This window comes from Spermophilus citellus (assembly GCF_964194105.1).
Source record: "Spermophilus citellus genome assembly, contig: SCAFFOLD_241, whole genome shotgun sequence".
NCBI classification, from domain to species: Eukaryota; Metazoa; Chordata; class Mammalia; order Rodentia; family Sciuridae; genus Spermophilus; species Spermophilus citellus.
The window spans coordinates 185,908-257,996 of NW_027672865.1; the positions used below are offsets into that span (position 1 = coordinate 185,908).

Genomic DNA, 72,089 nt, shown 5'->3' on the forward strand with positions numbered 1-72,089 from the left:
AGAGTCACAAAGTCTGTCCCCGCATAGTCACTTGGGTTCCTCTTAAGGGTTTCCTGCCTGCATTTCTCATGCAGATCACAGGTAGTTGGCTGAGGAATGTGACATCTCCTGTCCACTTGGGCCAGGCAGAGTTGCAGGTAAATTGCTTTTTGGAAAAGAATGCACATGCAGGTCAGCACGGTGGGCCCATTTTATAGGATTATTCTCTTAACCGTCTGTTCCCACCATTCTTGTGTGTGTCCCCTAAAAGACTAAGAGACACAGGTACAGAAAAAGCACAGCTTTCGCTGACAGTGTTTCAGGATGGAACATGTGGGCGAGCAGGCAAGTTGCAGTCAGCATTCTATCCTCTGGTTCACAAGGTCCCTGTTTCCCACCCCAGTTCCTCTTTGGCAAAGTACTATGGGGTGCACCAACTTCCAGATCTTCACCTTGGTTTCACTGTGTCCCACTGGGCTGTTTAAAGAAGCATGCTGCAGGGCAGAGTGGCACATGCCTGAAATCCCACTGGTTTGGGAGGTTAATGCAGGAAAGTTGTAAGTTTGAAGCAGCCTCTGCAGCTTAGGGAGGCCCTAAGCCACTTAGCCAGACCCTGTGTAAAAGTAAAAAAAGAGCTGGAACTTTGGCTCAGTGGCTAGGCAGCACTCAGTTAAATCCCTGGTATCAAAAACCCCACATATTTGTATATAAAGCAACACACCCTTAGTTGTCCCCGACTCCCTTTGTCCTTTTGTGCCGGGAAAGTCTTCTTGGGTTGAGTGCATCTTGGACCTAGACACTTTTGACTTTACCTAAATCAACAATGTTTCTTTCGCTCTTGGTCAGGGTGACCCCTCCTCTACCTCCTGTGGGTCCAGAGTGGTTCAGGTGCATGGACTCGGGATCTGCCACATCCACAGTCTGAGGCTGTACACGTGACTCTCCATTTTGCTCTCCTTGCCCTCAGGCTGCCTTTCTTATGTCTCAATTCTACATTTAAAGCAAAATACTGTATTCTCATACCCATCCATGTTTGGTATTTTATTTAGAGTCGGGCTCTCATTGAGTTGCTTAGCACCTCATTTTTGCTGATGGCTAGATTTGAACAGGCAATCCTCCTGTCTCGGCCTCCTGAGCCTCTGGGAGTACAGGCATGATCAATTATGCTTGTTCTCACCCTCTTATTTGTCAACTTCTTCATTGGATTGATTGTAGCTTGGAGTCACCATTTGGAGTTATTCTCTCGGGCCTATTACAGTTATGCTCACACCCACCTTTTTGAACCACAATAAAAGCAATGCTCAGTGGCAAAGTGCCTTGCCCTCCATTCAGTCTCTACCATGGGGGACAATAAAGGCACCTGGAATTCAATTCTCAGCCCTGGGCAACTATGTGTCCACTTTTCCACACCTGTAGAAATATGACTTTTTACCCAATAAGCCCCCCTAGTCCATGGGCAATATTGATAGGTAGAATGAACTTGGGCCAGTGAGCAGGATGTGAAAGACTTCACAAAGCCCAACTTAAGAGTAGAGAAAAAAATTGTACTTAATTTCCAAGAGGGGGATAGACATGACAGGCAGTATTGGCCCCAAGTGGCAATTTTTTATGGTTTATATGCAGGGTTAATGGGCCCAGCTGAGCAGGGTTTTGATTTCTTTCTGGTTAAAGTATCAGTTGAAACCCAGGATGCTGAGAGTGCTGGGTCAGCGCCTGGGGGTATGTTGCTTCCTAGGGCTTGTGGCTTTTCTTGAAAACCTTGACATGGAAAGAATACACTGGAGGGGGACTTCCTCCTGACAAAGTGAGGTCAGTCTTTGCAATAGACTGACATGCTTCCAGGGGGCAAGTGAGCGTGAACTCACAGACAAGTTATAAGACCACAGATGCCTGAAGCTTAAATCCTACAGATAATACTAAATCCTAGACTCAATTTCCCCTATCCATACATGCCTATGATTACCCATTCTACAAAAACCTCAAAGTCCTTGTCAGCATGTGAAGACAGGGTAAGGACAGGGTTTCCTTGTCTTCCTGGTGTAGCTGCACTGGTCAAAGTTTCTTTCCTGCTTTGCATCATAACCTTTTCTGTTTGGTTTTGGGTGAACACCTGACCAGACCTGTGGGGTCACCAGAGTCACGTCTCTGCAGAAGACTTCCTAACAGTCGAAGTAGAACATCGACACTAAGCACAAAGCACCCATTTTATTTCCAACGCACATTGCTGACCTAAAGGATTGCCTTCCTTCCTCCCCCACCCTTTCTGCTGGGAGGGAGCTTTGGGCATCAGAGCCAACCCCAGTTCCTTCCTTTCATAGATCAGGAGCCTCATCAAAGCAACAGAGGCCAGGAGGTGAGGAGAATTACTGAATAGTTTTCAAATTGTTTTCATTTTTAGATATTATATATGGGTCATATATATGATATCTTTAAAAAGTGTTTCAAAAATTTGGAGACTGTGTCTTTCTAAGTCACTTGAGGTCGCATCAGCTGGGGGAAAAAAAATATATATATATATATATATATATATATATATATATATATATATATATATAATATATATAATATATTATAGATAATATTCTGATTAGATGTACTTGGTGTGAGAAATATATATATTATATATATATATTATATATACATATAAATATATTATATATATATAAACCATATTATATAAAATATCTATTTTATATATAGAATATATTATATAAAATACATATTTTATATATAAAAATATATAATATATTATATGTATTTTATAAAAATATATGATATATATTTTATATATACAAAATATATAAAATATATGTATTATATATAATATATAATAAAATATCATTCTTTCTTTTTTAAGGTACTGGGGAATAAACCCAATGGGGCTTGACCCCGACCTTTGAGCTCCATCCCCACCCTTTTCATTTTATTTGAAGACATGGTGTCACTGTTTGCAGGTGCTGACCTGACCTTGGGCTTCTCCAGCCTCAGCCTCCAGGAGAAGCTGTGCTTTGTTTTTGTGTTGAGGTTAAACCCAGGGCCTCGCCATGTTCGGAAAGCACTCTATGGCTGAAGCCTAGCTCAGCGGCCTGTGTCACCTCTGTGGCAGAGGCTAAGCCAAGGTTTCCCACCTGGATTAGTTCCCAGCACAGCCTGGAAGCTACTCCTGAAAAGGGCTGGGGCCAGAATCTGTCACTCTACCCAATTTCAGCCTGTGATTGGATGATGTTAGCTGTCAGTCACGATCCAGAGGCGGGCCTGGAGGCCATCCATCTGGGTCGCTGGGGGGAACTGTCCAATCAGTGCGCAGAGGGAGGGGAAGGGCGGGCTTCTTCAAGCTTGCGGGCTTTTCTTCCTCACCAACTGGGCTACTCCTGCTCCAGGCCCCGCGTTCTCTGCTCCAGGGACTCAGGTGACTGTGCTGCCAGTGTTCTCGGGGATCTCGGGTGCCCGGAGGTTCCTCCAGAGGACGCCAGGTCACCAGAGAAGCCAAAAATGGTGAGTTCACTGAAGGTAGGCGGTCAGCACTTGCCTTGGAGCCCGGCGGGAGGGTGAGCAGCTGAGTGGCGCGCGGAGTTGCTGCTGTAGGGTGGCCCTGGGCCCTGTCCCCTGTCCCCTGGTTCCCTGGGTTTGAAAGGGAGGCTCAGGTCCCAGGTGTCCCCTTTGATCCCTACCTGTGGCCCACACTCACTTTTCCCAACGTGTAGGAAGCAGGACCATAAATGCACCTTCCTTCTTTCAGTGGAGCTTCACCCAGTGGAGGTCCTCCATATTGCAGGCGCCTCCTGCCTTCTAAAAGGCCACCTTCCCTCCACCTCACAGCTCAGCCAGACATTCCTTCTTCCCACGCGTTTCAAATAGACACAGTCTGCTAATTGTCATTATCGCTTGGTGAAATATTGGAAAGAATTAATCAATCTTCCTTCCCCCCTCCCTTCCCCCCTCCCTTCCCCCCTCCCTTCCTCCCTTCACCTTCTGTTGGAATCTGGGCTGGCCTCCAATTTGTGATCCTCCTGCTTCAGCCTCCCGCTTAACTGGGGTTACAGGCCTGTGCCAATGTCCCTGGCAAGAACAACACTTTTGAAAGCATTTGTTTTCTATTTGTGAATATTATCCTTGAGGGGCAAGAATAATCACTTAACACTTCCTTGTGTTTGGTCAGAATAACTGCTTTAAAGGGAATAAGGGGGTTGTTTATAGATCCCAGGGATATGGAATCCTGGGCTACATCAATACAGTATAACTGCTCCCTTTTCTGAGAGTCCATGATGTAGAGTCACACCAGTCCTATAGTTAGGTAAGCACACAGGGTAATAATGATGTAGGGACAAAGGAGGCAGGGCACTGAAGGTAGCTGTAAACAGTTTTATCTGGCTGCAGCCAGTCTCAGAGGGCACTGTTTTTGCTGTAATCAATCCATCCATCCCCTGAACCCCGAGTTCAGGTGGTTTCAGAATTTTATACCCACCATGTAAGGGGAGGGGCTCAGATTTCACATTGTAATACCGGGACCCCCAAATAACTCTCAGACCACACAGTCTCATTCCAGTTAAGCCTTTATTGCTGGCCAGTGTCAGACACTCTGCTCTTGAAAGAATGAGATGGTCAGAGTGGTGCCCCTGCCTTCAGTTGGCTCCATATTTAAGCACAAAAACCACAAAAGGGAAGTTTGGGGGTTCAGGCAACATAAGCAAGCCTGAAAGTTGTGGTTAGTTAGTCTCCAGTTGGCCCCATAGATCATTCTGTGTTCTTGGGGAATTTTCATGAACAAAAGATTACAAACTGCCCCACTCATGAGCTTTTTGAGTGTCATGGCTGAGTTCACAAAGTGGAGTCACCATAGTCAAGTTGTCACATCACACACATAAAAGCAGCTTTTTCTTTCTCTGTTCTGGCCAAGTTAACCCTTCAATGACAGCACCTGAGGAGGGGAGAGCTTCTCCCCTTTCTTTCCTCCCCCACCAGCTGTTACCATGGAGCCCAGTTGGTGACTTCTCTGAAACCCAGCTCAAGGCCAGAGGCCTTGTTTGCACATTTCTACAAACTACTATACTGGATACAAGTGTGTAAAAACTAGTAAGGGGGAGTCCAGCACCTGGAGTGCTGATTTCTTCCAGACTAGCAGCCCAGTAAAATAGGGCAACACAAAAATAGGAAGTTTATCTACACTGAACTTTTTTGTGGACACTCTTTTGTTGACAGTCCTAAAATTAGCCATGGTGAAGATTTCTGGAGAAACCCAGTTAAAATTTTCTGTGAAAAAAGGGGATGCCACTATAATAATGTCTGATTCCTTGACTGTCCTTCATCCCCAGCTCTTTTCAGTATGATTTTCAGAAAGGATCTGGCTATGGTGCCCAGCCTGGCCTGAAAGTTGTGATCCTCCTGCCTCAGCTTCCCAATCTATTGGGTTTAAAGGCATCGACAACCCCAGCTACAGAAAATAGTTCATTTTAACCCAAATATTAATTATCATACTAAGGAACATGGATTCAAGTTACCCTGAATGATGTGTGTGTCCCTCCCTGGAAGAGATTAAATCACTTTTTTTTCTTTCTTTTTCTTCTTTATGTTCCTTCCTTCCTTCCTTCCTTCCTTCCTTCCTTCCTTCCTTCCCCTTCCTCCCTTCCTCCCTCCCTTCCTTCCTTAATTCCTTCCTTCCTTCCTTCCTCATACCAGGGATTGAACCCAGGGGCACTTAAACACTGAGCCACATCCCCAGCCCTTTTTATATTATATCTTCTGACATGATCTCACTAAGTTGCTGAGTTTGGCTTTGAATTTAGCAATCCTCCTATCTTAGCCTCTCAAGCTGCTGGGATTACAGTTGTGTGCCACTGTGCCTGGCCTCCATGAACTTTTATAAAAGAAACTGTGTATCAGTGCATTAACCAATTGCATTGGTAGGAACATCAGATTGGTGGGGTACAGAAAAAACAAAGAAAATATCTTCTGTATGTCTGTTACTGCATTGTGAGCTTTGGTAGATTTTGGAGACGTCTGGTAAGGCGAGTGATATATTCTGAGAAGTTTTGAGATTGTGGTCCGATACAGAAATTAAGATGATTGGCTATTAAAGGGCTTAAGATAGCCCAAGATAATGTTTGCTCTCCATACAGAACCCTGCCTTTCCACCCTCATGGTGGTCTAGTTAGCCAAAGTCAAGTACTTTGAAGATTCTTTGATGTAGATGCAACTGTATAGAGAACTTGAGTTCACAGCTGTAAAAATCTTGTGCTTTTTCTTTGATCTTCCTTAGGTGTAGACACCATGTCAGATTTCTTTGGCAGAGGTTCCTTTTGGACACCTCCCAGAGTCCCATGTCCTTAGCCACTGTCCTCTCCTGGAGCTGCCACAGAGTGCCCACAACTGCCCTGTGTCTTGCAGGGTGAACAGAATTTCAGGCCCTGGGTCAGCTCCCCCTAGAGGGCAGCCTGATGTGTGGGGGGCAGGCTCTCAGGGAAGCTGCTAGGGCCCCTGGGCTAAGTAATCTCCTGGAAAAGGCCTCATCTAAACAGCTACTTCCTTGGGACCTTGTTTTTCCCAAGCTCTATTCCCATTGTTTGGAGACAGGTGGACAGTCGGCCTGTGGATGCTGGTGCTGAGGGTCAAGGTGAGCAGTGACTCCTGCCCTTTTAGTCTCTCATGGTGTGAAGGAGCAAAATCTCTCCTGGAGCATGAGGACCACCCACCCCAGTGCAGAGCTGTGCAAACCAGAAAAGCCTCATAGACTGGAGTCATGGTCCAGGTGCCTGGGAGGGTGATCCTGGATGCTTTCCATGAGCAAGACCAGGAGGAAGCATGTCCCAGCTGTCAGGGACCTTCCCTGCCCCTTTAGCCTGACACATCTGTGCTCCCTCAGCACCAAAGCTTTCTGTGTATCACTTTGAAATGATATGCTCACTTATCTGAGGCCCTGGTTAATTTATTCAGAGCCAAATGGGATGGACTATTATTAAAGAAGCAAGAGAGAGTTGGGTTAAAATCCACCTTTTTTTTTGTTAAAAATCCCAGCTTACAGCCAGATACAGTGGTGCACACCTGTGATCCTTCCTGCTCCAGAGGCTGAGACAGGAGTGTTGCAAATTTGAGGACAGCCTTAGCAACTTAGCGAGGCCTTATGCAACCTGGTAAGACTGCGTCTCAAAATAAAATATAAAAATGACTGGGGATGTGGCTCAGTAGTAATATCTCTGGGTTTAATCTCGGGGGCATCAAACAAAAAAGAAAAATAGAAAAAGGAAACATCTAATTGCCTAATTTACCTTTTGCTACATCTGAGCATGTGTAGAAAGTTTGTAAGATTCAGATTTGTCTTTTCAGTGGTTTCAAATTGAAATCCAACCCTCGATTCCAAAATACCACGTAAGATACAGAGAAACTCTGTCTTGCATTATTGCTGCAGAATTTGAGTCCAATTCTACAAAAATAGTTGCGGATAAATTTATGAATGTGATTTCATGGAAACTTGTGTCTGTCCTTCACAAGGTGATGAATTTGACAAAGGACAACAGTTTTTCACTGTTGTTGTCTGAACTTGGCAGGTTCATGCTAACTGTGTGGTTTTTGTTATCAGAGGTGCTTAACCACCAGCCCCTTTTAGATTCTTTGTTTTGAGACAGAGTCTTGCTACATCTTCTAGGGCCTCAGACTCCTGAACCACTGGGGTTACAGGTATGCACCACCACACCCGTCTTCATTGTAAATTTTAAGGACAATTTTGGCAATAGCTTGAATACCCAACTGTAATCATTTAATCACTGAATATCAGTGAAAGAGTAAATGACACCTGTTTTCTGCAAAGGAGAGATCTATGTGTCTAAATAATGGTGCTGATCCCCTCACCATGTCACCTAATTCCTGTTCCCTCCCAACTGCCTCCTCATAGGGCCAACCCTTTGGGAGCTAGCCTTTTAGCTTACGAAATTTGGGAGTAACACAAATGCTCTCTCTATTCTCTCTGTCTTGTACAACATTTTGTCTGGTCTTAGATACAGTTTACTATTTCCAATTTTTTGAAGAGTATTTTTTGTTGTGGCTGTAGTTGGACACCATACCTATTTATTTATTTTTATGTGGTGCTGAGGATCAAACCTAGGGCCTCTCATGTGCTAGGCAAGCAGTCTACTGCTGAGCCAGAATCCCAACCCAACTATTTAAATTTTTAGATGTAGTTTTTCTTAAGTTTACCTCCAAAATACAGTAAACCGGGCCCTAAATTTCACAGAATTTACTGAAACACTCAGTGTTTTTTCAGAGAGTTTAGATCATGGGAACATTCAGTCTTCTTTGTGAGAAAGTGTGGTGTCTTTCCACTGATTTTGTTGTGTTTTTATGCCTCTAATTGTGTGCCTTTTGTATTATAATAATTTTTATCTCTCATTACATGTATTTTACCAAGCACTACTCTCTAGCCCAAGAGAATTAGTATTGTAGACTGTTGTTTATTTATTTGCTTACTTATTGAGTGCTGGGAATTGATGCCATGGACTTGCTCATGCTTAGTTAGCTCCCAGAAATGAATTTCAATTTCTGAGCAACGTTCTGGAGGTGGGCACGTGTTTTACTGGGGAATAAACCTACAGGCACTTGACCACTGAGCATATCCTCAGCCCTTCTTATTTATTTATTTTTTCTTTTTCTTTTTTTTTTTTTATTTTGTATAGTTGCAGATGGATAGAATACCTTTATTTTATTTATTTTTATGTGGTGCTGAGGATCATACCCAGTGCCTCACACATGTTAGCAAGTGGTGTGCCACTCAGCTACAGTCCCAGACCCCCTTGTTATTTTTGATGAAGACCAGTCTCACTAAATTTCTGAGTGTCTTGCTATGTTGCTGAGACAGGCCTCAAACTTTTGCCATTTCCGTGCCTTGACCTCCCTAGAGGCTGAAATTACAGGTGCACACCACTACACCAGCAGTTGGAATGAGTTTTGAAGACTTACCATCCAATTTCTTTCCAGATGAAAATAGTATTGAAAATCAGTTTTCTTGCTTTTGTTCATATTTTGAAATTTGTAACTATGACTCTTCCTCTTTGCTTTATTTTTTGCATTATTATGAAAAAAGGTATTTAGCATATCATATTGTTTCTTATGTATACATTTTTTAAACTTCATGGCTTGGTAGTTTATTTACTTCTTTATTAGATAAACTTTGTTTTTATGAGCAATTTTAGGCTTACATAGTTTTAGTCAGTGTTCTCTAGAGGAAAAGTATCAAGAGGAAGTATGATTATCAAAGGGGATTCATTAGATTGGCCTACTTGACCCGAAGGTGGATGTCCACAGTGGCCATCTGCAGGCTGGAGAGCTTGAGAAGTAGAAGCTGCAGAGTCCCAGAGGCTGAAGCCTCAGAACAAGGGGGATCAATGGTGCTGCCTTAGTCCAGACCAAAGATTCTGGAAACTCACTAGAGAATCACTGGCAGAGTCCACTTTGGGAGAGTGAAGAATTTTGTTCCACCCAAGACATCATCCTATTGGATGGTGCTGCCTAGCTTAAGGAGGTTCTCCAGTTTGGCTCACTATCCCATATGCCCATCATTTGTAGACACACCCTCATGGACATACCCAGAATCTCATTAATCATCGGCATCCTTTAATCCAAACAAGGAGACAATTAAATATGCCATTACACATAGTATCAAATACGCCTTCTCTCCAGCTGATAGTCTCCACTGTTTTCAACATATTGCATTGGTGTAGGGTGTTTGTTAGTTACGAGACCCGTGTTGAACATTTGATAAAGAGAATGGATGATGCAACATTTAGGATAAGCCAAAGTTCATCCTTTACTTTAGGGTTCCTCTTCCTTGTGATGTGATTGTGTGTGTCACGTCGTATACAAGATAATGTCATACAGAAGAGTTTCACTGCTCTGGGAATCCTGTGTTCCACCTGTTCATCACTCCTCCTCATTCCTTCCTCCCTCTCTGCTCCCTAAGTCCCTGGCACCCATCAGTTCTGCTAGTGCATCTATAATGTTGTCTTTTCCAGAATGTTCTTGACTTGGAATCTTACTGCACTTGGCCATTTCAAACTGGCTTCTCTCACTTACCAGTCTGCCCTTAAGGGTGCTGTATCTTTTCAGGCTGCAGAGCTCATTTTCTGGGTGATGCTCTTTGGTGTGGTTAAACTTCAGCTTGTCCATTCAGTATTGAAAGGTGCATCTTCCTTGCATCTAGTTTTGGGCCGTTGTGGATATGGCTGCTGTAGTCACTGCAGTAAGTGTTCCAGTGCCCATAATTTTCACATCATTTGCATAGACATTTGGAGTGTGATGACTTAATTGTACAGTTTTTTGCATTTATGATTAAGTTTTGCATTTATGATTATGAGCACCATTCATAGTTTTCTTTTCTATTTAATACTTTTCTTCATCCCTTTAATTTGGATAATATGGTAACTTATGCGTCAGGAAGACTTAGGAGGTGTTAACTCAGCTTCTATGTTCTGGAAACAAAGTAGAAAATTGGTAGCAGTTCTTATGTGTCTCATGGAAGCCTGTTTGAGATGTCAGAGCCTTGCCTTGCCTTTTTGGGAAGTAATTAGTTACTGAGTCTGTTTTTCTCAGCAGCCATGGGCTCATCTGTTTTGTGTATTTCCCCTTGTGTATAAGTTGTAGGAGATTGTCTCTCTCAAAGAAATGGTCCAGTTTCTGTAAGTTGTCTAATTTGTGTCAAGCACATATATGATAATCTGAAGTCCCAATGCATTGTTGACGATGACACTTTTAAATCTGTTTGTAGGTTTTCAGTCCTCATTGTTTTCTTTAATATTATTGTATATTTTACACTTTTAATTTCTTTCTTTTTATGTGGCAGTGAGGATTGAACCCAGTTTCTCCCAAGCACTAGGCAAACTGTCTTCCACTGAGCCACAACCCCAGTCCCTGTCTTCTGTATTCTTAGCCTTTTGTCAGTTAATCAGTGATGCTGACCTTCATGAAGAACTTGATTTGTAGACTGCGGATTTCCTGAGTGTTGTTTCATCAACACTTTCTCTGTTACCTACTGTTGAGAGCCACAGCCGAAGAGGCCCCAGCAAACTTTCAGACTGCTAGCTGATGATTGGCTCATAGCGGCCCCAGCAACTTCTAGCTGATTGGCTCCTCTGCGTTGATGCTCATTGGGCTGTTTGCCCGCCCTTTCAGTCTACGGAGCTGCTCATTCAGGGACTTTTTTGGCTCCGCCCATGTGACCCAGCCAATCAGCCTCAAGAGCAGGAGGAGTGCGGGAGGTTGAGACGCTTGTGGGAAGTCGGTGGAGGCAGTTGGACTCTGAATGTTTTTCCTGAGGAGCTTTTTTTGTTTGGCCTTTGTGGTTATAAAAATAAAGTTTGTTTCTTTAGACAAGTGGCTCCTGAATTGTGCACAGCCAGACTGCGGCATTTGGTGGGCCACACGGGGAATGACTGAGGGTAAGTGATAAGGTAAACTGCTTCCCCTGAGGGCAGGGTGAGAGGATGGGTAGCCATTTTAAGACTCTTCTTTTATTTTGCTTCACTTTTGTTTTAAGTTGCCTGTCCCTGGAGTTGAGTGAGATGGAAGAAAAACCGCTCACATCTGAGGAAAAACTATTTACGTCTGAGGAACAGATAGGGAGAAAGGACGGATGCACATGTCAGGAGGATAGAAAGGCTATAATGATTTGTTGTTGTTCCATTTTTATTTCATTCTATCTTGGTTTTGTTTGGCGTCATCTTGTTGGGTTGTATTATAGTAGAAATATGGGATCAGAAATTAGTAAAAAACAAACCGAAAGAGTGTTAAGTAAATTGTTAGAGGAAGGAGGCATCCCAGTAAAATCAAGAGCAGTCAGGGCATACATTGATACAATACAAAAATGTAGCCCATGGCTTTTTAAGGAGGAGTTGTTGAATATATCACAATGGAACCATCATGGTGAAGATTTAAAAAGAATAGAAAAGAAAAGCCCAGGGACTCTGCCAGTTGACACATTGCCATTGTGGATGTTCATATCTTGTTTGCTTAGTCCAAAGGCCTCTTAAGCTAGTCAGAGAAAGAAAGTGTAAAGCAGAAAAAGCCATCAGGGGAAAGTTACAACAGGAGACTGCTAATAACAACTTTCTATCACCAGAGGGTGTAAGTGTCCAACCAACAGCACCACCTCTACAGGAGACTGCTACTAACACCTTTCTATCACCAGAGGACATAAGTGACCAACCATCAAGGCCAATTCCATATGCTGGGAGGAACCCAATCCCCGCAATAGATAGTTGGGATCCTGAGACAGGATCTCAAATATTAACATGCTCTGTATTTGAGGCAGGAGGGCAGTGAATTCACCACACATTAAATTTCAAAAAAGCGAAGCAGCTAAAAGAGGCTGTAACAACCTATGGTCCTCAAGCCCCCTTCACTGTAAACATGGTTGAATCCGTTACCAACTTGAACATGACGCCAGCAGATTGGGCTAATATGTGTAAAGCTGTGCTAAATGGAGGACAATACCTGTTATGGAAGGTTGCCAATGAGGAATTTTGCAAGGAGATGGCTAGGCAAAATGGAGCAGCTGGTTATCCTCAGAGAAATCTAGATATGTTGTTAGGAAAGGGACCTTATGAGGATCAGCAGCAACAAATTGCATATGATCCTGTTGTATATGCACAAATTTCTGCAGATGTGGTTAGGGCATGGAAGACATTACAAGGGCATGGAGGTTTACAAGGTCAATTATCTAAGGTAATACAAGGAGCTAATGAACCTTATGCTGAATTTGTAGATAGGCTTATTCAAACAGCTACCAGAGTTTTGGGGAATAAAGAACAAGCAATGCCATTCATAAAACAACTGGCTTATGAGCAAGCTAATCATTGATGCAGAGAAGTCATTAGACCATGGAAACATGAAGATTTAAACACATATATTAAATTATGTAGAGACATTAATGAACAAGGGCAAGTCGTGGCAGCTGCAGTAAAACAGGCTTTAGATGCCAGAGACATTAATGAACAAGGGCAAATCGTGGCAGCTGCAGTAAAACAGGCTTTAGATGGCAGGCCAAGAACATGCTACAATTGTGAACAAACAGGACATTTTAAAAGGAATTGCCCCATAGGAGGAGGGTTTAACAAAACTAGGTATCAAAGGAGTAGAATACTGGGTATTTGCCCACAATGCCATAGAGGGAAACATTGGGCTAATGAATGCCGTTCTCAAAACACCATACATGGTACTCCATTATCAAAAAATGAACAAGGACCAGGTGTTTATCCATGATATCATGGAGAAAGGCATCGGGCTCCATTGCCAAAAAATGGACAGGGGGACCCAATGCTCCGCGGCCCAAAACCACAAATATACGGAGCACTGGAGGAACCCAGCAACCCCATCAGGGTAGTGCCCAGGACACATTGTCCATCAGATCCCTCATCAGACAAACCAGAGGGAGCGCAGGGTTGGATATCTGCGCCTGCCAGATCCGTACTAACTTCAGAGATGGGAGTTCAAATCATTCCCATAGGGGTAAAAGGACCTCTTTCCAAAGAAACAGTAGGCTTATTATTGGGATGCAGCTCTTCTTCTCTAAAAGGATTTATGATAAGTCCTGGGGTAATTGATCCTGATTATGAAGGCGAAATAAATATTATAGCCAGTCCTCCAAAGGGTATATCAATAATTTCACCAGGAGATAGAATAGCACAGTTACTAATAATACCCAGCCTACATGATAAATTTTCCAGTCATACTGTAGAAAGAGGTTCCAAGGGATTAGGCTCCACAGGTGTAGATTGGGCTATGCTTTCTTTAAATTTAGATTCTCGCCCCATGCTAAAACTAAATATTCAAGGACATGAATTTAATGGGCTACTGGATACAGGTGCAGACCTTAGCATCATCTGTCGTCAAGAATGGCCAAAACATTGGCCATTACAACAAGCCACTCAAATGCTTCGAGGCCTAGGAGTGGTGACTAATCCCCATAGAAGTGCAATTGTATTAGATTGGAAGAATCCTGAAGGATGTGAAGGAACTATACAGCCCTATGTATTGGATCATCTTCCCATAAATTTATGGGGACGAGGTGTCCTAGATCAATTAGGTTTGACATTAACAAATAACATCAACAAAAATTCACCCACTATTTTGACTAGACAAGGTTTTAGGAAAGGAAAAATATTAGAAAAACAAGAACAAGGTATAGCAGCACCAATACAAATAGATCAAGGAATGGACAGACATGGGTTGGATTTTTCAGAAAAGGCCACTGAGACAATAAAAATTACTTGGAAATCAGAAAGACCAGTATGGGTTCCTCAGTGGTCCCTGACTAAAGAAAAGATACAAGCAGCCCATGACCTGGTCAAACAAAAATTAGCAGAAGGACATATAGAAGCTTCTGTATCTCCACAAAATACTCCCATTTTTGTCATTAAAAAGAAATCTGGTAAATGGAGATTATTGCAAGATTTAAGAGCCATTAATAATGAGATGGTTATTATGGAACCTGCTCAATCGGGGATTCCTCAATTGTCTGCTTTGCCAAAAACTTGGTATGTTTTAGTTATAGATATTAAAGATTGTTTTTTTTTTCAATTCCAATTCATCCTGAGGATAGTCCAGGTTTTGCATTTACTATCCCTGCACTAAATCATGAAGGTCCTGATCAGAGATATGAATGGAAAGTACTCCCTCAAGGGATGGCTAACAGCCCAACTATGTGTCAAATTTATGTTAACAATGTAATCCAGCCACTTAGAAATCAAAATCCTGAACTACAAATATTTCACTATATGGATGATGTATTATTAGCACACAAAGCTAAAAACACATTGCTAGAATGTTATGCCACACTTACAAATTTATTAAAAAATTATAATCTAGAGATAGCAATAGATAAAGTACAATTAAATTTTCCAATTAATTATTTAGGAGTTCTATTATCCTCAACCATGGTCCGTCCACCAAAAATTCAAATAGGAGTAGATCAACTGAAATCACTTAATGACTTTCAAAAGTTATTAGGAGACATAAATTGGATAAGGCCTTATCTAGGTATTCCAACAGGAGAACTGGGACCTTTATTTGATATCCTAAAAGGTCCATCAGATCCAAATTCACCCCGAATGTTAATGCCTGAAGCAAGAAAGGCATTAAAAATCATTGAAACATATATGGAAAATATGCATTTGGATAGAATTGATATAAGTTTGCCTTTATTATTTATTGTACTACCAACAAAAAATATTCCTACAGGAGTATTTTGGCAAGAAGGTCCATTATTATGGATACATTTATCTTATTCTCCTAACACTATTCTTACTAGGTATCCTGAGGCTGTAGGACAATTAATACTCAAAGGAATAAAAGCAGCAAAGGGAGTGTTTGGAATTTCTCCCAATAAAATTATTACTCCATATACTATGAATCAAATTGATGAGTTAGCTAATGAGTTAAATACTTGGGCAATAATCATGTGCAAATCTAATGTTTCATTTGATAACCACTTACCATCTAATCCTTTATTGTCCTTTGGTCATTGCATCCTGTAATTTTTCCAAAAATGACAAGGAAAACACCTATCATGAATGCTCCAAATATATTCACTGATGGGTCAAATAATGGTACAGCAGCAATAGTTACACCTGATCAAACTTTTACATTTTTAGTACCCAAACAATCAGCTCAAAAGGTAGAGCTGAATGCAGTATTACAAGCTTTTGTGATGTTTAGAGATTCTGTATTTAATTTATTTTCCGATAGTCAGTATATAGTTAATGCTATAGTATCCCTTGAAGATGCTGGTAGGATTTCCCCTTCCTCTACTGTTTTCTCTTTGCTTTCCACTATACAAAGTCTAATCTGGGACAGAAAAGATCCATTCAGGGCACATACAGGATTGCCTGGAGCCCTTAGTTTGGGCAATGATTTAGCAGATAAAACTACAAATGACATACATATTTTCTCTACATTAGAAGAAGCTATAAATGTTCATAAAAGGTTCCATGTCAATGCTAATACTTTACAAAAGCATTTTAAAATAACTAAGGAACAAGCTAGACAAATAATAAAACAATGTCAAAATTGTGTGACCTTTTTACCACAAGTAAATCTTGGAGTCAATCCTAGAGGACTGATACCTAACCATATTTGGCAGATGGACATCACACACTTGCCAGAATTTGAAAAATTAAAATATTTGCATGTTACAGTTGATACTTCTTCTGGATTTTTGGTGGGATCCCTTCATGCCGGAGAAAAAACTAAAGATGTTATAGCTCATTGCTTACAAAATTTTGCCACTGTGGGCGTTCCAAAACAGTTAAAACCAGATAATGCTCCTGGTTATATTTCTACCTCTTTTAAACAATTTTGCTCAACATTTAGCATTACTCATATAACAGGAATCCCATACAATCCACAGGGACAAGGCATAGTTGAAAGAGCTCATCAAACTATTAAAATCTACTGATTAAAGCAAAAAGAAGGAATTGGGAAGGGGTATATATTCCCCAAAGTTAAACTTAAAATAACCCTTTTTACTCTAAACTTTTAAAATTTGGATTCATCAGGGCTTAGTGCTGTAGAAAGGTATATGTGTCCAAAAAATGTACATAAGCCCAAGGTACTTTGGAAAGATATTCTAACAGGACAATGGAAAGGTCCTGACCCAGTAATTGTCTGGAGTCGGGGGGTCTGTTTATGTGTTTCCACAGGGAGAACAGCAGCTGATTTGGATTCCAGAGAGATTATCTAAAGCGATTTCTTTTCTTTTTTTTTTTTTAGAGAGAGAGAGTGAGAGAGAATTTTTTAATATTTTTTTTTAGTTCTTGGCAGACATAACATCTTTTGTTTTTGTATGTGGTGCTGAGGATCAAACCCGGGCCACACGCATGCCAGGCGAGCGTGCTACCGCTTGAGCCACATCCCCAGCCCTAACTAAAGCGATTTCTACAGACCAAAAAGAAGATGATTTGGCTCAAATCCATAACAGCTGATATCCAGAACTCCAGTTTTGCTACCCTTACATCTGCGACAGAACCAGGATGCTTTTTTCAATATCTATTTTAGTATTGCCCTTTCCCACATCATGAAGTTCTATTTTGTTTTTCTGAGCTCATACAGACCTAGGTTAATGTTTTGCTGATCAGTTTTATTTTTTGACTATAGAGTTTTTAAACATTACAATGGAGATTTCACCTGTAAAAAGTTATAAGGCCTTTATTATTATGTTATTAGTTGTGTGCACACTTGTGTTTTATGTTGTATGTTTGTATGTACGTATGTCCATATATCATATATGATGAGCGCTCATGAAAAAATGGATCCAAATATTCTTTTTTTCTTAACGTGATTTAAATGGTTTATTTTAGATTGGGTAAACAACTGTTGAGAATTGTTTTAATATGTGAACAAAAAAGGAGGTTAACAGATCTGTTTGTTTACTTTCACCTTTCCTTTTCATTATATTTAATAATTCTCTTCAAGATAATGTAAATTGTTAAGAAAATTGTTTTCTTTTAGTGTCTTCTGGAATGTTACATAATTTTTTCTTTAGCCATTATTGCCAGAATTCCTGTCTTCATCCCAGTGCCAGTGAAGACAACGTAAATTGTTAAGAAAATTGTTTTATTTTAGTACCTTCTGGAATGTTACGTGATTTTTTCTTTAGCCATTATTGCCAGAATTCCTATCTTCATCCCAGTGCCAGTGAAGACAAAGATAAAACCAATCTACAGCTTCTGCAATAGCCATCACTGAACTGCTTGCAGAACTTGCCTGGACTATGTATCACTTGTATGCATTGTGAACTCACCTGTATGCATTGTGAACTATCTGTTGGTGCAGCGACTTGTGGTAGTGTTGGGGTATTTTTGCTGATGATGTTATCGGTGGTACAATTTTTCCAAAAGGAGCCGTCAATTGGCTTGGTGTATCTTCCTCCCTTCTGCTTGTCATGATCGTTCAGCTAAAATTTGGGTGCCAACAGAGTTGAGGAAAAGAACCTCACCCCCCCGCTGGTACAAAGACCTATCCACAGGTGTGGCTGTATACTGGACCGGTAGTCAGTGACGTGTAAGATCCAATTGCAATGGTACCAACCTAAGATAACGGGTAAGGACCATATGTACTATTTGACAACCTAAGGCAGGCACGGTCCCTAAGCCACATGCTTGTTGTTTAAACAGAGAGGGGGAGATGTTGAGAGCCACAGCCGAAGGGGCCCCAGCAAACTTTCAGACTGCCAGCTGATGATTGGCTCACAGCGGCCCCAGCAACTTCTAGCTGATTGGCTCCTCTGCGGTGATGCTCATTGGGCTGTTTTCCCACCCTTTCAGACTATGGAGCTGCTCATTGGTGGACTTTTTTGCTCCACCCATGCGACCTAGCCAATCGGCCTCAAGAGCAGGAGGAGTGGGGGAGGTTGAGAGGCTTGTGGGAAGCTGGTGGTGGCAGTTGGTCTCTGAAGGTTTTTCCTGAGGAGCTTTTTTGTTTGGCATGTGTGGTTCTATAAATGAAGTTCGTTTCTTTTGACACGTGGCTCCTGAATTGTGCCCAGCCAGACTGCGGCAACCTACCTGTGGTTAATTTAGGTTTACCTTGCTCTTCTTTCTCTGGTTTTCTTAAGCAGCAGTTTTATTGGTTGCTTTTATCTGTTCTTTTCTGAAATGTGTGTGGGATGACTTAGATACCAATACAGCGCCACCTCTGGTGTTCTCTATGAATTTCCTATGATGGACTTTTACATTTTTTTATTTCAAAATGGTCACCTTTTCTCTTGAGTCACCTCTTTGTCCTGTATCTTTTCAGAGCCCTGTGTTTCATGTCCCTTTCCCTGGAGGCTTTTCAGTTTCTTCTGATCTGATTTCTGCTTTATCTCTCATGTTCTTTGAGATTTCACTGGTGGTGCATGGGATTTCACTGGTGGTGCACTTGTAGGGGTGTGTTTTATGTCCTGTAGAATGTTGCTGTGACCCTGAGACCTCAGTGTGCTTCCCATTTGGTTGAAGGTTTATGAAGCCCTCCTGTCTGCATCATTTTCCTGACAGAGTTGGGCTGATGTCTTTGAGGGTAATTGTGGGTTCTTCATTGTTTGGGGTGGTTCTGTATGGTTTCAGTCCTTGAGTATGCCTCTGTGTAAGTGGCAGGGACATTTTCTTTTTGTCTGTTCCATCACTGTGCAGACATCATAGCATGCTTACAGATGTGAATGGTGGCCTCTTTCACACGCAGACTGTGTGGGATAGTTCAGAATTCTGGGCTACAAACGTGTTGCTTTACCACACACTGGAAGAGCTTCTGCCTTAGGTTTGTTTGCACCACCATTGCTACAGGCACAATGAATCTCTTTCACCAGACAGCCATTGCATATGTGGCCCAACCTTGATCAAAATGTTCTTGAGCACAACATTGGTATGTGTCTCATGACTGTACATTATGGTAGTGAACTGGCTCCCGTTAAGAAGAGTTTGACAATCATTGGACATTCATTGTTGCTGTGAGACTTAGAAAAATAGTGCCTGCTGTTTATTAAGAAGATTGTTTTGAGAGTTATAAAACTTTGTAAGGCTGTTGTTTGGACTAGGTGACATTTTTTTTTTTTTTTTTTTTTTTTTAGAGGGAGAGAAGAGAATTTTTTTACATATTTTTTAGTATTCGGCAGACACAACATCTTTGTATGTAGTGCAGAGGATCGAACCCGGGCCGCACGCATGCCAGGCAAGCGCTCCCGCTTGAGCCACATCTCCAGCCCATGGTGACATTTTTGGGTTATAATGTTATTTCTACGACACGTGCCAGCTTTCCACTTACCCCATTCTGCTTTGACAGTAACCACAAGAAATTATCAAATTGCTGTGTTTATTAATAAATAAATTAAATTAATAAAATAGAGAACTCATGTTTGTTTTGGTCATATAATAGTAAGCTAGTTGACTAAATTTGTTCTGGAGTAAAGTACCTGCAAACTTCTAGTTGTTCTTAGTGTAATCACACAGAATGAGTTAATCTCCAGTTAACACATTGTGACCACCTGTGTGAAATGTTGTCTAAATGTTGTCTATGAAGGAATCTCCTTAGTGACCCCATGCCCAGAGGGTGGGAGTGGGGGCTGGTTCTAGGCATTTCTTTAAGTATGGAACAATAGACTTTCAGAGGAAACAAGACATCAGTAAATACCATGTTGCCTATATTAACTTTGTAGGTATAGAGAGCCACTGTAGTTGGCAGAATCTCTCTCAAATGCTTAGTTTCATGATTCCTGCATTTTTCTACTCATCACCTTTCATTTCTAAATATAAGTACTATCAGAAGTGCTTATATTAGCTCTGTACCACACAGGACATTTCTAGGACATGTATTTGAGGTGAAACCCTTAAAGAAGTTAGGAGTCATCTGGGAGCCTGTCTTACTTCCTGTGAACTCACCAAAGGAAGGGTATGATGTTTGCCTTCTGAGTAGCCAATTTCTAGTGTTGGAATGGGTGTAAGAAATTGAGTGCAGTAAAGATTTGATGGACCAAATCATGGAATTAATCAGGAGGCCAGGGAATCATGTGAACATCATGCATGTTGAGTGCAGATTTCTCATGCTGTCATTCTCTCCTGGCCTCCACTATACATTTGTGGGATATTTTAGATCTCAGTGACCTTTGAGGATGTGGCTGTGAACTTCACCAAGGAGGAGTGGGCTTTTCTGGATACTTCCCAGAAGAACTTTTACAGAGATGTGATGCTGGAAGTCCTCAGAAACCTGGCTTCTATAGGTAATAATGTTGGTTTTAAAATTAATCAAATAGAGAACTCATGTTTATTTTGGTCATTTATGTAGAAGGTGAAAAGGAAATCAGTTGGTTAATTATTGAAGCATAAATGTCACCTACAATTTGGCAAAGCATTTCTAGCTCCTAAATATTCATAAAGATTGTTATGTTCTCTCATTTTAGGAAACAAGTGGGAAGACAAGACCACTGAAGATCAGATTGAAAACTCTGGAAGCAACCTAAGGTAACTGTACTCACAAGAGGAATTCGTGAGGGAATGTGAGAACTGTCATATAATTTTTAAAGCAAACCAACCGAAGAAGTATGCATAGGGCTGGGGATGTGGCTCAAGTGGTAGCGTGCTCGCCTGGCATGCGGGCGGCCCGGGTTTGATCCTCAGCACCACATACCAACAAAGATGTTGTGTCCACCAAGAACTAAAAAATAAATATTAAAAATTCTCTCTCTCTCTCTCACTCTCTCTCCTCTCTCACTCTCTCTTTAAAAAAGAAAAAAAAGAAAAAAAAGAAGTATGCATGATTTGAAATGTATTTATTCTTATAATATTTTTTACCAGAAATATATACTTATCTGTAACAGGTATTCAGTCTTTTCAAAGTATTTGACATGCAAAAAGTACTATGAAATTGCCTATGTGAATATGACTATGTGAATAATAGCCATAGAGAAGCTGTGTTGCAAAGGATTGTTTCCTTTCAATCTCTTTATTTTCAGGCAACTTTAACAAGTCAGAAAATCTAGCCTTTACCTGATGTTAGTAGAAATGTAAAGACCTATAAATAAATAGAAAACTGTGAATGAGTTAGGTATCAATTATGTGCTGGTCACTTATTCTTCAAAGAAGTCCTATGGTAAACTTCAAACTTTCCCCACAGAATAGTGTGGGGAAACCTTCAAATCGATTCCAATTCTTAATCAAACAAAGAAAAATTTTAATAGAGTAAATCCATGTGACTTCATTATGTGTGCAAAAGATTTCATATGTCCTTCATTCCTTCATAGGCACATCACATCTCACTCTGGACACAAATACTACAAGCATGAGGAATGTGAAGAGAAGCCATGTGAATTTAAACAATATAGGAAATCTCTGGTTTCTCTCAAAAGTGTTCACACACAAATGTTGTTGCAAACTGGAGATAGACCATATGAAAGTACAGTATGTGGGAAAGTCATCAGTTGTTCCAATGACATTCAAAGACATGAAGAAACTCATACTGGGTTGCAACCCTATGAATGTCAACAATGTGGTGAAGCCTCTTCTTCTCTCCCAGGTGTTCAAAGACACATGATAACACACAGTGGAGGTAAACCTTTGCAATGTGAAGTATGTGGGAAAGCCTTTCATTTCTCCTCTTTATTTAGAAGACATGAAAGAACTCATTCTGGAGAGAAACTCTATGAATGTAAACAAGATGGACAAAACTTTATCTCACACACAAGTCTTCAAAAGCACAGGATCACACACACAGGGAATGCACATTTCAAATGTAAGGTATGTCGGAAAGACTTTGCTTATCCCAGATTACTTAGAATACATCAGAAAACTCACACTGGAGAGAAGCCCTATGAATGTAAGCAGTGTGGCAAAGCCTTTGCTACATCTCGTCAGCTTCATAAACATGGAAGAATACATACTGGAGAGAAGCCCTATGAATGCAAACAATGTGGAAAAGCCTTTGCTACATCCTATGAGCTTAAAGGACATGGAAGAACACACACTGGAGAGAAGCCCTATGAATGTAAGCAGTGTGGAAAAGCCTTTGCTAGATCTGGTGACCTTCACTCACATGGAAGAACTCATACTGGAGAGAAGCCCTATGTATGTAAGCAGTGTGGAAAAGCCTTTGCTAGATCTGGTGACCTTCACACACATGGAAGAACTCATACTGGAGAGAAGCCCTATGTATGTAAGCAGTGTGGAAAAGCCTTTCCTACATCCCCTCAGCTTCATGCACATGGAAGAACACATACTGGAGAGAAGCCTTATGAATGCAAACAATGCGGAAAAGCCTTTGCTACATCCCCTCAGCTTCGTGCACATGGAAGAACACATACTGGAGAGAAGCCTTATGAATGCAAACAATGCAGAAAAACCTTTGCTACATCCTCTCAGCTTCGTGCACATGGAAGAATACATACTGGAGAGAGGCCTTATGAATGCAAACAATGTGGAAAAGCCTTTGCTAGGTCCCATCATCTTAAAGGACATGGAAGAACACACACTGGAGAGAAGCCCTATGAATGTAAGCAGTGTGGAAAAGCCTTTGCTAGATCTAGTTACCTTCAGATTCATGGAAGAACACATACTAGAAAGAAACCCTTTGGATGTCAACAATGTGGAAAAACATTTGCTTCATCCCGTCATCTTCACATACATGGAAGAATGCATACCGGAGAAAAGCCCTATGAATGTGAACAATGTGGAAAAGCCTTTACTTCTGCCTCTTACCTTCAGATACATGGACGAACTCATACTGGAGAGAAGCCCTATGAATGTAAGTGGTGTGGGAAAGCCTTTACTCATTCCTCTCACCTTCACTCACATGAACAAACTCATACTGGAGAGAAGCCCTATGAATGTAAGCAGTGTGGCAAAGCCTTTGCTAGAACTGGTGACCTTCACAGACATGAAAGAACTCATACTGGAGAGAAGCCCTATGAATGTAAGCAGTGTGGCAAAGCCTTTGCTAGAACTGGTGACCTTCACATACATGAAAGAACTCATACTGGAGAGAAGCCCTATGTATGTAAGCAGTGTGGCAAAGCCTTTGCTACATCCCGTCAGCTTCATAAGCATGGAAGAACACATACTGGATAGAAGCCCTATGAATGCAAACAATGTGGAAAAGCCTTTGCTACATCCTATCAGCTTAACAGACATGGAAGAACACACACTGGAGAGAAGCCCTATGAATGTCAACAATGTGGAAAAGCCTACACTACTGCCTTTTACCTTCAGATGCATAAACACACTCATACTGGAGAGAAGCCCTATAAATGTAAGCAGTGTGGCAAAGCCTTCACTCAGTCCTCTTACCTTCACTTACATGAACAAACTCATACTGGAGAGAAGCCCTAAGAATGTAAGCAGTGTGGCAAAGCCTTTGCTAGATCCAGTGACCTTCACAGACATGGAAGAATGTATACTGGAGAGAAGCCCAATGAATGTCAACAACATGGAGAAGCCTTTGCCACATCTTGTCTGCTTCACACATGTGAAAGAACACATACTGCATAGAAGTTGTATGCATGAAAACAATTGGTAAACTCTTCTGTTATTACTGTTTCACGCATATACATGTAGGAAGTTTACTGGAGAAAAACCCTTTGAATGTGAAATATGGTAAATCAATATTTCATGTCATCCTCAAAGACAAGAGAGGCTCACACTGCTGAAAATGTGTGTGTGTGTTTGTGTGTATGTGTGTGTGTGTGTTTGAGAGAGAGATCGATCAATCAATCAATCCACTGGGGATTTAGTCTGGTGGTGCTCTACCACTGAGCTACATTCCAGTTCCTGTTTACTTTTTATTTTGAGACAGGGACTTGCTGAGTTTCTTAGGGTCTTCCTAAGGTCCTGAGGCTAGCCTCCAACATTGATTATTCAAAATCAGCCTCTTGAGTCTCAGGAATTAAAGGCATACACCACCACATCCAACTGAATAACTCTTTAAATGTGAAAAATATCACAAATCATTCCATTTTCCCTGTTGCCTTCAAAGCCATTTCACTCACATTGAAAAACAAACCCTCTGAATTTGGGGGATTTGCAACATTCTGTCAGCTTTGTTTCCTTTCTTATATATGAAAACACTCATGCAGAGAAGCCCTGTGAATGTGAGAAATGTGGGAAATCTTCTAGTTTTCTCATTTTTTCCTAAGGCCTGGGAATATTGTTTTGGAATAAAAAGAATAAATCCTATGCAAGTAAGAAATATAAAGGGTTCAGCCATTCTAGTTTTGTTCAGTTGTATGAAAGGACTCATACTGTAGAAAATGCTGAGGATAAGCCATGTGGGGCAGTATTAAGCTTTCGGAGTTTTCTCCAAAGGTATAAAAGAATTCACATCTGTGAAAATCCTTTTTCTATCTTTAAAAATTGCAGTAACACTTTCAACTTTCCAGGTCCCTTTGAACAGCATTTAAGAAATCACACTGGAGAAAAGCTCTGTATGTAGAAATGTGGTGAGAACGTTGCTTGTTTCAGATCCATTTGAACTTGTTCACACTTGAGGAAAATTTTATTTTATTTCATTTTATTTATTTATTTTTCGATAACCACTGTAGGTGTGTGAAAATGGTGTGTGTGTCTTCATTTATTTTTTCTTTCTTTCTTTTTTTTAATCTATTCAGAGGTAACAAAATTGCACCCTGGGTTTGAGAGGAGCATTGCATCAGCATGAAGATTTGAAAGCTACATGTTTTTCTGGGTTAAGTCTCTCTTATTGTTAGATTCCATTTTCCTGGGTTAAATCTCTCTTATTGTTAGATTCCATTTTCCTGGGTTAAATCTCTCTTATTGTTAGATTCCATTTTCCTGTATTTTAAGTCTTTTGTGTCTAATGTTTCATTACATATTGAGTAGGTTAGTTTAGGCCTCTCCACTCCAGCCTTTGGTACAGATTGGTGAAACAGCTCTTCTGAACTTCTTTCCTCTCTTTCTTTGTTCAGATTTCACCCAGGAGTGCGCTACCACTGAGTTTCTCCACGGTCTTTTTAATTGTTATTTTTTGAGATGGGGTGATGCTGGCAGCTGGGACCATAGGAATGTGTCTGTGTACCCTGCGGCTGGCCTCTTCCTTTTCCTTGATTGCTTATTGATCTGTTGATGATTCTGGGACCACCACTCTTGTCACTTGTGCTTGTTCTAAGGCTCATGTATTGTGCTGTATGGAGGCACATTAAAGAGCATTATAAAATAATGTCATTTGTGTATATTGTTTAGAGAGGCACTTTCTCAAAATATATTTTGCCCTATACTTGAGTTGCTTTCTCTTTTCTTTTCCCAGTTCTGGGGACCGAATCCTGCCTTGTGCATGCTAGGCAGGCATTCTAGCACTGAACGCTCCGTAGCTCAGGCGGTGAGTTTGCTGCTGCTGTGAGTGTTTACCCCACTGATAACCACATCAGCAGATGTAGCTCTGCAGGTGTTTCCTCCACAATTGCAGCTAATCTCTTCCTTCTTAAAGGTCTTTTATACCGGTGAATTTTTTTTCAAAAAAAAATTACATCCAACTTAGGTTTTCTCCCCATGAATAATACTTAGGTGGAATATGCCAGAAAACCCAGGCTTGATTTCTCTCTGTGTTTTGGAGTACCTCAGTAGCCCTGGAAAAAAATTGTGTGATGGTTTTCTTAATACACACTACATTACCAAAGGCTTGGTAAGGAGCATCCGTCTGATGTCCTAATATAGTGACACTCCCTTCTCCACAAAATAATCTTAAATAAGCTTATCAAGAGACCTTCACCATAATTTTCTTTCAACAGAATGTCAGGAAAAGATTTTGCAAAGATCTCAATGTGGGTTATAACACAGACTTCTGCTTTTGTGGCAAAGCTTGGAAGACCTCTGACCAATCTTTCAATTGGTACACAAAGCACTTTCTGTGAACTAATCAAAACAGCAACAACAACAAAAACACACCTTTTTGTATACCCCTACAAAAAATATAAACCTCCATCCCTGTCCCACTGGATGTAAATGAAGATCAATGAAATTCCAAGCAGTGATCCAAAAAATATTAAGTGATACCCCTCAGAACCCTGCAGCTAATCAATGTGCTCCTGGAACATTCCTTGGGTGTCTAGCCTTATGTGTCCTACATCACTAATAAAGCTGCAGCCTCCAGTCAGGTGATATTGTGCAGTACTTGCTGTGGAGAGGGCTGTTTCTGCTCAGGCTAAAGGATTTAGTTACTTGTCCTAAGGATTCAAAGACTCCTGAGCAAAACCTCACCCACAACCTATTCAGGTATCATGGATCTTGTGTGATCATTGGTAAGAGTTCCTTACATACTTGTGGCCAAATATTGAAGTTTGCCACCATGCCAAAGATGGGTTGATTGTCACTACTATCTCTGTTCCAGCCTTTTGCTGTGTCTCGGTGTTCATTTGGAGTGGAAGGCCAAAAGAGTGCACTGTGGCCCTTCTGTTTTTGATAAATACAGCCTAAGCCATCCAGAAAAACTTCTTCTTTAAAAAATAGTTTTGAATGCTTCCCAAGATTTCCAAAACCTTTCTTTGCAGCTAATGAGTCAGTGTGGCAATTTCCTAGTTTTACGTTTTTGATTTAGTAGAAATATTGCATAGAGGTGTGTGAGCACTTGACGCAGTCTGGATTTTTTTGTAATAAATTCAAAGGCAGTAGTTGCAGGCTTGCTCCTGGGCAGTGTGAGGGACTGGAGTGAATGCAGCTGTCGTGGGATGTGGGCATTCTTTGTAGGAGTTCAGTCTTGGTGAGGACATCAGTGCAGGAATCAACACTTTTAGGAGGGCTCCAGAATCTCCTGACAGGACCTGCCTGTCCCTTTTGGACAATAGTGTTGGCATGTGAGCTGGCAGGTGGATGGCTACCTTCTGATGGATTTGGGTTTGTAGCTGAGCAAATAGTGAGAATGTACAATGATTAAATGAGAATTAAAATATTCTTTGTCATTCCAAAGACATAATTTGGGGGCCAAACATAATAACAAGTAACCTCTTGGACCTTGAAGCACATATTTTCCTTCATGAATGCATTTTCTCACAGACTTTTATAGTGTGATGCTTATGTGAAACAAACTGAGATAAACATGGAGAGGTTTATTTAATGGTACAGTGTACTAGAAGTTTTAAAGACTTGCAGCAGGCTTAGATTCCACTATTGTTAAAATTTTATGAAAGACTCTGAAATTCGCAAAATTCTTGAGAATCCCCACATGCTGTGGCATACACCTGAAATACCAGTGGCTCAAGATTCTGAGGCAGGAGGATGGTGTTTTTTTATCACTTTTTTTTTAAAGAGAGAAAGAATTTTTTAATATTTATTTATTTATTTTAGTTTTCAGTGGACACAACATCTTTATTTTATTTTTAATGTGGTGCTGAGGATTAAACCCAGCACTCCACGCATGCCAGGTGAGCACACTACTATTTGAGTCACATCCCCAGCCCATCTTTTAATTTTTCTTAAAAATTTATATATATATATATATATATATATATATATATATATATATATATATATAATTTTTTTTTCTAAGGATCAAACCCAGTGCCTCACACATGCTAGGCACATTGTCAACCACTGAACCACAACCTTAGCCCAAGGGTTGTGATTTGTAAGGTGGCCTCCCTGGAAAACAAGTAGTAAAGAACTCAGTGATACCGTCTCTAAGAAGTAACTCAAATAATAAATAAAAAAGAAGGCTGGGAGGTGGCTGAGTGGTTGAGTGCCATTGAGTTCAATTCCCAGTACCTCCAAGAAAAATGCATTAGGAACCAAGTTTTAATAAACCATATTATGGGTGGATGGTCTTGTCCATTATATTGTTTTCTTCTTTGGATTCTCAGGCATGATTTATTAATTCAGGAACTCTGTAAAATTCACCATTTCAATAAAAATCAATTGTATGGTTTTAAAAAATAATAATATAGCAAGGTCCATGAGGAGAAGCTTCCTGCTCTAGGAACCCTCAGTAATTGATAGTCATCACAAGTGGCCATAATGTCCTTATCATAAAGAGTTTGTGAAAGCTTTTTTTGTGCAGGAGTCTATGAAGGTGCTAAACGTGCCTGTCTTTTCAGAGACTTTTGGTGGAGGAATTCCTGTTTTATAGATGATGTCATTGGGGAGCTCAAGTGAAACTGATAAGTGAAGAACACGTTACCACCTGGTCCAGGGCAGTCTAAAAGGTGTCAGATTTTCTTGTCTTTAAGGAGTGTGTCAAACAACCTTGGAGGAGGATGTCAGCAATTTATGATGTGCTCCTGCAAAAAACGTGATGCTGTGAGTCTCTGCTCAGGTCATTTGTGAAAAGCTGATGAGTAGTCTGAAAATTTATTTGATCCTGTTAGTGATAAGGACAATTTGCATTAGAATGCTATTGAAATAGAGAAAACAGAAAATATTGGCCAAATCTGAGGCCAAAATATATACCAGTTGTTGATTAGATAGGATTAGTAATTTTCATTATATTTGGTATTGGGTATTGATACTTACAGACAGGTTCACCATTGGAACTGGTGAACCATGCGGTTGACTTAGCAAGGAACTTTGTGCCTGAGAATAAGATCAAAGCTGAAAAGTCTCCCACAACAGAGTCTCCCCCATGGAGAGCATTGCCATAGCAACCAGGCATCCTATACATTCGCATAGAAACTTTTCCAGTCACCAAGTATGCCACTGCCATTACATCATTAGAATCCTCCATCTCAGACACTTGTCTCCCAATCACTGTCACTGGTCTCCTCAGGGGATTGAACCCAAGGCTGCTTTACCACTGAGCTACACCCTCACCAAGCCCCCCCCACTCTTTTTTCTTTCTTGAGACAGTGGTGGACTTGGTTGCCCAGGCTGACCTCACAATCATCTAAAACTGGAGCAATGTGGTCTCTGAACCGTTACCCCAATGGCAGTCACATTTGCTGGGAACTCAGCTGAAGTGTGTTGAGAGCCACAGCCAAAGGGGCCCCAGCAAACTTCCAGCTGCCAGCAAACTTCCAGCTGCCGGCTGATGATTGGCTCACAGCAGCCCAAGCAACATCTAGCTGATTGGCTCCTCTGCAGTGATGTTCATTGGGTTGTTTCCCTGCCCTTCAGACTGCCAGCTGATGATTGGCTCACAGCAGCCCCAGCAACATCAAGCTGATTGGCTCTTCTGTGGTGATGTTCATTGGGCTGTTTGCCTGCCCTTCAGACTGCCAGCTGATGATTGGCTCACAGCGGCCCCAGCAACATCTAGCTGATTGGCTCCTCCACGGAGCTGCTCATTGGGGGACTTCTTTGGCTCCGCCCATGTGACCCAGCCAATCAGCCTCAAGAACAGGAGGATTGTGGGAGGTGGTGAGGGTTGTGTGGGGGTGAGAGGCTTGTGGGGGAGAGGCTTGTGGGAAGCCGGTGGTGGCAGTTGGGCTCTGAGGGTTTTTTCCTGAGGAGTTGTTTTGTTTGGCGTTTGTAGTTCTAAAAATAAAGTTAGTTTCTTTTGACAAGTGGCTCCTGAATTGTGCCCAGCCAGACTGCGGCAGAAGTGGTTCAATTAAAGTAACGACTTTGTAATTCTATAGGATGTGACTACTGTTTCCAACCCATTCTACCAGGCCTGGTAGAAATTTGCAAGTCCATTTCTAAGTCTCCAGATCATAAGAAAAAATTTTTTTTTTCAAATTTTCACAGATGGACCAATATCACACAGACCCTAAGTACTTGGTAATGAGGGTAGGGATTATGGGAAACTTTTTGGAATTGTGTGGATCCATCCTGCCTTCTGATTTGTCTTCCCTATTTTCTCTCTCACTCATTATAGTACAAGGGGTTCTTAACCACTAAGCCACATCCCCAGACCCTCTTTCATCCCCATGACAGTAGAATGCAGGTATATACACTTTGGTATATTATACTTGGATCAGATATCATTTCTCATTTTTCTGAGTGTACATGTTGCAGAATCATATTAGTCATGTAGTCAAATATATACATACAGTAATGATGTCTGTTTCAATCTACTACTATCTTTCCTATTCCCACATCCCTCTCCCCTCCCTCCCATCACTTCCCCCAACCTAATGTAAGGTAAAGCTATTCTGCCCCAGTGCCCCCTCCCTCCTGAATTAGCATCAGCATAATAGAGAAAACATTTGTCTTTGATTTTGCGAGACTGGCTTATTTCACTTAGCATGATATTCTCCAACTCCAACCATTTACTAGAAAATGCCATAATTTTAGCCTACTTTCCACCTGACTAATATTCCATTGATTGTATATACCACATTTGCTTTATCCATTCATCTTTCGAGAACCACCTAGGTTTGTCCATAGTCCAGCTATTGCAAATTGAGCTGCTATAAACATTCATGTGGCTGCTGAGGAGGTCATACATGTGAAATTATTTTTTAAAACAACAAGTTGCTGAGTAGGAGAAAATATTTTACATTACATATTTAATTATTTCATAGTATTCAGACTATAAAAGGAACTCTAGTGACTCCATAATAAAATGATCAACAAATTAAAAAATGAATTCCGAATTGTGAACCCCTCAGATATTTCTGCTACTCTTTATGGTGTTTTCTGAGAATGATTTTCAAAATGCTAATTGTTACTTTTTGCTCCCAGTCATCTGGAAGTTTCTAGAGAAAGTTTCTAGTCATCTGCACTAGGCCTAAGTTCCAGTGGTTTTGCTAACTTCTGTTTCTGGAAGAATTGTTTCTCTCTCAACTCAATTATAGGTACCAAAGAGGAAAACAAAACAAACTACCAATAGACTCAATCATATTTGAGCACTTTCTGAGCCCTGACCTACCCTTGTTCACCCCAATAATAATTCCAGGCCTTCCAGTTGTTTTCAGAAGTAGTTTCTCCGTGTACTGAGCATCTAAAATTAGTGACTTCTGTCCAGGGAGTATATCCTAAACATCGAATTTCTATAAGCAACAGAGACTGAGCATGTGCAAATATCCATACATTACAAATAGTTGGATTTGCATTGTTTGTAACTACTTCCAAAAACTAAAATTTGCAGCAGTAGTGTTAAAAATGTGTTAGGAATCACAGATTCCTGTTTCACCACAGAAAATACAGTACACTCTTCTTCTAGCTACTTGACAGCCTGGAATATAACACACTTGCCTCAGAAATTTAATGCATCAGTCAAATGAAAACTTTCCTTCACCCTAAGCAGTCTTGTCAGAATGCCTATGATAAAAATCTGAAAGATAGGGGCTGGGGTTCTGGCTCAGTTATAGAGTGCTTTCCTAGCACATGGGAGGCACTGTGTTCAAGCATCAGAACCACATAAAAAACAAATAAATAAAATAAAAGTTATTTGTCTATATGACTAGTAAGTAAATAAATAAGATATTTAGAAGTAAAAAATAAAAATCTGAAAGATAGTAGGTAATCCAGAGCATATGAGCATGGATATAAAGATTCACTTGTAAAAATGCTGGTGAGAATATAAATTGAATAAAGCTATTTTTGAAAATGGTATTAAGGTTCTTCAATAAGTTAAAATAAAAATGTCATATGATTCAGTAGTAGTAATTCTGGGTATGTATCTAAAAAAAATTGGAGTCATTAGATAATAGAAAAGACTATATTTTCATTGTAGTATTTTTCACAGAACCTGGTAAAAGAACTGAAGTACCTTTAAGGTAAATGGTAGGTTGTTCATGGTGCCATATACCTGTATTCCAAGCAGCTTGGGAGGGTGAGACAGGAGAATCATGAATTTAGAGCCAGTCTCAGCAACATATCAGCCAGCCACTAAGCAAATCAATGAGATCTTGTCTGTAAATAAAATATAAAAAAGGAGCTGGTGATGTAGCTCAGTGGTCTACTAGCTCTGATTTCAACACACAGCATAATAAATAAATAAATAGTCTCAACACATTGACACTATGCTTTATTTTCCAAGAAGCAATTTACTTGCACCCTTTTTGGATTAACTGGACAAGATGTGTTACATTCTTTAACAACCTATTATCTGCAGGAGAAATGCAGGTTCAAAATAATGTTTGTAAGAGGAACGCAAGTTACACTAAAGGGGAGACTTTCATGATCTTGTTAAAGACCAGATTCTGGAACTCAGGGAAATAAAGATAATTCCTACTAACCATAAAATCTGCAAGAGTTTATGATTAAGAATTCAATTATAAATCATGAACATGAGGCTAGTTAACCTAAAGTTTTCATGGCACTGGATACTTGAGAGTTTGATATTATCCTGTTGTCAGTCCAAAGTCCAGAAGTTTACCTTGGCAGGATTCTTTAGAATCTTTTCTTGGATCTCTAATAAAATTGGAGAGAAAGAGAGCCATGCTCTTCTCTTTACAGAGAGGGCACATTCTCTCTCTTTAAAGTGTCACCTTTTTTCTTCACATCACTTCTAATAAACTCATTGTGTCTGCTTTTTTCTCATGTGAAATGTTCTCAAAGAGAAAGCAAAATCTATAAACTGTCATCCAGTTCTTGGAGGAAAAATTAGAAATACTGCATCAATTTGAAATATAGCATAAAAATAGTTGATAAGGCAAAGAGGGAATGCTGTCATTAAAATTGTGAACAGAGCTGAGTGCAATGCTGCACTCCTGTAATCCCAGGGTCCTGGAAGGCTGAAGCAGAAGAATCATGAGTTCCATGCCAGCTTCAGCAAGGGAGAAGTGCTAAGCAAATAAGTGAAACATCTTTCTTTAAATAAAATACAAAATACTGCTGGGGATTTGGCTCAGGGGTCGAGTGAGCCAATAAGTTCTAGAATGACTTGTTATCCAGTGAAAATTAATTGACCCACCATAGGCTGGAACACGAGATTCGATCACAAGTTCCACAGAAGTCATATGGAAAATATCTGGTGTCTTATAGATAATGAGGTTAAGTCGTTTTTGCACCCTCTGTCTGACAGGGTCACAGCATGGGGGATGCCATGGCAGAGCTACACCATTTTGAAACTGAAACCATGGGTAAGGTTAAATGTATTGTTTATGATACTCATGATATGGATAATAGGGTATACATCAATCAATAATAAAAGTACATGTTGATGGAAATGGCAGGAAAATTCCCAAACTGAGACTGAAGGTACACTTAAGACATGCCTGGAGATGTGTTTTAATATCTGTCAGGACACAAACAGTAGCGTTATTCCTCAGAAATTTATGAAGAAAATATTACAAATCCCAAGATTCTTGAGAAAAACTTAACAATTTGCACTAAGCCCCACATTCTAAATCTACAATCTGTGCAACATACATTTCCCCCCACTAACAGGCCCTCCTTTGCCTTACACAGGAATTCATGATAAAAATGGGAAACACATTGTTAATATTAATGGTAAATGGGTTGTGTTGAAGAGCCTGCTCTTTTGTTAAAGATTACAAAAAAATTAAAATAGTTGTATTTTGGAAAAGTATCAAAGAAACTCTTAAAGAAAGCAGTTAAATAGGTCATATGAAAAAGAAAATTACCTTTGGAATCAAAAATAGAATAATATAAAATTAATATACATATATTTTAGAAGCACTTCAGAAAATTGCTTTTAAGTAATAGGCTTTAACTACTTTAAGTGTTTTATTGGGACTTTACAAGTAAGAAATCTTACCAATAATCATAGGTATGCTTTAAAGTTAAAGGTTAATGATATAATTATACATGTGCTTTAAAGTTAAAAGTTAATAATACGTTAAGATACATGTAGTCGAGTTGTGTAGTCTAGCACTTATTGATTGAGGTGAAAATGTAAAAGCTTAATCATGATTGGCAAAGGTTACAGGAAAATATTTTAAACAATGCACTCAATATCTTAGGTAATTAATATATATCTGAAAATATTGTAACTCTTAAAAATTATGTAAATCAAAGAAATTTTGAGCTTTGAACCTATCCATTAACTACATGAAAAAACACTTGTAAAAAATGTTTAAAAATAAAGGCCCCTCTAGGGGCAGTGGGTACTTCTGAAGGCTGCTCATAACTTGCAACTATAGTACTGTCTCCTCTTCTTTCACCTAAGCCACTCATCCTTCAGGATCCCTGGATCTCTGGTAGCTAGGGCTTGACCTAAACAATGGAGATTTAATTTTTTTTTCTTTTAAATTTAATGTTGAGTTTGTTGATGGGCTGTATTGAAATATATATAAAATCTGTGATTTGCACTCATATTCTCATAGTACCCCATACCAATGGGGGGGGTAGACATCATAATCCTACCACTATGCTCAAGGCAAAATTGCACACAAGTCTGTTTTTTTTTTTAATTTTTGTCAGGTATGGTGGCACACACCTGTAATTCTATTTTTTTTCTTTTTTCTTTTTTTTAAAGAGAGAGGGGAGAGAGAGAGAGAGAAAATTTTTAATATTTATTTTTTTAGTTCTCGGTGGACACAACATCCCTGTTGGTATGTGGTGCTGAGGATCGAACCTGGGCCGCACACATCCGAGGCGAGCGTGCCACTGCTTGAGCCACATCCCAAGCCCCATAAGTCTGTTTTTAATTGCTTATACTCCAGAGTCTAGAGATCTGGCACCCTCCATCTCTTTTTCATTTTTATCGTTAATACTAGAAACTTTAAATTTTATTTGTACTTTTCAAGTACAGCATAAGGTGTGTAGAAATGGTGGGTATATTTTGGACTGGTCTCCTAAAATTGACAAAAGGCAGTTATGCAAGGGTAATGCCATGAATCCTGGAAGATTTGTTAGTAGCATCCTGACCTTCAGGGAAGGTGGCATACAGAAAGATGTTTGGCACTTAATTGCTGCCTCAGAATTCTTACATTTTACTGACAAAGCTTTACCAGACTTTGTAGGCAAGAACTGTAACAGGAAGGTTCTTGCTACAGCTTATGGGCCTGTGTTCAATCTCCTTATGTTTTAATTACAGGAAATGTAAAAGTTAAAAGGGAAAATGATAGATGTCTTGTTACATGTCATAAATGTAATTTAATTAATTGTTTCACCAGAAATAATAGAGGAAAAAGGAACATTGACACTTCATCAGCCCTCCTTTGTCTTATTACCAGGAAATATTTCAGAGCCATGGTAGGCTGATGCTGCTTTTCAAGTCGTACAACAAATACACATCCAGCTAGCGCGACCTAAGTGTGCTCTTGGACTCATAATAGTGAGAGTTGTTCGCTTGGTTTCTTTAATTGCTTCCATGGTGACAGCTTTGGTGGCCATATCTCAAATATTCAACATGCAAATTTTCTTAATTATTTGCCTAAGAATACTTCCAAGGCTCTTCACAATCAAATAAATATTGATGAAAGGAATGTGACCAAGCTAAATGCCTTAGAGACTGCTGTCATGAATATAAATAATGAACTTTCCACTTTGAAATTCAAGGAAAGACCTAAATGTCATGCTATAAGTAAGTGTGTGATACTGCTGCCAAATGCAATGCTTCTTAATGGTATTGGAAGAAGCTTCAAATCCATTTGTTGGATATTTGGCAGAATAATGCTTGGATCTTTTGGAGCTGCATCATCAGATTCAAGATACAAAAATGTAAGATTCATTTTTCAGATCCTACTTCTTTAGCTGATCAAATACTTAAAGAATTAAACAGCTTTAACCCTGGAAACATTCTTAAACACTCTGCATGGTATATTCTTGTATTGTTCTCATTGCTACTTATTCTCTCTTGTGTTGTAATTGTAGGATGCTGTGCCCCTAGAAGAAGAATTCAGGAACTCAAAATAATGACCCATCACCTGCCTTTTCAAAGAAAGAAGGACGGATATGTGGGAAGCCCTTCTGAATGACCCATGCCTTCCAGTCCTGAAGCAGGAGGCTCTGACCAGTCACTACATTTGTGGTGACTTGGGTGTTATTCCAGCTTAGATAGAGAGATGGGTCTTCAGACGTAGGCATTATTCATGAGGGTTGACTTACCCTCATGTGTCCCTTGTAACCCTGCCCCCTCTGGCCTTTTTTGAATAGAACTTTCTAAGAACAAGTTACTCCAATAAAAGCTCTCTTCTGAATGTGGTCACTTTCTCACCAGCCTCTCGTGATTTTCCCTTGCCCTCCCTTTTGGTGAGCCTGAGACCAAGAGCAGAGAAGAAGTCCTGAAGCTTGTTTAAAGGTAAAGTGTGTCTATGTTTTATTTGGTGTCCCTGGAAATTCACAGGACTGCCCTTAAGTTAAGCTGACTTTGCAGGTCGGGGGCAGCATTTTGTAACTGTGTGGGGAGCAATTTTCCTGACCTGCATGGGCAGCAATTTGTAACTGGTGTTCAGATGGATTACATACACACACAAACACACACACACACACACACACACACAAACACACACACAGTGCTTATATTTTTCAAGAGTGAAAGCTAAAGCAAAAATGCCCCTGAGATGACTAGATATCCACAAGAAGAAAAAATGTATTTGGATATGTACCTCACATCATGTACAAAAATAAAATTAAAAAAAGGATCAAAGTCCTTTGTGTAATAGCTAGAAGCATAAAAGTCATAAAAACAGTTGAGGAAATTTTCATTACTTTGGATGTGGTTATGGCTATATAATATTTGTATTTATTTTAATCTCGCCACTCAGAATAATCCCCATTTAAAAGTGGTATGATTTCATGTCAAAATAAAACTTAATGTTACGTGTAACTGAAATTCACTAATAAAAAAAGTAAAATTTAAAAATGAACAAAGGTACTGGAGATGTAGCTCAGGGGTAAAGCACCCCAGAGTTCAATTTTCTGTACCAACAAATAATTATTAAAGGAACAAAGATATTTGTGAATGTAATAGGCTTAATCTTGACTCTGTTGATACTTCTGTGTGTTCGGTGAAAATGAGAACCATTTTCATGATAATTCATAACTTGCTAAAAAATATGACCACCAAATTATTATATTTCTCTTTTTTGTGACTCAACAATGCATTCATGACTACATGAAGAAGCGACAAGTATACAGATGTTATTTGGGGTCAGAAGTTAATTAGTTAATATTTCTTTTACAGCCCTTTATCTAATATGATTCCACACAATGCTATTGATCATTTGGCTCCAGAGGAGTAATCTTTACTCTTGACAAATTTCAATTTTATTTAAGTCTATAGATTAAGAAAAATGGATGTCCAGTTTTGACTTATACAAGGTAAATGTGGTTGGAGTTTTCAGATAGAAGTCCCCACTGGGGACAGTGAAATTTCAAATAGTATATATGGAAGTCTAGATGAAGTCTATAGTTTAAAAAAAAACATATTGGCTAAATTATAAATATATTTTTCTTTACCCTTCACAAAATTTATTATGCCACATCATAAACCTCATATCTAAAATCCTGTAGATACTTTCTAAATATGTGGCATTATAAGCAGTATCTTTTGGCACATGCCTATAATCCTAGCAGTTTGGGAGGCTGAGGCAGGAGGATCACATGTTCAAAGCCAGACTGAGCAATTGGTCTCTAAGTAAAATTTTTAAAAGGGCTGGGAATGTTGCTCAGTAGTTAAGCTCCCGTGGGTTCAATCCCTGGTACCAAAGAGAAACAAAGAAAATTTGTCTTTTCTAAGAATCCATTGTTCAATGCAGGGTTATGAGATTTTTACATGTTTTCTGCCAAGAATCTTGTAGTCCCAATTCTCATATTTACACTTTTCTTCCATTTAAAAATTTAATATTTTTTTTTTAGTATTTGGCACACACAACATCTTAGTTTGTATGTGGTGCTGAGGATCGAACCCGGGCTGCACGCATGCTAGGCGAGCGCGCTATCGCTTGAGCCACATCCCCAGCCCCTTCCATTTAAAATTAATTGTGTAAAGTGTGAGATAGTGTTTGAGATCATATTCCATAAATATAAGGATCTATTTCTAAATTATATTCCATTTACTTTTTTTTTTGCAGTAATGAATTTGAATCTAGAAACACTCTACCACTGAGATTTATCCCCAGTTCATTATTTCTTTGGTTTTGAGACAATATCTTGCTATATTCCCAAGGGTGACCTCAAATTGTCAATTCTTCTTCCTCAGTCCCTTGAGTTGCTGGTACTATAGGCATCCACAACCATGCCTGGAATATTATTCCATTTAATCATTTTGTAAGTGTGACTCAGTACTGATTACAGTAACATTTTCAAAATAGCTTTGATGAAGATGTACTATATATACACAATAAAGGGTCTCTGCATGGTATTTTAACACATATGCCACATCCACTGATGAAATCCCTTTCTCATTTCCCACCTTCACTCTTTAACCTTTAAAAATCACCAACCTAAATTCAGGTTTAGCCTCCCCCACACGAGGGACAGCATGCATTGTTTGTATTTATGTGTCTGGTTTTGTTTCATTTTACCACTGTACCCTCAAATTTCATACAATTGGTTGCAGGTGGCAGGATTTCATTTTTATGGATGTATGCATACATATATGCCATATTTTCTTTATCCATCTGTCACACAATTCCTAGGTGATTCTATATCTTTTCAATTGGGATGTGCCTCAATAAACATGGGCATCCAGGTATCAGATGAAGGTTTCATTCTTGTTCATTACATACTCCCAAGTGGGATACCTGAATCACAAGGTAATTCTATTTTAGTATTATTTGGTTGAGATACAAAAGACTTAACCAAAGCCTCATGTGCTTGGCAAACATTTGACAATTAGACTACATCACAGTGACTTATTTTATTATTATTATTATTATTATTATTATTATTATTATTATTATTATATATTTTGAGGGAGCATTACATTAAGTTTCCTATCCTCGCAGCAAATTCAGGATCCTCCTCCTGTGATCTCCCAAGTTGCCAACTTTACAGGCATTTATCACCATTCCTGGCCTCCAGCGTATTTCTTTTTTATTGGAGACAGGGTTTTGCACTGTTTGAACTTGAACTTATACAAGCTGGCCTTAAACTTGTAATCCTCTTTCTTTAGCTTCTTAAATATATGGGATTAGTCATGTGCCATGATCACAGCTATTGTTAATTTTTTGAGTAATATGCACAGTTTTTCATATCAGCTACCCAATTTACTTGCACACACCTGTGCCTAAGTGTTGATTTTTTTCTACATCCACATCGTGTTTGTCACTTTTCTAATTTATCCATTCTTACTGGGATGTGATGATACCTCATGTATTTTTTTTTCTTGTGGTGCTGGGGACTGAACCCAGGGCCTTGCACATGCAAGGCAAGCACTCTACCTACTGAGTTATTTCTCCAGTCTTCCTCATTGTATTTTTTATTTGCATTTTCCTGAAGGCTACTTATATTGAATATTTTTCTTCATGTTTGCTGGAACTTTTTGTTTCTTTTGAAAAATTGTCTACTTCGTATGCCCACTTGAATGGCATTACTTAGTTTTTGATTGTTTGTTTGGTGTTATGATTTTTTTGTTCTTTACATATTCTAAATATGAAGATTGTATCAAACACATACTGGGCAAAGATTTTCTCCCATTTTATAAGGATTCCCTCCCCCCTTTTTTTCTTTGCTGTTCATCAACTTTTTAGTTTAATGGAATTTTTAATTTTTACTTTTTGTGATTTCAAAATTCTGTCCAAAACATTTGTTGTCCTTACAAGAGTCTTAAATTGCTTTCCCTTGTTTATTTTGTAGTTTCACAGTCAGGTCTTTTAGCACTTTTGAATTTATTTTGAACAGGGTGAGGAATAGGTATCCAGTTTCTTTGAGTACTGAAAATTTATAATGAGCTTTAAAATTGGGATGTATGAGTCTCCCAGTTTTGTTCTTTATATTTTTATTGAAAACAAACAAACAAACAAACAAACTGTATTTGGTATTTGAGGTTGACTGAACTTCCATATTCACTTTAGGCTTATTATTACATCTTTTTCAAAAATGGCATGTGGGAATTTTGGTAAGATTTACATTGATATGTAAATTAATTTGCATTTTACCATTTCAGCAACATTAATCTTATCAATAAATAGTCAATGCCTATTTATTCTTTTAAACATTTTCTATAGTATTTTCTGCTTACAAGAGATATTTGTTTGTTAATTTTTTGCTATGTATTTAATATTCGATACTACCATAAATGGAATTTTTAAAAGTAATTTTGCTTTTAATATTTATTGTTCAGCTACAAAAATTGTATTGATTGGTGCTATATCCTGCACAAATGCTGAACTTTTTTATTTAAATCATTCTTTCGTAGAGACCTTAGGATTTAATTCACACAAAGCTATCTATCTGTTTTTAGAGTTAGATATAGATTGATAGTTTCACTTCACATTTCTAATATGGAATTTTGTTGTTGTTGGGTACCAGGGATTGAACTCCTGGGCCCTTGACTCCCGAGCCACATCCCCAGCCCTATTTTGTATTTTATTTAGAGACAGGTCTCATTGAGTTGCTCAGCACCTTGCTTTTGCTGAGGCTGGCTTTGAACTCACAATCTTCCTGCCTCAGCCTCCCAAGTCACTGGGATACAGGTGTACACCAACCATGCCCAGCTCTGATATGGATGTTACTATTGTTTTTTTTTTACTGATTAAATCTCTTATTAAGTCTTTTGAGATTTTCTATGTCTAAGTCAGTTTTGATGGATGTTATGTAAAAATTTGTTCACATTCAATTGTTCATAATATGCCCTTAAATTTTTCTAATTTTTTTGTGGAGTCTGTTTTTGTGGTCTCACTTTTTTTTGATATTTATTAACTTGAGTACTCTCTCTCTCTCTCTCTCTCTCTCTCTCTCTCTCTCTCTCTCTCTCTCTCGCTTGGTTAATTGAACAATCAATTTTGTAAATCTTTTGAACAATCAAGTTTGTTTTCTTAATTGTTTTGTCTATTTATTTTATGCTTGTTCTATTCTTTATTAAAATTTATCCTCTGTGCAATTTGATTACAGCTTGCTTCTCTTTGTCTAGTACTGTGTAAATTTAGGTATTTGTTTGGGCAGTTTTTATTTTATAATGTAGGCCTTTGTGGTTATGAATTTTCTTCTGAGGGCTACTTTAGCTGCATCTCATCAGTTTTGGCATGGTTGCTTTCATTTTCATGTTTGATTTTCATTTTTATCCATTTAAACGAGTTTCTATTTTTTTCTTTTTCTTCTTCCTAAAGAGTTCACTAATTGCTACATGTTTGTAAATTTTAAAATTTTCTGTTTTATTAACTTTAGTTCATTGTAGTTACAAAAGATACTTGTCCTAATTTCAGTGCTTTAAAATTCATTGACATTTTTATGGCTTTAAAATGGCAAGTTCTGCATAATGTTTCCTACACACTGGAGTAAAATGTGTATTCTACTCTTCGGGGCAGAATATTCTATAGAGTCCTCTAGACCTAGAAGGGCTATACTGTTGTTCAAGTCATTTTGTTTTGTTTTACATGAACTTTCTGCTAGACATTTCATTCATTCTTGAAAATGGGATATCACAAATTATCCACCCCTTTTTGGAGAAATTTTTCTTCCTTTAATCCTGATAGTTTTCACTTCACATATTTTGGAGCATTGTTTTTTTGACATGTATACATTTATAAGTTAGTTTGTGAGATTGCCCCCTTTATTGATATGTATTATATATTTTAATTTTTATCATAAATGTGCATATGTATTTAATATATAATTTAATATATGTAATTACGAGTATATATCATGTTCTTGCCTCTGTCTAACAATTTCTGTTACAGCTGATTTTGTCTGACATGTGCATAGCCCTCCAGCTGTTTTCTTTGTTGTTTTTTATTTGTTTTTACTTGTACTGGGGGTTTTACCCAGGAGCACTTTACCACTGAGACCTATCCCCAGCCATTTTTATGTTGTATTTTGACGTAGGGCCTCACTGACTTTCAAGGAGCCACCTGTGAATTACTTGGGGGTCGTCTATTTATCTACCTAAACTATTTTCTTGTTTTTACCTTTTCTTCTTCCTAAAAATACACTGTCTAATTGCTACATGTTAGCAAATTTTAAAATTTTATGTTTTTTTAACTTAATTTTATTGTAGTTATAAAAGATACTTGTCCTAATTTCAGTGCTTTTAAATTTATTGACATTTTTATGGATTTAAAATGGGAAGTCCTGCACAAGTCTGTTGGGATATTTCCTTTTTCATCATGTATGCTGGTAATTTGAATTTTCTCTCTCCTTCTTTTCATTAGCATAGCTAGGGATCTGTCAGAGAACCAACTTTTTGTCAAGGTTGAATTGTTTCTTTTAATTCAACTTCAGTTCTAATTTCAATTATTTCTTGCCTTCTACTGCTTTTGCTGTTGATTTGTTCTTCTAGGGCTTTGAGATGAAGTATGAGATCAATTATTGACTTTTTATTCTTTTAAGGAATGAACTCCATGCAATGAAGTTTCCTCCTAGTACTGCTTTCAGAGTGTCCAAGAGATTTTGATATGTTGTGTCTATTTTCTTGTTTACCTCTAAGAATTTTTTAATCTCCTCCTTGAAGTCTTCTGTAACCCATTGTTCATTCTATTATACCAAATTTATTCACTCATTTAACTGCTTATAGAACTTGAAATAATTCAAGTTTGTCTTTTCACGAGGTGGAAGTGTCACTTTACATGTCTCCAAACATTAATATTTTATGAATATTTTACACATTGAGAATGTGTCATGGATGATACTTGAAACTAATTGTACTGGGGAGTTCAATCTATCTCATGGATAGAAAGCAGAGAGAATAGGAACCAGACTTTTTTAAAAGCTTTTTTACCAGTCTTTTTGTCTCCCTTGTGCACAATCTCCTTATGAGAATATCTTTGACAACTCTGATTTGCATCTGAAATTTCTGCCAATTTCACATTCACTGATGGCAGAAAAGTTAGGAGTTGGGCTTTTATTCATTGCTTGGATTATGACATATATCCTTCACTTCACTCTGATATGGAATATATATACTGTTTTTAGACTTATGTATTTTCCTCTGAATTAGATAATACAAAGTACCTTATTCCATAATTAAAGTCACTCTCCTACATGACAGTCAGTTCTACTAACTCTTAATTCATATTAAAAACTGAATAATTGTTTGGTCCAAGTTCTATTGATCTAAGAATTTTTATTTCAGGAGCCATTGACATTCGGGGATGTGGCTATTGATTTCTCTAAGGAGGAATGGGAATGCCTGGATCCTGCTCAGCAGAATTTATATAGAGAAGTGATGTTGGAGACCTACAGCAACCTAGTATTTGTGGGTGAGCATAAATTTCCTTCAAAATTCCTAATTATCATTATATAGTTTTCTTCCCTTGAAGTATATCGTTTGGGAACTTCTCCACAAGAATGTGTTGCAGATTTATGCTTTCAATAAAGAAGATGTTGTAGTTCTTGGTGCTGACAAGACAATGTTAATGATGTTTATTTTCATCCTTAATGTTTTCCTTTGCTGGCATGATATATATCTTTCACTTGACATATGGTTGACTTAGAGGAATGCATTGATGTCAAATCCTGTGGCCCACATATAGTAGAGGACATAGTTGAGGTAGAGGAGGAAGTCTAAATTCAAAAAGGTTCATTGAGACATTATCCAACAGAAAACATATTTTAGAAGCTTTGAATTTTTTCTCTTGTTATCATAGAAAAACCTGTCCTGTGTTTTGTGCTTTAAAATTATGTAGTATCCTGCTTTTCCTCCAGTAATATTTCCATACATTCAAATTAACAACAAAAAACTCTCCTTGCCTTGTGAGTGTCAATATTATCTGACAGCTCTTCCATAATTTAAAAAATATTTTTAGTTGTTAATGAATTTCCTATTTATCCATATATGAAACTGAGAATTGAACCCAGGGCCTCACATATGCTAGACAAGCTCTTTAACACTACTCTATAACTCCTGCCCTTCTTCCATTATTTGCAGGAAAGTATTGCACATTTATGGGGACCTCTAGGTCCACCCATTGTAATACATTACTATCATAAGTCAGTGTCTCTAATCTTATTTGTATATATTTTTCACTAAAATTTCCTTATCACTGTTCTTTCTGATATGTGTAATGGATTTTTTGTGAAATTATCGCCATGGAATGAATGTCAAGTTGGACAAAGACTGCTGTTTTGAGAGATGGTGTAAGTTTTATTTGAGTTAGAGGATTTGAAAATAATACATCTGTGGATATTTACAATTTGGTTGGTTTTTTTTTCTCTTTTTTTAATTGTGTACAGTAGGTTCCATGTTATAGCCTGGGTTTCCTCATATAAGTTAATTGCTTCACAAACTAAGATATGTATGATTCTTCTTTGTATTGCCAAAATATTATATGTGCTTTTGCTTGTATAAATATTAAGCCTCTTTTGTGCATGACTTTTGTATTTTATCTTGATTGGCTTTTCATTCTGCCCATGTATGTAGAAATTGAAGTTTTCTATGTGTAATTGTATTGGGGATTGATGGCTGTGATACTCTCATGCTGAACTACACCCCGAGTTCCTTTTCACTCATATTTGGAGAGAGGTTCTCACTAAGTTATTCAGGATGTCTTGAAATTGCAATTCGCCTGCCTCAGACTTCCTAGTAGTTGAGATTACATGAATGCTCATCATTTGTATATTGATGAGCTTGTTCTTATTTCAAGGATAAAGACCACATTATTTGAAATGTAGCTTTGAGAAATGTTGCAATTCTCTTTATCTATTAATTTTCAGTGTAATCAAAACCACAAAGTAAAACTTACTGTCTCCAAAATTGTAAATATACAGTTCAGTAACATTAATTCAAATTGTTATGCAATATATCTCTACAAAGTTTACATCGCAAAAGAAAAAAAAAACCCACAATGCCTAGGAAGCAAGGGCTCATTTCTGTCTCCTCATCACAAAACTATTCCCTTTTGTTCAGAAAGCTTCTTTTTTAGTTGAGAGAGGTCATGTTCGTAGAATTCTGCAGTATTCTTTCTGTGGCATTTCAGTTAACCTAGTGTACATACATTTTGTAAAATATATAATTAGAATAAATTCTTTGACTTCAAAGTTCTGTAGTTTTATATTCCAATATGGCTCATCATTCTTTTCAAGGGATATTTGGTTTGCATCCCCTGGGATGGCTCCGTTGAATAATAATGTAACAACACTGGTGTGCAATGTTTTTAATTTGCTATTGATGTGAGGGCTTATTGCCACACTCACTAAGAACTCTGTCTACTGACTCCATGTTTGCATTTACCATTAAATTCTATAAGTTTTAGTATATTTTTTTAGCAGGGAAATAATGTTTGTAAAGTATGAAGTATGTAGCAAATGTTTTTACTCTTAATTCAGAACCTAGGGAAAGGTTCCTTTTCTCTCTTTTGCCTCTTTTCAAAGTTTTTTTTTTTTTTAATTTAAAACGTCTTCTATGTCCTATAACTGTCTTAAACTCTGTTTTGTGTACTATAATTTAGACAGCCCAGGTTTTGTTCGATCACTTTTGTATGTGTCATTATTATATCATTTTGCTTTCAGTATGTGTGTGTTCTTAGATTTAGAGTATCCTGTAGACTACCTACAGTTGCAATATTTAGAGTTAATTCAGATATCCAAGTTTTGTTTTTATCAGAATTTTGTAATCTTGCAGTTGCCAACAAAAAAATCTAAAAATGAAGAATCTCCTACTCATAATTTGTATGAGTATCAACTTGACTTCACTTTATTAAAAAACTGAATATATTTATATGTCCTTTTAAAATTATATTATTGTTACAGGTGTATATGCCTATTAACAGTATTGTTGCTATGCTTTTTTCTTTCAAATTCTATTGCAAAATTACATGTTTGGAGACCCATCATTACATTAAAATAGAATTGTTTTTTGCCAAGAAATAGTTAAAATTTCATATGACTTATGATGCTGTGCACTTACATTTTATTATGGAGGATTACCTGTAGTAATTTTTGGAGAACAGATCCAGTGATGATGATTAGTGTGTGTATTTTTATATGTTTAAAGTCTTCATTTTCCTTCTCTTTTGAAAGGTAGTAGCTGTGAATATAATGTCTTGGTTGATAATTTTATTCTTTCATCCCTTGAATATAGAGAGACTCAAATTCCTTCCTGTGTTATGAGGATTCGACTAAGGATTTCACAAGTATATAGTTACACATTTCTAGGTGACCCATCTTTTTCTCTTGGATGCTCTCAGTATTCTGAGTTTTTAAACTTGGATTAAAACCTACTTTGAGTCTTTACAACTTGGAGAAAACTGAGCTGCCTGGATGTTTCATTTTTCCTATTTTCTGAGATGTGTTTATTAGTACTGGAAAGAGAACTTAAGGGCGATTTAGCACTTTGCATTTTTTACTTGGTCTGGCCTTCAAATTTTGATGCTCTAGCTCAACCTCCTATGTTGCTATGTACAACCACCCCTGACTCTTTCAGACGTTTTCTAAATAAAGTCTTTAAACATACATGTTCTGCTTATTACTATTAACAATTCTTGACTAATTTTTATTCTGTTTTTTTGTGTGTGGGTTTAGTTCAGTAATCTTCTTTTAAATGATAATTGACTATTCCCTTTCAGTAATTCCTAATTTTGCTTACAGTTGATTTAGCCATGTTTTCGTCTGTTGGTAAGCAGGAAGCCCTTTTTGAACAGTCCCCAAATATTCACGTTTCATATATTTATATTTTAATGAAACAGAAGAAAGTTGGTAGATTTAAAAAATATATTCTGAAGGAGGAAAATCTTTGTGTAACACAATGTATTTTTGTCTATTATATTACTCTCAATAGTAATGTACTCATCTTGGATACTGTGAACACAAAGAGGATTAGGAAAATTTTCAAAGTAATTTTCTGTGCGTATTTTTATTTGATTTATATATTTCAACAGTAATGATAGACTTGGATTTAAAAAACCACTCCCCTGTTGTTATTTTTTTGCTGTAATTTCTTAGGTTTTCAAAATATACTCAGCCCAGTACAGTAAGGAAACATGTTTGTTATTTTATTTATTACAGCCATGACTTCTCATCATCCTCGAGAAATTTTACCAGAGCAGGGAATAAAAGAGAAGGAAGATATGGAAAGTATGATTTTGACTATTTACAACCAAAAAAACAATGGGAAAATATAGGTGAGAGTAAATTTCAAAAGTTGTATTATAATAGACAAAATCAATCATTAGTCTTTATTTATGATAAAAATTTTATGGTCAAAAGACACCGGAGAAAATTAATATCTGAAACAAAATTTCAATGTATTCCAATTATTTTGAGGAGTTTTATATGTATTTTAAGAATAAATCCATAGCCATTTTTGAACTGAAAGGCAAAGTGGAAAATTTGAAATCTAGTCCATGCATCAGTTTTTAACTTGGCCAATTATAAAAGTAGCACTGAGTTAAAATTCCAATCAAACATTTGCACAGAAAAGATATTTCTAAAAGTGAACTTTTTGGGAGTTTTTTTATAAAATGTCCATTTTTCTGAAACAAAAGATGAATTTCTCTTTGTGCCCAAATGGACAAAATATTAAAATTTGTAGAAAAATTTCTACTTCCCCACTATTGCTCAATGACAATTCTGATACAGATTTCTGGAAAGTGCACTATATAGATACAGTGCAGAGCTTGCTTAATACAAGAGAATATATAGAGAAAGAGAGCCCGATAAGTATAGAAGGTATTGAGCAGGCAAATGCTTTGATATATTTTTTAAACACAGCAGATACTATGACAGTGATAAATTCTACAAATTTAAAGAATGTGAAAAAACTTTTAGTGAAAAGTTACAACTTGTTAAGTATCAGAGGATTTATACTGAAGGAAAGACCTGTAAATATAAAAAGTGTGGGGAAGCCTTAAAAAGTTTTTCAACACTTACTCAACATTAAAAAATTTATTCTGCAGAGAAGACCTACCAATGTGAAGAATGCAATGCACTCAAGAACTTTACTCAACATCACAGTGTTCATAAAAAAGATATGCCATGCAAATGCAAAGAATATGACAAAACTTCTAATGAAAGCTCCAATCTTATTTGTCACCAGTGGACACACCCTGGAATGATGCCCTACATGTGTAAACAATTTTGCAAAGGTTTCAGTCGAAAACCAAGCCCTAAAAATTACCACAGAATTCATACTGGAGAGAAGCTCTTCAAATGTAAAGTGTGTGGCAAAAGTTTTAATACAAACTCGCATCTTGATCGCCACAACAGTATTCATACTGGAGAGAAGCCCTACAAATGTAAATTGTGTGGCAAAAGTTTCAGTCATAAATCATCACTTACTCATCACCATCAAATCCACAGTGGAGAGAAGCCCCACAGGTGTAAAGAGTGTGGCAAAGCTTTTAATAGCATCTCACATCTCTATTGCCACAATAGGATTCATACTGGAGAGAAGCCCTACAAATGTAAAATGTGTGGCAAGAGTTTTACTCACATATCATCACTTACTCAGCACCAGCGAATTCACACTGGAGAGAAGCCCTACAGCTGTGAAGAATGTGGCAAAGCTTTTAATAGCATCTCACAACGTATTTGGCACAAAAATATTCATACTGGAGAGTAGCCCTACAAATGTAAAGTGTGTGGCAAAAGTTTTGATACAAACTCACATCTCTATTACCACAACATGATTCAATCTGGGGAGAAGCCCTACAAATGTACAGTGTGTGGCAAGAGTTTCAGTCAAAAATCATCACTTACTCAGCACCAGCGAATCCACACTGGAGAGAAGCCCTACAAATGTAAAGAATGTGGCAAAAGTTTTAATCAAAAAATAATACTTACTCAGCACCTGAGAATCCACACTGGAGAGAAGCCCTACAAATGTAGAGAATGTGGCAAAAATTTTAATAAACAATCGTCACTTACTTGACACCAGAGAACCCATACTAGAGAGAAGTCCTATAAATGTGAAGAATGGCAAAGCTTTTAATATTGAAGATCACATCTTACTAAACATTATAGATTTTATACTGGAGAGAAGTTTTACAATGAAAACATTGCATCAGTGTCTTTAAGGATGAATCAACACTTATTTCACAGTAGTTCAACACTATTTCACACCAGCGATATGATAGCACAAAAATTATATAAATGTAAAATAGGTGACAGAGTCTCCAATAGTTGTTCACACCCTACTCAACACCTCAGAATTCATACGAGTGAGAGCACGTGTGGAAAAATTTTTGCAAAGCTTTTGGCCATTGATCAAACATTTTTAAAACACTGGAGGATTTATAGCATATAGAAACACAAGAATGTGTCCAAGTCTGTATTCAAATTTCCGATATTTTTTAATTTATGACCTAATATCTGTAGCAAATGTGGAGTAGCATTTTTCCAAAGTGTGTACCTTAGATAACAGGAAAATATTTACAAAACACCTTGACAAATATAGAGATTGTAGTAAGTTTCTTATCTATAGCCCATCCCTTGTAGTATTTGGGACCTAGGTGGAAAAAAATCATTTAAATGTAGAAAATGGGTAATTGCTTTTGACATTTGCTGAAAATTTTCTTAACATCTTTAGCAGATATTGTAGAAATAAGGAAATACAAGTATAGAATTGTGAATCCCTAAAAGGATATAATTTTAGTATAAATCAACAATTACTAAAGAGTCTCATTTTTCACAACTGGAGAAATAATAATACTCAGAGTTGATTATTTCAGAAGGCTCTTAAGATTTATATGAAATTTAAAATTTAAATTTTTAAGAGCCTCTTAAACTTAGGGGCACTTAATCAGAAAACCACATCCTCAGATTTTTTTTTTCATTTATATTTGGAGATAGGTTTTCTAAATTGTATAGGGCCTCACTAAGTAATGGAGCCTGGCTTTGAAATTGCAAAGCTTCTCACATCCCTAGGGTCAAAGCATGGTCCACCATGCAAGTTTTACAGAGCGTTTTTACTTATATTTCATTACAGATGCAATTTGTTGCTAAATAAAGTGTGAATTTCTTAATGTTAACCTTGTCATGCATTTAATGATGTTATTAGGTCACACAACACGCACTGTTCACTTTGCTAATGGATCGATGCAATAGTAAAACTTTCTGTTGGGTAAATAATGCTATAACATCTCCATTAATTATTTCATATGTTTAATCAAGTATTATTTGGATAATATTATTTATTTAAAATATATACTCTCTTGTGTGTAATCATGGGAAAATTAAGACAGTTATAGGAAGGACCTAGGGATACTAAAATAATGCCCAGATATCCCTAGTTTGAATTATGAGTTTAACATTTCACCTTATAGAGTAGCAGTACACCCTAAGGGATCTACAAGCTCCCAATCAGGGAGAGGAGAAAGACCCAAGAGACTAGGAGCCAATGTGCGTATTCAGGCAATAAAGGAGGGTTGCTGAAGGGGAAATATTCTTAATGTTTCCTGGGGAATCCACATGGTCCATAGGCCCATCCTGACTCTTGGACTGAAGAAACCATGCAGTTCCTCATGAATTCTATGACGTTCATCACTGAGGTGACTATACTCGTCTCTAGTGTAGGAAAAACATCAAAATGTGGGACCACTTCTTTAGTTTTGGATACCCAGTAGAAAAGTGTAACTAGAAACATGTAAAATGATGACTGTGAAAAGAAAAAGACATACTATAGGAGCATTTATGTCCCCACATTTTTTATTTCATTATATATTTTGATTTTGTAGACCCTTTGGTTCTACTTAATAATTTACAATATAATATTTGCTATACTTATTGGATTATATGATAGATAGCATGTGTCATGGTCTCCCAGAACCCTCTGCAACCCAGTAATTATAAGTTACTATAAACTAACCATGTCCCTCCTCAGATCTTATAGCTCCAAGAGCCCATGACACCACAGAGAGAGAAACACTATTTTGATTGAAATAAACCTCTAGACTCTCATCTACAAGTCCTGTTCAGAAAGTAAAAACACAATATTCTCTTCATATGTGAACCTTTTGGGTCAACAAAATACCACCCAAAAACATTTCATTTAACTTTATTTGGGAAAATAAATATTGAAATATAAAGATAAGTTCTAGGAGAATAATATTCACACCATTCTTTATTCCAAAGGGTAAATATCTAGGTTTCATGCTTATCTCCACATTATTTTATGCAGAAAAATGGCTTCATTTTACATATGAGAGTTTAAACTGTTTATATGGCCAGGAGGGAAGTTTCAGTCTTAGAGGTCTAAGGAAAATACTAAGTATCTTCCCTTTTCTTGATTGAATGATGTCTGCAATCTTTGATGAAACAGCTAAAGAATGCTGACTTCTCAATGCATCTGGCTGGGTGGCTCACTCATTGGAATCCCAATTTATTTAGTCATCTCAAGGCTATCACTCCCTCCTCTAGGATCTGACCTGTTCTTGGGAGGACTTGGTGTTCTTCAGGGGATCACCAGTTCATGCAAGATGTTAGAATGATGTTTTATTTGTTCTAACTTGTATTTATTTGGCCTCACTTTCAATAAAAGTTAGAACAAGACTTCAGACTCTCACCTGTGGAGAGGATGCTCTGCCCAGCACTTCCCAGTCAGGACCCTGAAAAGCTCTTTGGGACTCCCCAGTACATAGGTACAGTGGTTGGGTTTTCCTAGTCTGGCAATACAGTTGCCTGTGTCTTTCACTTTTGCTTTCTCTCTTGTTTTCATAGTATTACTCAAGGAAACATTGTCTTGTGTGAAGAGAGTGTCTTCCTTATCTATTGGATCTGACCTGCAAAGTTGAGCAGCTGCCCAGAAACTGAATGTCACAAACACATGTATGTGTTATCTAATCAGTAAGTAGTGTATCTTTCAACTGCATGATATTTTATTGCATGGGGAGGAAATTGAGAATGCTTTGAGTGCATACAGCACTATTAATAGTATAACACTGCTATGTAATGTTTCCTCTCTGCTCAACTTGTTAGTATTGTTCTTTTTTTTGACAGAATTCATGTTTTATTTTAACATTTTATTTTATTTTATTTTTTATTGGTTGTTCACAACATTACAAAGCTCTTGACATATCATATTTCATACATTAGATTGAAGTGGGTTGTGAACCCCCAATTTTACCCCAAATGCAGATTGCAGAATCACGTTGGTTACACATCCACAATTTTGCATAATGCCCTATTAGTAATTGTTGTATTCTGCTACCTTTCCTATCCCCTACTATCCCCCTCCCCTCCCCTCCCATCTTCTCTCCCTACCCCATCTACTGTAATTCATTTCTCTCCTTGTTTATTTTCCCATTCTCCTTACAACGTCTTATATGTAATTTTGTATAGCAATGAGGGTCTCCCTTCATTTCCATGCAATTTCCCTTTTCTCTCCCTTTCCCTCCCATCTCATGTCTCTGTTTAATGTTAATCTTTTCTTCCTGCTCTTCCTCCCTGCTCTGTTCATAGTTGCTCTCATTATATCAAAGAAGACATTTGGTATTTGTTTTTTAGGGATTGGCTATGTTCTACTATGTTCACTAAGCAAAATCTGCTCTAGTGCCATCCATTTCCCTGCAAATTCTATGATTTTGTCATTTTTTATTGCTGTATAGTACTCCATTGTGCATAGATGCCACATTTTTTTTATCCATTCATCTATTGAAGGGCATCTGGGTTGGTTCCACAGTTTAGCTATTGTGAATTGCGCTGCTATGAACATCGATGTGGCAGTATCACTGTAGCATGCTCTTTTAAGGTCTTCAGGGAATAGTCCGAGAAGGGCAATAGCAGGGTCAAATGGTGGTTCCATTCCCAGCTTTCCCAGGAATCTCCAAACTGCTTTCCAAATTGGCCGCACCAATTTGCAGTCCCACCAGCAATGTACAAGTGTACCCTTTTCTCCACATCCTCGCCAGCACTTGTTGTTGTTTGACTTCATAGTGGCTGCCAATCTTACTGGAGTGAGTTGGTATCTTAGGGTGGTTTTGATTTGCATTTCTCTGACTGCTAGAGATGGAGAGCATTTTTTCATGTACTTGTTGATTGATTGTATACCCTCCTCTGAGAAGTGTCTGTTCAAGTCCTTGGCCCATTTGTTGATTGGGTTATTTGTTATCTTATTGTCTAATTTTTTGAGTTCTTTTTATACTCTGGATATTAGGGCTCTATCTGAAGTGTGAGGAGTAAAAATTTGTTCCCAGGATGTAGGCTCCTTATTTACCTCTCTTATTGTTTTTCTTGCTGAAAAAAAAAACTTTTTAGTTTAAGTAAGTCCCATTTGTTGATTCTTGTTATTAACTCTTGTGCTATGGGTGTCCTATTAAGGAATTTGGAGCCCGACCCCACAATATGTAGATCGGAGCCAACTTTTTATTCTATCAGACGGAGAGTCTCTGATTTGATATCAAGCTCCTTGATCCATTTTGAGTTAACTTTTGTGCATGGCGAGAGAAAGGGATTCAGTTTCATTTTGTTGCATATGGATTTCCAGTTTTCCCAACACCATTTGTTGAAGATGCTATCCTTCCTCCATTGCATGCTTTTAGTCCCTTTTTTTTTTGGTCAATTGCAGAGTATTAAGCTGATAAAAGGAAGCACACCTGGGCAGGGGGTCTCTGGTTTCTGGAGGAGGCAGGATCCCATTGCCTGGGATCCAGGGGACTGGTGAGAACCAGGGAGAGCACCCAGGGTGGCCTTGATCTGCGCAAGGCTGTTATCCTGTAGCCACTGCAGGCATTTCTCTCAAAAGGAAAGAAAGAAAAAAAATGTCATACGCCTGTCATTGGAGCGTCTAGGGAGGCTGAGGCAGGAGGATGGCGAATTGAAAGCCAGCTTCAGCAAAAGCACCTTGCAAAAGCAAGTCAGTCAGACCCTGTCTCTAAACTTGAAGCTAGGGCTGGGGAAGGGGCTCAGAGGTCGAGTCCTCTGAATTCAATCCCCAGTGGCCAAAGGGAGAGGGAGCCCGGGTGTAGCTGGGGTTTACCCAGGTCTGCTCTGGGGGTCTCTTCTGTGCTGATCTCCTTATTCTGCCTCCAGCTTAATGTGGGCTCCAGACACAGATTCCACTTAGCTGGAGAAAAGTCAGCTCTCATGCTGCCAACCCGGTGGGAACCTCCTCCAGGGTGCCTGCCAGCCCACCCCCTTCCCCACCCCCCGTGAGCCTCCACCAGCGCTGGCCATGATGCACTGGACAGTTCCCACAGGGCAAAAGGCCAGTTCTGCTTGGAGAATTTTGCACAGATGAACAGAGGACAAGTCAGCACCCCGAAGACGCTCTGGGTGGTCTTATTATAGGAGGAGGCCCAGGTGGTGAAACTTTCAAGAAATGACTTCAATTTCCTAACATCAAAACCCAACAGAACTTAGAATTCTGGTCACCCTAACCCTAACCCAATGTCCAGACCTCAAAAGGAAAAAAAAAATAGCTGCACCCAAACCCTGCCATTCTGGCCTCCTTCTTGCCGCTGTCACTCAAAAAGAAGGTTTTCTGGGCTCAGGCTGGGGAGAGCAGAGACTGCCTGACGCCCTGCCCAATCAGAAGCCCCTGTGCTGAGCGCTGTCCAATCCTGAGCGCAGCCAGCGAACAGGGGGTAGGCCTCCGCGCTCGGGATGGGATTTCTTTTTCCCAGGTCTGCGCAGTTGGCCTCCAGGCTTCGCTCAGTGCCCGAGATCCTGGTTGGCCCTGCCATGCAGGGGCTGAAGCTCCCCAGGGCAGGCTTGTCAGCTGGGCACCAGGAAATGGTGAGTGTGCAGTGGCACCTGGTTTCTGGACAGGGAGGCTTGGGAGGGAGGCGGGGCAAGGAGGCTATCAGGTGGGACCCATTGTGGCGGAACCTGAGTTGGCCAACCCGAATCCGGGGCTCTCTGCGTCCACAGGCCTGAGCCCACTGGGGACAGCGCCCCTCATTCCCCTTGGCCAGCCGGGTGGAGAGCGTGACAGTGGCGGAGACACCTCCAGCTTCCCCATCCCCTGGGGCAGCCTCAGCCCCTGCTCCAGTCCTAAGTGGCAGGTGAGCTTGGCTGCCCAGGGTCTTTCTGTTCTGTGGTGATTGACAGGTGGAACCAGAGAATAATCAACTCCAAGCCAGGGGATGGCACACACCTTTCATCCCAGTGGCTGGGGGTAGGGGGCTGATGCAGAAGGATTTCGAGGTCAAGGCCAGCCTAGGCAAGTGTGTGAGGCACTTAGTGACTCAGGGAGACCCTGCCTCTAAATAAAATTCAAAATAGGGCTGGGGATGGGGCTCAGTGGTTGAGGGCCTCTGAGTTAAATGCCCAGTTCCAAAAAAAAAAAAAAATTCTAATCTCCAAACACCCTTTCCCTGCAGGAGGGGAGCTATAGTGAACAGGGACCTTGCTTATTCCCGAGCTAGTTTTGTGGAGTTTGTTTTTTTGTTTTGTAGTTAAGAGAAGGGTGCCTTACCACTCAGCCATGTCCCTGGTAGTTTTTAGTTTTTATTCTGACCGCGGGTCTAGCTAAGTTGCTGAGATTGACCTTGTTAGGGTTTGATTGATAATGACTGTTCCGTTGCAATTAAGTATAGGATTTTCACATCCACGTGGGTTCATGGGTGGACTTTATTGACGTCGTGATTCCTAGATGATAATTGTAACAGTACAGCTCCACAATGCACATGTTAGGTAATAACTCCTTTTCTCTTATAATTCAAAAGTTTCTTGGTTAAGTTTACATATATTTAACTTTGTGGATGAATTTTAGGACTGGATGCTTCCATTAAGAGTAAAGCATGCTGGATTGTTTATTAGTGCCTCATAGTTATACATAATACCACATCCATATGGCACCCGTGTAAAAATTACCCATGGTATTTTATACTATTTTTAAGCTGAATTTACCATGACTATTAATGTATTATCCTGGTCCTATGAACTGATTTCAGCAAGTCCCTGTGGCGGGGGTCTATCATGTGTCTTTATTAGCAAACAGTTTCTACAAATAGTTAAGAAGCACTTAAACTCTTTCAGTTTATTAGAATTATTTTGTTTCCTATCATCATTGATACTATTTAATTTTGTTTCTGATAGGATTTTATTTTACATTTCTTGGGTTTCTAAAGATGTTGAATTCTTTTTATTCTCATTATTAAACACAAGGGTATCTCCTGTACAAATTGGCAGCTCAAGTCTTCTCCCTGAATTTCTTCTGTGGTGGATTTCAGAGTGTTGGGACCATGAGAATCACCAGTTCGTGGGCCCTTTTCCTACCTAAGTGGGCTGGGATCTGCAGGGGTCTCAGGTTTTTCTCACCCCTGAGGTTTTCATTCTTTTTGGGGGGCATGGGGAGCATAGTGGATTGAATGCAGAGATCCTTTCCCACAGAGCTACATCCCTCGTAATTTCTATCATTTATCTCCTGCCAGATGCTGAGATGCTGAGTCTGGCCTTGAACTTACACCTCAGCTTCCTGAGTGGCTGGGATTACAGGTGTGGCCCTCCTGCCTGGAGCCCCCTGAATGTTCTAAATGTAAGGGAAGAAAAATGTCAGACCCACAACCCCGTCTCCCAGATGAAATCTGTACACTTGTATCAATGAATTCCTCAAATTCCAGTCCCCTGTCCCCAGTGTAATAAAATAAGAAGCAAAGGTTTTGTTTTCTGTTTATGAGCATTTTACATGAGAGAAAAGTACACCAAAAACCACTTGACATGAAAAAATGTGTGAGTTTGTGTGTGTGTGTGTGTGTGTGTGTGTATTTGTATTCTCCCTTTCTCTCCCAGGCCAGACATCTTGTCAGAATGTCTTTGGGCTGAGTGTACCCCCTGTGGACTGCATGTCCCAGGCGTCTCATGCCCTCTGTGATATTTTCCTGGTCCTTGTTTGGCTCTGCCTGAAACGAGCATCCCACACCTGGGTCATCTGAAGTCTTCTGAGCGTCTGGTAAATATCAGCCACCTATTGAACTATGAGCAGGTGCATTTAGGGGAAGTAGTTTCTCAGGGGAGCAGGTGACTGCTCTGCGGCTGGGAGGAGTCTCCTTATCCAGAAGCCACTTGAGAAGTTCCCTCATCCTGGCTCCTGTGGATCCTGGAACAGCGATGGGCATGCAGCCATTTATTAACACACTGGTTCAAGTTCCTTTGGAAATGCATCCAGAGTGGTTGTTATTCTGATTGCTTTTAAAGAACTCCATGCTATTTTGAAAATGGCTGCACTAAGCATATATTCTAGCCCCATGTGAGCGGGTCTTCCTCCATATCCATGTAATGGAGGACTGGTTCCTTTGATTGTTTGATAGGAGCCTTTCCCACAGCTGCACTCAGACTGAGAAGCTGTCCTACTTGGCTGGGGGCTGAATTCCTGATGCAATTGGTTAGAATCCAGGCTGCCTGTGCTCACTGCCAGAAGGTGGTGTGAGCCTATTCTAGAAAGAAACAGGGAGCTGTGCTTTTGACAGCTTTTGCTTCACTCATGGGAGGGGGATCATAGTCCAGGTAAGTGCTTAGGCACTAATGTGAAGCCCCTCCTTTCTGAGATATGCACATGCACAGTTGTCACTGCTCCCAAAGCTTGGTGGGTTAGGATGGAGTCCATGGAAAGGGAAAATATTGGGACCCTGAGTGCCTGGAGATCCTTCCAGAAAGAACTGGCTAGACCTGGAGTTATTACTGAGGTAGGGGGGAGAGGGCTCAGGCAGGGCTGCTGGGTGGACTGCATTTGTCCTGTCTACCCTTAGGGACTGGCTAGGGAGGAGCTCAACTGTTAGCAACCACAGTTTGCAGATCATGCTGCAAATCCCTTGTAGGGATAAACTGGGACCCTTGATCTCATTCCCGTGCTGCCATTGTCCCATGGATAAAGCTCATGACCCTCCACAGGCATCGAAAATCACCCCCTTTCTCTCATCCTGATACTTGTGTATATCCAGCTCTTTCTTCTATGAGCACCAGACAAATTGTGTTTCCAGCTACAAGTCATTTTGTGTCCGTTGTGCTCCATTTGTGATGCCAATAAGTTTTCCTCTACTCTGGGTGACACTGGATTTTGGTATTCTGTCCCAATTATGTGGCACATTGCTCAAGGCAGGACTAATGCCCACGTGTCCCCCAACTTTGCCTGCCCTTTGGATGGTAGAGATTTTCTGAGTGGTCCAATGCATAGGTCTCTCAGTCCATGTATAACTTTATTTAAAAGGGATTCAAAATAGAAGTAGATGTTTATTTGGTGTATCCATGTGTGAAGAGAATCCAGGAGCCTCCTATTCTGGTATAATTTTCAAACATATTCCTATTCAATATGTGCTTCTTTGGGATGCTGGAGTGTAATCCAGTACCATGCACATCCTGTACCCAAGCCCTACCAGTGCTCTGCGCCTCCAGTTCCCACTCCTCCCTTCACTTTGGGTTGTCTTGTTCATTCACATCAAATCCTCTGCTGGAGATGGCTGCATTTATCTAGGCCTTTTCATTGCACTTCATAATAAAAATGACATTTACATACATATGGAGTCATCTATGAAATTTCTGCATTGTGATTTTTTTGGTCCTCAAATTACTGCAATATGATAATTTTATAATATGCATTAGTGCCTGGTAATGATAGCTCCTGCTTTTACTCTTAGAGTTCAGAATTCCTGGCTAATTTCATGTCAATTCAACCTTCCAGGAGAATTTTCAAACTGCTTGCTTTGGTCCCATCTTTAATGAAAAGAAAATCATAGTGAAATTTTGATGGGGGTGTTGTCATAGATGAACCTGAGGGAAGCTGTCCTCTTTATAGTGAGGAGTCGTATCATCTATTCCCAGGATGTGTAATTCAGTCTTTTATGTGCTTATCTGTATTTGTATTTATTTTCAAGTTCTGCAGATGTACTATTTAAGTATGCTTACATGTGAAATGTGACATTTATGTGACTCCTATATGAAACTGACATGGTGTTTCATAGTATTTGTCAAACTATATGCATTATGGCAAACAAAATGTGGCTGATTGCCAGAAATGGTTATTTTCCATAGTTTATTATTTGTTCCCAATTGGACATCCTCTGTCACCAGACCCCAGGTCTCGGTCTGGAGGAGTGTGCTGTGTCCCCATATGAACAGGTGCTGTAAGGTCCACATCTATTTCTGTGGACCTTCATGATAACCCCACATGTTCTTCAACACTGTCTCAATTTGTGTGTACAGTGTGACTTTATGGTACAGTCCCTCCTTTCTAAAGACGGTGATTGCTTTGTGATGAAGGGACATTTAGATACCTGCTATTTGAAGGGGCTGTTCACGGCTCTTGCCTGCATTTCTCTTGTAGTCTCTGTTCTCCTTTCTTAGAAGAGTTTGGTTAAAGGTGAGGCAATTTGTTTCTTTCATCTGTCACTTCTCCTTGTTCTCTTTAATGGAGTCATTTGAGGAATAGTATTTTTGTTTTCATATATACAATTTATAAATTTAAAAATATTTTTTCTGTAACTTTGAAAAGGTCTTTTTTTCATTCTTTTTTTCCTTTTGTGAAATTGGGGATTGGAACCAGGGTGTCTTATTACTGAACACTATCCTTAGTCCTTTTAAAATTTTTATTTAAAAATTTTAATTTTTTCTTAACTTTTTAAAATTACTACTGCCTATTTATTTTTAAATTTAGGCAGGGTTTCACTCAGTTGCTAGAGTAAGCTTCACAATTGTGATCCCCCTGCCTCAGCCTCCAGACCACTGGATATATCAGGTATGTAGCACCAAATGCATCCTATCTCAGTTAGTTTCTTTCTTTCTTTCTTTCTTTCTTTCTTTCTTTCTTTCTTTCTTTCTTTCTAGATTTTTTTAGATCATGATTTTTTATGGTTTTTATTATTTTTTTAAATACATGACAACAATGGAATGCATTATAATCCTTATTTCACATAGAGCAGAATTTTTCATATTTCTCTATATAAAGTATGTTCACATCAATTTATGCCATTATACATGTACTTTATTGCATTACAACTCTTAATATACATATATATCACAATTTTTCATCTCTCTTTGTATATAAGGTATGTTGACATCCAATTCAAGTCTTCATACATGAACTTTGTATAAAGATGTCCATCACATTCCATCATCCTTGCTAATCCGCTGTGCCTTTCCTTTCCCTTCCACCCCTCTGCCCTATTTAGAATTCATCTATTCCTCCCATGCTCCCCCTCCCTAACCCACTATGATGCAGCCACCTTATATCAGAGAAAACATTCGACATTTTTTTGGAGGGGATTGGCTGACTTCACTTAGCATTATCTTCTCCAACTCCATCCATTTACATGCAAGTGCCATGATTTTGTTCTTTTTTAATGATGAGGAATATTCCATTGTGTATATAAGCCACATTTTTTTTTTATCCAGTCATCCACTGAAGGGCATCTAGGTTGACTCCATAGTTTAGCTATTCTGAATTGTGCTGCTATAAACAATGACCTGGCTGTGTCCCTATAGTGTGCTGTTTTTAAGTTTTTTGGTATAGTCTGAGAAGAGAAATAGTTGGGCCAAATGGTGGTTCCATTCCCAGATTTCCAAGGAATCTCCATACTGATTTCCAAATTGGCTGCACCAATTTACAGTCCCACCAGCAGTGTATGAGTGTGCCTTTCCCCCACATCCTCACCAACACTTATTGTTGTTTGTCTTCATAATAGCTGCCCTTCTGATTGGAGTGAGATGGTATCTTAGAGTGGTTTTAATTTGAATTTCTCTGACTGCTAGAGATGATTAGCATTTTTTTCATATAATTGTTGATTGATTGTATATCCTCTTCTGAGAAGTGTCTGTTCGGGTTTTTGGCCAATTTATTGATTGGATTATTTTTATTTTTTTGGTGTTAAGACGTTTGAGTTCTTTATATACCCTAGAGATTAGTGCTCTATCTGATGTATGAGGGGTAAAAAATTGCTCCCATAACGTAGGCTCTCTATTCTATTGAGATTTTTGATAAAAATCTTTAGTTTCAATCCATCCCATGTGTTGATTCTTGGTTTTAATTCCTGTGCTATAGGAGTGTTATTAGGGAAGTTGTAGCCTAATCCCACATGATGGAGATTAGGGCCTACTTTTTCTTCTATTTGGAGAGTCTCTGGTTTAATTCCTAGATCCTTGATCCATTTTGAGTTGACTTTTATGCATGGTGAGAGACAGGGATTCAATTTTATTTTGCTGCATATGGATTTCCAGTTTTCCCAGCACCATTTATTGAAGAGGCTATCTTTTTTCCAGTGCATATTTTTAGCACCTTTGTCTAATATAAGATAATTGTGGTTTTGTGGGTTGGTCTCTGTGTCTTCTATTCTGTACTATTGGTCTACCAGCCTGTTTTGATGCCAGTACCATGCTGTTTTTGTTACTGTGGCTCTGTAGTATAGTTTAAGGTCTGGTGTAGCAATGCTGCCTGCCTCCCTTTTTCCTGCTAAGGATGGCTTTAGCTATTCTGGGTCTCTTATTTTTCCATATGAATTTTATCATTGCTTTTTCTATTCCTATAAGGAATGCCATTGGTATTTTGATCAGAATTGCATTAAATCTGTAGAGTGCTTTTGGTAGTAGGGCCATTTTGATAATATTACTTCTACCTATTCAAGATCAAGTTAAATCTTTCCATCTTCTAAGGTCTTTAATTTCTCTTTAGTGTCTCGTAGTTTTTATTGTATAAATCCTTCACCTCTTTGATTCCCAAGTTTCTTTTTTATTTTTTTAGGATATTGTGAATGGGGTAGTATTTCTCATTTCTCTCTCAGCGGATCTGACACTGATATACAGAAATGCCTTTGATTTGTGGGAGTTGAATTTATATCCTGCTACTTTGCTGAATTCTAGTTCTAGAAGTTTTCTAGTGGAGTTTTTTGAGTCTTCTAGGTACAGAATCATATTATCAGCAATAATGCTAGTTTAAATTCTCTTTTCCTATACATATTTGTTTAATTTCTTTCATCTGTCTAATTGCTCTGGCCAGTGTTTCAAGAACTATATTGAATAGAAGGGATGAGAGAGGGCATCCCTGTCTTGTTTCCGATGTTAGAGGGAATGCCTTCAGTTTTTCTCCATTAAGAATGATGTTGGCCTGAGACTTATCATAGATAGCCTATAAAATGTTGAGGTAAGTTCTTGTTATCCCTAGTTTCTGTAGTGTTTTGAACATGAAGGGGTGCTGTATTTTGTCAAATGCTTGTTCTGCATTTGTTGAGATGATCATAAGGTTCTTATCTTTAAATCTACTGATGTGATGAATTACATTTATTGATTTCTGTATGTTGAACCAACCTTGCATCTCTGGGATGAATCCCACTTCATTATGATGAACCATTTTTTGATATGTTGTTGTATTTGATTTGCCAGAATTTTATTCAGAATTTTTGCTTCTGCTTTTTAGAGGTATTGATCTGAAGTACACTTTCTTTTCTGTGTTTGTCTGATTTTACAATCAAGGAAATATTGGCCTTATAGAGTGAGTTTGGAAGTGCTCCCTCTTTTTATATTTCATGGAATAATTTGAGGAGTATTGGTGTTAGTTCTTCTTTGAAGGTCTTCTAACCATTGAGTCCTTGGATTTATTTATTTATTTATTTTTGGTTGGTAGGCTTTGATGGTGTCTTCTATTTCATTGCTTGAAATGATCTGTTTAACTTACTCAGTTTGTGTAAGTCACATGATTCTAGACATTTGTTGATGACTTCAATATTTTCTGTTTTATTGCAGTACAAATTTTCAAAATAATTTCTAATTATCTTCTGTATTTTCTAGTATTCATGGTGATATTTCTTTTTTCATCATGGATTTAGTAATTGGAGTATTTTTCTCCTTCTCTATAGTAGCATGGATAAGTTTTTATCAAATGTATTTGTTTTTTCAAAGAGCCAACTTTTCATTTTGAAAATTTTTAAAAAATTTAAAAATATATGATGCGGCAGAATATATTACAATTCTTATTACACATATATAGCACATTTTTTCATATCTCTGTATATAAAGTAGGTTGACATCAATTTGTGTGTTCATATATGTATTTTGGATAAAGATATCTATTATATTCCACCATCCTTGGTAATCCCTTTCCCCTCCCTCTTCTTCCCACCCCTCTCCCCTAAATAGAATTCATCTATTCCTCTCATTCTCCACTTCCCTACCCCACTATGAGTCAGCCTCATTATATCAGATAAAACATTCAGCATTTGTTATTTTGGGTTTGGCTAACTTCACTTAGCATTATCTTCTCCAATGCCATCCATTTACCTGCAAATGCCATGATTTTATTTTCTTTTATTGCTGAGTAATATTCTATTGTGTACAAATGCCATGTTTTCTTTATCCATTCATCCACTGAAGTGCATTGATGTTGTCTCCACAGTTTAACTCTTGTGAATTGTGCTACTAAAAACATTGTGACTGTGTCCCTGAAGTATGCTGTTTTTAAATCCTGTGGTTATAGACTGGGGAGTGGGATAGCTGGGTCAAATGGTGGTTCCATTCCCAGTCACTTTGTCAATTTTTATTTGCTTCTTTTGTTCCAATTTCATTGATCTCAGCTCTGATTTTAATTATTTTCTGTCCTTTACTGCTTTTGGTGTTGATTGTTTTTCCTAGGGCTCTGAGATGTAATTTTAGGTCATTTATTTGACTTTTTCTTTTTTTAAGTGATGAACTCCATGCAATGAACTTTCCTGTTAGTAATGCCCTCATAGTGTCCCAAATATTTTGATATGTTGTATCTGTGTACTCATTCACCTCTAAGAATTTTTAAATCTCCTCTTTGATGTTTTCTGCAACCCATTGTTTATTTCCTGGCATATTATTTAGTCTCCAGGTATAGGAGTAGCTACTATTTTTATCATTGATTTCTAATTTTGTTCCATTATGATCTGATAGAATGCAGGGTAGTGTGTTTACTTTTCTGTATTGCTTAGAGTTCCTTTTTGGCATGACATATGGTCTATTTTAGAGAAGGATCCATTTGCTGCTGAGAAGAAAGTGTCTTCGCCTGTTGAAGGATGAAATAGTCTATGTATGTCAGTTAAATCTAGTTATTGATTGTATTATTGAGTTCTATTGTTTCTGTATAGATATTGTTTGGGAGATCAATCAAGTGGTAATAGAGGTGTGTTAAAGTCACCCAAAATTATTTTCTTGTGGTCTACTTGGCCCTTAAACTTGAGAAGACTCTGTTTGAACATAGATGCTCCATTGTTTTGGGGGTGTGTATGTTTATAATTGTTCTGTCTTTTTGGTGTATATGGTTCCTTTAAGCAGTATGTAGTGTCCTTCTTTATTCCTTTTGATTAACTTTCACTTGAAGTCCACATTATTTGATATAAGAATGGAAACCGCTGCTTGCGTCCACATTCCTTGTGAGTGGTGGTATATGTTTTATTATTAATTTTTTGTATATGGACACAATACCTTTATTATTTAGTTTTATATGGTACTGTGGATCGAATACAAGGTCTCACATGTGCTAGGCGACTGCTCTACCACTGAGCCCCAGCCCCAGACTGAGTGATATATTTTTTTGCCAACCTGTCACTTTCAGTCTGTGGGTGTCTTTTACTATGATATGAGTCTCTTGGAGGCAGCATATTGTTGGTCTTTTTTCTTTATCCAATCTGCCTGTTTTTTGATTGCTGAGTTGGAACTAAACTTTCAGGGTTATTATTGAGACAACATTTGTATTCCCAGTTATTTTTGTTTATTTTTGGTATTTAACAAAGTCAGTTTCTCTTTGATAGGTTTTTTCTTTAGAATGATACTACCCTTTTCTTATTTTTTATTGTTGTTCATTTCCTCCTCATGGAATATTTTGCCAAGGATGTTCTGTCATGCAGGTTTCTGGTTGTAAATTATTTTAATTTTGTGTATGATGGAAGGTTTTTATTTTTTCAAAAAATACCATCTGAATCGAAATCTAATTGCTAATCAAAATTTAATTTTCCTGGGTATGATTCTTGGTTGGCATCCATTTCTTTCAGAGCTTGGTTTATATTGTTGCAGGATCTTGTAGATTTCAGGGTCTCAGTTCAGAAATCAGAGATCCTAATTGGTTTTCCCCATATGTAATTTGATTCCTTTATCTTGTGGCTTTTGGAATGCTCTGCTTCTCCTCTATGCTAGGCATTTTCATAATGATTTTCGTTGGTATAGACCTGTAGTGATCTTGTTCATTTGGTGTCCTATAAGATCTTTGTATTTGATTTCCCAATTCACTCTACATGTTTGGAAATTTTTCTGGTATTATTTCATTGAATAGTTTGTCCATTTATGTAGTTTAGACCTCTATGCCTTCATCTATCCCAATAGTTGTTAAATTTGGTCTTTTCATATTATCTCACAATTCTTGAATCTTCTGCTCATAGTTTCTTACCATCTTCACTGGGGTCAACTTTATTTTTTCAAGATTATATATTTTGCCTTCAATGTCAGAGGTTCTGTCTTCCAAGTGATCTATTCTGTTGGAGATGCTTCCTATTGAGTTCTTAATTTGGTTTACTGTTTTCTTCAATTCAAGGATCTCTGTTGTTGTTTTATTTTTTTAATCTCTATCTCTTTATTGAAGGAATCGTTTGCTTTCTGTATTTGCTTATGTAGCTCTTTATCAAAATGATCCTTTGCTGCCTGTATTTTCTCTCATATCATCCTTTAATTCACAGAAAATTATGTACCTTCTCCCATTTATCCTGCTATTCTGACCATGGATTGTAATAATGTAGCATCTTTCTTTGGTGCACATTCTTTCTTGGTTTCTCATGTTGTTCATGCATCTTCCCTTCCAGCTCTGTGTTTTTAGATATATAGCCATGTAGGGTTATAGTGTCCACAATGGGTTTCAATACCTTTCTTTTTTAAAAAAAAATTATCTATTTTTTTTTATATACACGACAACAGTGGATTTCATTATAATCCTTATTACACGCATAAAGCACAATTTTTCGTATCACTGTATAGAAAGTATATTCATGCTAATTTATGCCATTGTATATGTATTCATTTCTTTCTGCAATACAACTCTTAATACACATATATATCACAATTTTTATATCTCTGGTTGTATATAAGGTATGTTGGCACCAATTTGTGTCTTCATACATGTACTTTGGATAATGGTGTCATCACATTCCACAATCATTGCTAATCCCCTGCCTCTTCCCCTCCCCTCCAACTCCTCTGCCCTATGTAGAATTCATCTATTCCTCCCATGCTCCCCTCCCTACCCCACTATAGTCAGCCTCCTTATATCAGAGAAACCATTCAACATTTATTTTTGGGGGTTTGCCTAACTTCACTTCTCCAATACCATCCATTTACCTGCAATTTCCATGATTTTATTATTGCTGAGTAAAATTGCATTGTGTGTGTATGCCGCATATTTTTATCCATTCATTCACTGAAGGGCATCTGGGTTGGCTCCACAGTTTGCTATTCTGCATTGTGCTGCTATAAACATTGACATGGCTGTGACCCTGTAGTATGCTGTTTTCAAGTCCTTTGAGAATAGTCCAAGAAGAGGAATAGCTGGGTCAAATGGTGTTTTCATTCCCAGATTTCAAAGGAATCTCTATAGAGTGTTCCATGTTGTTTGCACCAATTTGCAGTCCCACCAGCAGTGTATGAGTGTGCCTTTTCCCCCACATCCTTGCCAACACTTGTTGTTTGTCTTTATGATAGCTGCCATTCTGATTGGAGTGAGATGATATCTTAGAGTGGTTTTGATTTGCATTTCTCTCATTGCAAGAGATAATGAACTTTTAAAAAAAATATTTGTTGATTGATTCTACATCCTTTTCTGAAAAGTGTCTGTTCAGGTCCTTGGCCAATTTGTTGATTGGATTATTGCGTTTTTTGGTGCTTAGCATTTTGAGTTCTTTATATACTAGATATTAGTTCTCTATCTGATGTGTGAGGGGTAAAAATCTACTCCCAGGATGTAGGCTCTCTGTTCACCTCAGATTTTTTTTCTGAGAAGAATCTTTTTAGTTTGAATCCATCCCATTTGTTGATACTTGGTTTTAATTCTTGTGCTATATGCATCTTATTAAGGAAGTTGAGGCGGCCTAGCCCCATGTGATGAAGATTATGGCCTACTTTTTCTTCTATTAGATGCAGAGTCTCTGGTTTAAATCCTAGGCCCTTGATCCACTTTGAGTTGAGTTTTGTGCATGGTGAGATATAGGGTTTTAATTTCATTTTTTTGAAAATGGATGTACAGTTTGTACAGCACCGTTTGTTGAAGAGGCTATCTTTTCTCCAATCCATGTTCTTGGCACCTTTGTCTAATGTAAGATAATTGTAATTTTGTGAGTTAGTCTATGTGTCCTCTATTCTGTACCATTGGTCTACCGGCCTGTTTTAGTGCCAATACCATGCTGTTTTTGTTTCTATTGCTGTGTAGTATAGTTTAAGGTCTGGTAGTGATACCACCCACCTGCTTTGCTCTTCCTGCTTATAATTGCTTTAGCTATTCTGGGATTCTTATTTTTCCAGATGAATTTCATGATTGCTTTTTCTATTTCTATGAGAAATGTCATTGGGGTTTTGATCAGAATTGCATTAAATCAGTATAGTGCTTTTGGTTTTATGGTTGTTTTGATAATATTAATTCTGCCTATGCAAGAGTAAGGTAGATCCTTCCATTTTCTAAGGTCTTCTTTGATTTTTTTTTCTTCAGGGTTTTGTAGGTTTCCTTGTATAGATCTTTCACCTCTTTCATTAAGTTGATTCCCAAGTATCTTATGTTTTCTTTTATTGAAGTTAATATAAATGGGGTAGATTTTCTTATTTTCTTCTTGAGGCTTTGTCACTGATATACAGAAATGCCTTTTTTAAATGTTTATTAATTTTATATCCTGATGCTTTGCTGAATTCATTTTTAGTTCTAGAAGTTTTCTGGTGGTGCTTTTGGGGTCTTCTAGGTATAGAATTGTATTTTCAGCAAATAATGCTAACTTAAGTTCTTTTCCTGTAGTTATTCCTTTAATTTATTTCGTCTAATTGCTCCGACAAGTGTTTCAAGAAATATGTTGAATAGAAATGGTGATAGAGAGCACCCTTGTCTTGTTCCAGTTTTTAGAGGGAATGTCTTTAGTTTTTCTCCCTTTAGAATTATGTTGGCCTTAGGCTTAATGTAGAGAGCCAGTATGATGTTGAGGTATGTTCCTGTTGTCTCAAGTTTTTCTAATTTTTTTAACATGAAAGGGTGCTGTATTTTGTCAAATGGCTTTTCTGTCTCTTGAGATGATCATATGATTCTTATTTTAAGTCTATTTTTTATTGGTTGTTCAAAACTTTACAAAGCTCTTGACATATCATATTTCATACATTAGATTCAAGTTGGTTATGAACTCCCAATTTTACCCCATATACAGATTGCAGAATCACATCGGTTACACATCCACATTTTTACATAATGCCCTATTAGTAACTGTTTTTAAGTCTATTGATGTGATGAATTACCTTCATTGATTTCCATATGTTGAACCAACCCTGTATTCCTGGACAAACCCCACTTGATCTTGGTGCACGACCTTTTTAATATGTTTTTGTATTTAATTGGCCAGAATTTTATTCAGATTTTTTGCATCTATGTTCATTAGAGATATTGGCCTGAAGTTTTCTTTATTTCATTTGTCCCTGCCTGGTTTGGGGATCAGGGTGATATTGGCCTCATTGAATGAGTTTGGAAGTGCTGCTTCTTTCTGTATTTTCTGAAATAAATTGAAGGATATTGGTATTTTTGAATTTCTTCTTGAAAGGTCTTGTTTAACTTGGAAGTGTATCTATCTGGGCCTGGGCTTTTCTTGGTTGATAAGCTTCTGATGGCATCTTGTATTTCATCATTTAATATTGGTCTGTTTAAATTGTGTATGTTTCCTGATTCAATCTGGGCATATAATATGACTTAAGAAATTTGTTGATGCCTTCAATGTCTTCTATTTTTTGGGCCATATATTTTCAAGATAATTTCTATATATCCTCTCTATTTCTGTGGTGTCTGTTGGGATATTGCCTTTTTCATCATGTATGCTTGTAATTTGAATTTTCTCTCTCCTTCTTTTCATTAGCATAGCTAGGGATCTGTCAGAGAACCAACTTTTTGTCAAGGTTGAATTTTGTTTCTTTTTTTTTTTTTAAAGAGAGAGTGATAGAGGGAGAGAGAGAGAGAGAATTTTTAATATTTATTTTTTAGTTATCGGCGGACACAACATCTTTGTAGGTACGTGGTGCTGAGGATCGAACCCGGGCCGCACGCATGCAAGACGAACGCGCTACCGCTTGAGCCACATCCCCAGCCCGAATTTTGTTTCTTTAAATTCAATTTCAGTTATAATTTCAATTATTTCTTGCCTTCTACTGCTTTTGCTGTTGATTTGTTCTTCTAGGACTTTGAGATGAAGTATGAGATCAATTATTGACTTTTATTCTTTTAAGGAATGAACTCCATGCAATGAAGTTTCCTCCTAGTACTGCTTTCATAGTGTCCAAGAGATTTTGATATGTTGTGTCTATGTTCTTGTTTACCTCTAAGAATTTTTTAATCTCCTCCTTGATGTCTTCTGTAACCCATTGTTTATTCTATTGTACCAAATTGATTCACTCATTGAACTGTTTATAGAACTTGAAATATTTCAAGTTTTCCTTTTCACAAGGTGGAAGTGTCACTTTACATGTCTCCAAACATTAATATTTTATGAATATTTTACACATTGGGAATGTGTCATGGATGATACTTGAAACTAATTGTATTGGGGATCTCAGTCTATCTCATGGATAGAAAGCAGAGAGAATAGGAACCAGACTGTTTTCAAAAAGTTAAGAGTTGGGCTTTGATTCAGTGCTTGGCTTATGGTATATATCCCTCACTTCACTCTGATATGGAATGAATATATATATATATATATATATATATATATATATATATATATATATACTGTTTTTGGACTTATGTATTTTCCTCTGAATTAGATAATGGAAAATATCTTAACACATAATTAAAGTCACTCGCCTACATGACAGTCAGTTCTACAAACTCTTAATTCAAATTAAAAACTGAATCATGGTTTGGTCCATGTTCTTGTGATCTAACAATTTTTATTTCAGGAGCCATTGACATTTGGGGATGTGGCTATTGATTTTTCTGAGGAAGAATGGGAATGCCTGGCTCCTGCTCAACAGAATTTATATAGAGAAGTGATGTTGGAGAACTACAGCAACCTAGTCTTTGTGAGTGAGCATAACTTTTCCTCAAAATTCCTAATTATCATTATTTAGTTTTCTTCCCTTGAAGTATATCATTTGGGAACTTCTCCACAAGAATGTGTTGCAGATTTATGCTTTCAATAAAAAAGATGGGGTAGTTCTTGGTACTGACAAGACAATGTTAATGATGTTTATTTTTATCCTTAATGTTTTCCTTTGGTGGCATGATATATATCTTTCCCTTGACATATGGTTGACGTAGAGGAATGCGGTGATGTGAAATCCTGTGGCCCGCATATAGCAGAGGACATAGTTGAGGTAGAGGAGGAAGCCTAAATTCAAAAAGTTTCATTGAGACATTATCCAGCAGAAAATATTTTTGAGAAGCTTTGAATTCTTTCTCTTGTTATCATAGCAAAACCTGTCCTGTGTTTTGTGCTTTAAAATCATGTAGTATCCTGCATTTCCTCCATACATTCAAATTAACAACAAAACACTCCCCTTGCCTTGTGAGTGTCAATATTTTCTGACAGCTCTTCCATAATTTAAAAAATATTTTTAGTTGTTAATGAATTTCCTGTTTATCCATATATGGTGCTGAGAATTGAACCCAAGGTGTCACACATGCTAGGCAAGCTCTCTAACACTACAACTCCAGCCCTTCTTCCATTATTTGCAGGAAAGTTTTGCACATTTCTGGAGACCTCTAGGTCCACCCATTTTAATACATTACTATCATAAGTCAGTTTCTCTAATCTTATTTGTACATTTTTTTTCACTAAAATTCCCTTATCAGTGTTCTTTCTGATATGTGTAATGGATTTTCTGTGAAATTACCTGCCACAGAATGAATGTCAAGTTGGACAAAGACTGCTGTTTTGAGAGATGGTGTAAGTTTTATTTGAGTTAGAGGGTTTGTAAAATAATACATCTGTCGATATTTAAAATTTAGTTGTTTTTTCTCTTTTTTTAATTGTGTACAGTAGGTTTCATGTTATAGACTGGGTTTCCTCATATCAGTTAATTGCTTCACAAACTAAGATATGTATGATTTTTGTTTGTATTGCCAACAATATTATATGTGCTTTTGCTTGTATAAATATTAAGCCTCTTTTGTCCATGACTTTTGTATTTTATCTTGATTGGCTTTTTGTTCTGCCCATGTACATAGAAATTGAAGTTTTCTATGTATAAGTGTAATGGGGATTGATGGCAGTGATACTCTCATGCTGAACTAAACCCCAAGCTCCTTTTCACTCATATTTGGAGAGAGGTTCTCACTAAGTTATTGAGGATGTCTTGAATTTGCAATTCACTTGCCTCAGACTTCCTAGTAGCTGAGATTACATGCATGCCCATCATTTGTATATGGATGAGGTTGCTCTTATTTATAGGATAAAGACCACATTATTTGAAATGTAGCTTTGAGAAATGTTGCAATTCTCTTTATCTTTTAATTTTCATTGTAATCAAAAGCACAAAATAAAACTTACTGTCTCCAAAATTTTAAATATACATTTCAGAAACAATAATTCAAATTGTTATGCAATATATCTCTACAAAGTTTACATCTCAAAAAAATAAAGAATGCCTAGAGAGCAAAGGCTCATTTCTGTCATCTCATCACAAAACTATTCTCTTTTGTTCAGAAAGCTTCTTTTTTAGTTTAGAGATGTCATGTTCACAGAATTC

General features: G+C 38.1%; 1 protein-coding gene across 1 annotated transcript; it reads left to right on the forward strand.

Moving 5' to 3' along the window:
- Positions 1 to 3,201: 3,201 nt before the first annotated feature.
- LOC308640514 (uncharacterized protein) lies at positions 3,202 to 28,574 on the forward strand (the record flags this gene model as incomplete). Its single annotated transcript, XM_081312394.1, has 5 exons — positions 3,202 to 3,474; positions 20,581 to 20,707; positions 20,888 to 20,948; positions 21,728 to 22,032; positions 28,480 to 28,574. 5 exons carry the CDS (start codon positions 3,202 to 3,204, stop codon positions 28,572 to 28,574), a joined length of 861 nt encoding a protein of 286 aa, XP_081168520.1.
- Between the last annotated feature and the right edge of the window lie 43,515 nt (positions 28,575 to 72,089).